This window comes from Malus sylvestris, chromosome 5, assembly GCF_916048215.2.
Source record: "Malus sylvestris chromosome 5, drMalSylv7.2, whole genome shotgun sequence".
Lineage (NCBI taxonomy): Eukaryota > Viridiplantae > Streptophyta > Magnoliopsida > Rosales > Rosaceae > Malus > Malus sylvestris.
In genome coordinates, this window is record NC_062264.1 from 21191467 (window position 1) to 21262503 (window position 71037).

The following is a 71037-nucleotide window of genomic DNA, read 5'->3' on the forward strand; positions in this document are numbered from 1 at the left end:
TCTTACCCAAGGGTGTGCAGTCGACTCTTTCTTCATCCCTCTCCACTATAATTCCATATAGTGATACTTTGCATCAATGTGTTCTCCTTAGGAACTAACAATTCCTAGAAGATGGTGGACTTATTATCATAAAGCACATTGACATAATTCCTAGGAATACAATCCATATATATCAATAAACATTGACCATATATTGTAGTACTTACCAGCCCATATTATAACACAACTTTGTTTCTTAATCAATCAAGAAGCGACCATTACATTTTTAGTCAAAATTTCCTGCAAAAATGCACTATAATAGAAAAACACATATTACTTAATTCAATGAATTCCATACCTTGAGTTCTTGGTAAACATGTTGACTTCTTGTCAACGTGCTTGATTAAAAACATAATCATATTCTTTGATTATAAAATAAACCATAACGAAGTTTGTTTGGGTCTCCCACTGATTGATTAATCTATTCAAAATTGAAGACTTTAATTGACGTTCGAATCTTGTTGACAACTTCATTTTTCTTTTTCTCCCACTATTCTAATTATTACTATTAGAACCTAGTAGCACATTACTAGCCATATCATTGTCATGATCATTGATTATATCTCTCTCCCACTTGATCATTGACAATGTCTTGGTTTTAAACCATTTCTTGGTTACTAGTGGAACTTTGTGCTTCCGTGGGTTTTCTTTGATACATTATTCTTAGTATCATAGTAATTATACTGTATATTAAATTGAACATTATACATAAAATAAATACTTTAATTGATAGAAAATGTGTACATAATATAATCTTACACCTTACACAAAAATACAATATTCAAAGTATGTAGTAAATATATCATATTTGAAAAGATTCAAAGAATCAATTCCTTGGGCGTATCATTGTTCTTCCTTCGTTTAGGACAATTAACCTTATAATGTCCAAATTCACCACAAAGGAACACAATTATTTTATTTATTTTTTTTTTTTTTGCCCTTATTGTGTGTAAACTCTTTCGAGTTTTTCCTTTTGTTATTCTTTTGTGGCATACTTTGTGAACTTTCAGCTAGTAGGAGACAACCATCTCTATTAATCTTGTCATTTTCCTTCCTCCGATTCATTCTAACTTCCTCTATAACCAACATCGCAGGTAATGTGGTCATGGTTAATTCCTTTTGACCATATGTCAAAGCAGTTACTACATGATCCCAAGACTTTGGTAAACTATTCAAAAGTATAGAGACTTGCATTTCATCAGAAATAGGATGGCCAACATTAGAAAGATCTCTTGCCATAATCTCCATCTTGGCAATATGGTCCACCATGCTATCATTCTCAGACATACGTGTCCCGTTGTACTTCTCAAGAAGTAATTGAATATAAGTTTGAGATTTGGGACCGTACTTGTCTTCAAGAATATCCATGATCTCCTTTGCAGTTGTATATCCCTCATAAAGAGGAATCAATTCATCTTCCATATGGTTGAGAATTGTGGCACGAGCCATTTCATTATCCTTCTCCCACTTTGTAAAAGCACGAGAACCCTCAATGGGTGCCTCATCTTGAATTGTATACAGAATTTTCTCTTGAGGAAGAAGATAAGCAACCCTTCTCTTCCATATACGATGATTGACATTATTGAGCCTCTCAATTCTGATCGATTCAAACTTACTAGCCATTTCACAAATTTAATGATACTAACAACTACAAACAATAAGGGAAATAGAAACAGAATAATATACTACTAAACTTGATTTAATAAACAATAAACTTACTAAACTAAGTTGATCACGTTTGTGTTGAATTATGGCCAAACAAACAACTTTCGGCTATTAAAAAAAAAAAGGAAAAGAAAAAGGGACAACATTATGATGTTTCTTCCTTGTTTTGGGGAAAAGAAAAGCACTTTGTCTAAAGTTTTCTTGGTCCATGGGAAGTCACGGGGTGACTTGAATGAATGGCTATGTTATGATAAGGAAGCTGCTGCCCTTTGTTTTTTTAAGTGAGCAGAAAATTGGTGAGCCGAAGAGAAGAGAGGGAGAGAAAGAAGGTACTGTTGCAGTACCATTTTGAGAGAAGGAGTTGTTGTTCCTTTCATTGGATAGTTCTCACTCCATCAAAGTGTTATTGTTGTAATAGCTTTGAGCTTTGTATAGAGAAGAAATTAATCACGATATTTCTTTCTCTATTTGTTTCTTTAGAGTGTGAGAATTATTGGGTGTATTGGGTTATTTGGGTTGTGAGATTGCCAACACTTTGTAAACTCCCATTTGGTTGATAGTGGATTATTGGGTGAGCTCCTACTGCTTCGAGGACGTACTCCAGTTACACTGACTGTTGAGGAACCTCGTTAAAATCTTGGTGTCTTTAATATTTTGTTCTTGCATTTCATTTGATATATTTCCTGTGAGTTATCAAGAGTTGGTTCCAACGGGTTTGGTGCTATCTTAGCACAACAATTGGTATCAGAGCACTGGTTGCTCTTGGGTACTGTCTAGTTGCCAAAGATGTCAGACGGGCAAGATGAGAATCCTTTTGGAAGCAGCTCCGGGTTTGCAAGAACTACGGTGCAAAATGCAAAGTTTGAAGTGGAAAAGTTTGATGGCACAAACAACTTCGGGATGTGGCAATGTGAGGTCAAAGATGTGTTGGCTCAACAAGATCTACTTGCCGCTTTAGGAGAGAAGCCGGAAGCTATGTCGAAGCCAGAATGGGAAAAATTAAATTTGTGGGCTTGCTCTTCAATTCGGTTGTGCCTTGCAAAAACTCAGAAGTATTTTGTGATGCGGGAGACGGTAGCAAGTGTGTTGTGGCAAAAATTGTAAGACAAGTATATGACGAAGAGTGCAGAGAACCGGCTACACTTGAAGAAAAAGCTATACCGCTTTCAATTCAAAGAAGGTACAAAAATGATTAGACACCTTGATGCTTTTAATAAGTTGATTGCCGACTTGTTAAATTTAGATGAGGATATTAAGGATGAAGATAAGGCCTTAATATTGTTGAATTCCTTGCCGGACTCTTATGAGCATTTTGTTACCACTATTATGCATGGTAAAGAAACTGTGAAATTTGAAGATGTGTCAAATGCCTTAATGAATTATGAAATGAGGCATAGAGATAAAAATCATGATAGTACCTCTGAAGCTTTATTTGTTAGAGGTAGATCATCGGAGAGGAGGTCATCTTCTAGTAGGAAAAAATCACAGTCTCGACCTAGAGGAAACTCTAAAGGTAGAAAACCTTTGGAAAGGGATGAATGTGCCTTTCGTCATAATAAGGGTCATTGGAAGAAAGATTGTCCTAAGTTGAAGACCAAAGGAAAAGAAAGTTCTGAAGCTAATGTTGCTGAGGTTGAAACAGATTTTTCTGATTTTGCTTTAACCACTTCCTCATCTTTTGATTGTGCTACTAAATGGGTGTTGGATACGGGTTGTACTCATCATATGACTCCTCACAAGGATTGGTTTTCAAGCTTGAAAGAGTTTGATGGTGGCGTTGTGTTCATGGGAGATGACAATCCTTGCACAACAAAAGGGATTGGTACAGTTCGTTTGAAGTTGCATGATGGCAGTACCAATAAGGCACCCCAAACATCCGAATGCACATAATTCAAGATGAGGCACCTTATTGTCTGTTCTCAATGGGTGCCTCATCTTGAATTGTATACAGAATTTTCTCGTGAGGAAGAAGATAAGCAACCATTCTCTTCCATATACGATGATTGACATTATTGAGCCTCTCAATTCTGATCAATTCAAACTTACTAGCCATTTCACAAATTTAATGATACTAACAACTACAAACAATAAGGGAAATAGAAACAGAATAATATACTACTAAACTTGATTTAATAAACAATAAACTTACTAAACTAAGTTGATCACGTTTGTCCTGCACACACTTCCCAAAAAGAAGTTACTATCTGGAAAATGAAATGTGTGTTTTCTATATTTGATTTGCAGTGCACAGTTTCCAATTCCTCTTGAATGAAATGTATGTTTGCGATATTTGAGATATTATATATACTAAATATAACCGCTTGGAGGAGTTCTAGTGGTTGAAATTGATGGTTTATGTTAACTGAGAATACAGATTTGCAGAAACACAATACTTCTATTCCTCTCAAGTCTGGTTACAGAACTCTCTTCAGTACATAATCAAGACGACGTTTCGTATTCCTTGTTTGAATGAAAGACAAAACTATAAATCCAATTGCAATTTGAATTAGATCCCCAGCGGAAGCCAACAAACGAAAACGCTGAGACTATCGTCTGCAGTCGATCGTTGTCTGATTCCGTGTATGATAACAGAGAACCAATGCTCGATACCACTAATGGAATTTAGCACGATTGTCACAGGATCAAACTCTAATGTTGTTAGACTATTGATTACTATGTGGTAATGCCAAGGGAGAAAAAAAGGGAAGAAGAGAGTTTGTTTCACATTTGATAATTTGTCTAGAGGAATGAATCCTCCTTTTATAGACTTCATCACACCCTTTCCATAGAGTTGTGAGACTTCTCTGAATGGTCTTATCCTTTCACGATAAGACATATCACTTATAGAAGGGTATAACTCTTATGATAAGTTATACCTCTTATCACACCCTTTGGTTAAGTGTATATCAGTACACCAATCTTATGGTGCACCTCCAAATATCAAATACACACATAGTAAAGCCAACATCATCATGATCATATTCCAACATGCAGGAGTTTTGATGGCATTGTTTCAACATATGATAAGATTCAGACTGCACCAACTCAGTAGATCGATCGATTTGTCCAGCTGTCCGCTGTCGGATGTCTTGTGCAAGCAGATCAGCAGCGCTTCTACTCCGGCAGTTTCATTTTCATCTGCGGACGGATGACTAGAATTTTGAAGAATTGGAAGTTTATTGGTAATGCTTTGCAAAGTCAACGATGCCTGGCCTGCTAAGAAATTACATGGTGCAGTTGGCGGTGGGCCAGGCCGAAGAAATACACATGACAAAGACAACTAATAACTTGCAAAGCAAGAAAGAAGGAACTAGAAAATATGAGGCTGTGACAAAATCACATACATGATAAACTCATCCATCATGCAAGGCAACACACATCAACGGCCTTACAATCTCACCTTCAAAATCCACCTCCAAATTCACCTATCACCCGAAAACCGGCACAATGCGTCATAGAGAAGCAAGCCTGTGCCTGGCACCCCAATAACAATGTGATGAATTTCCTAATGATAACTTGATTGATCGTCTAGAAAACCCTGAAGCACGCCGTAGAGTAAATCCTTTTGTAAAAAGGATCGAAGTTGTTGGTTGCCCTGTTGAGCTCTGGAGTAGAATAAAAAACAAATGGAAATTTGGAGCAAGCCTCTGTCTGAGATTGATTACAATTTTACAGAATGTTGTCGAAAAAAGCTTTGATGCATTAATTTGACTACCTTCTTTTGTTGTTTACTAAACACCAAGTGTGAACCGAAGAAAGCCAAATGCAATGATGAAAACCAGAACTTACAAAATTTTGGATGCCATCGTTTTTGCTTTTTGCATCAAAGACAAAAGCGATGCAAGGCCAGATACGGGATTCCGTGGTTGAATCAATACCCCCAGATGTTAACAAATGAGATGGATAACAATGTTAGTAGTATTAACCGGACAAAATAGACCTCAAGTTTTCTGTAATGTACCCAGTTTCCATGTAAGTAGGGTCAGCGTACAGTATGTTCTTTCACATTATCTTCAACATGCAAGTGCTGATTAACAATATTTGTACACCGCAGAAAACTTCTATCTTTTTCCCATCTTGGAATTATCAAGAAAATATAACAAAACTCTCAATGACCTCTGCTTCTTATGCAAGATTGGGCTCAAACCTTGAGTTTGGACTTTGGGGTGTGATAATTAATATATATGGTGGAGACAAATATAGTTGATCCGTTGACAAAAGGCCTACCAAGAGAACGAGCAGATTACAAACATTAGAATTGCCGTTAAACCATGATAACAAATGTAGTGGATTGAAGGTAGCTGGCCAAAACAAATTCTTCAATTCGAATGAGTTCTCTAGCCACATCCACCATGTATGGCCTTCCTTCAATGTCATCTCGAGTGCATAACAATGCCAGTTCAAGGAAATCATGCGACTGCTGTTGTACTTACTCGTTTCCCCTCACTTCCTCATAGATTCTCGGATCAAGAATTTCCCCAATTCGACCATCACAACCACGAGCATATGGAATTATTTCAATTCCTTCCACCCGCCAAATTTCCCAAGGTGTTCGTCCCGTCAGGAATACAACTAAAAGAACACCAAACCTGTAAACATCAGTTTATTTTATTTTATTTTTTATTTATTTTTTTTCTGAAATGAGACCAGGCCGCATGTAGGCAGGGTCAAGGTACCCTGGTGTCCCTCCCACAGCATCTTCAACATCCGATTCCGTTGGAGGAATGGTTGTAGAGTGCGAGAAGCTGTAAAGTTTGGAAATGTAGTCATCATCCAAGAACAGGCAGCTGGGGTTTAGATACCTATGAATGATGGGTTCGGCAAAAGCTATATGGAGATATGAAACTGCACTAGCAAGCTGCTTTGCAATACGCAATCTAATGTTCCATGGTAGTATGATTTGATCTTCATTATCCCCTCTTAAACTTCCATCATGTTTGAGAGCTCCTTTTGCTGCGTATGCATGCACCAGCACTGGTATGGGGAATTCTAAGCCTCAGCCCAAGAGTTTCTAAACATTATCATGGTTGCACATCTGTAATGAAATGATAATGTCACGAATAACACAAACCTATCCCTATCCTCATTTGACCAGCTCCGAATGTAGTACTTTGATACCATAATTGATCGGCCATCTAGAAATCCTCTAATAACTCTTTTAGATTCTTGTAGTATGACGACTCGATATCTCTTTCCTTCTTTCTAAAAATGGGCCGCTTTGAAGAGGACATTTTGCCCCTAACATATGCTGTGACTTATGGCTTAGGAAGAGTCAAAGAAGTTAGCTAAGAAAGATGAAAGAAATGTTTTCGACTATAAAGGGAAGAAAGATAGTTTCAAGACGCGTAAATGTTTATTTTTACACATTTTGCTCCCACAAGGCAAATGGGATATGCAAATAAGCCTTGTGAAGTGCATTTTAAGACAGTCAACTAGGACTTTGAGTGAGTCAAAGTCCGAGAGCGATCTAGCTTGGTACTACCCATTCACACACATACACGTATACACATACACACATACACAAAAGATTATAATGGTTCACCCAAAACCGGGCTACATTCACTTTGTATTTAGTTAGGTATGGAGGATTTTACGATATATACATGAAGGTGACTTCATTTTTGTCAAAGTTTGGAAGAAATGGAGACTTTGACCCTCTTGAGCAAGAGGTTTGATATGTGGACACAATCAGGAGGGAAATGTCTTCTATTACGTGGAGACGTCCATGTGAGACATATAGTGTAAACAAGTCTTGTGGATACAATGAATTCCAAACTGAGTCTGATGTTTGTCAACATTTTGCACAATCAAACACTTAAAAGTAGACAAGATAACTTTGTAGAGAATGAATTAGAGGAAGGAAAATAACGTTCTTGGCTAGTTATTTTCTGCAGATAAGTTTCCCTGTATATAAAAGATAAGGTGACTTTTTGATTAAGAAACCATTCAAACAGACTCCACTCAAAGTTGAATGCAGTGTTAAACGAGCAAGGGTTAAACAGCGCCTGGATGTAGTGTTAAACGAGCAAAGGTGCTGTAAATACTTCTTTTTGAATGATCCACTCAAAGTTGTTTGGAAGTATCTATTGACATCAACTTTACCTAGGACATGCAAAAGAAGTATTTTGACCTTACTGGACAGGTGAGGTCAAAATAGCTAGGACATGAGGGTAGGGTTTAAGAGAGTATAATGCATTTAGGAATGTGGAATACAGGAACCTTAACAAAAAAAATCTATAGAAGTAGTGGATGTTATGGTGAGCCCTTGCAAGTTTTTGCTTTTACCGATGTTGGACTCTTTAACTTTCACATCGTCACACGCTCTCTCACGTGTGGCAAATTTTCAATCCTAACACATGGATAACACAAGTTGCATGACTTGCATCAACCATGTTAGGCCTTGCTTCCCTTCTGTCTTTGGTGCACAATAGTGCCGGTGCTAAGAAAGCTTGCAATTGCTGTTGTGCTTGCTCATCTGCAATTCTACATGCCCTGACTTCCTCAAGGGTATTCTATTGCTGCTGCTTGATCCACATCTTGAATTTTTTGTTACATCAAGAATACAAGTTAAAGGACTCCAAAGCTATAAACCTCAGTTTTTTTCTGTAATGTACCCAGTTTCCATGTAAGTAGGGTCATCATACAATATGTCCTTTCACACCATCTTGAACATGCAATTGCTGAGTAGGAATCCTTATCGAGAGTGAAAAGTTGGGAATTTTGAAAAAGTCAATGTCCTTAGAAAATGCATGCGGGCTTTAGATCTCTATGAATGATGGGTCTAGAAAAGGCGGTATGGAGATATGCGAGTGCGTTAGAACCTTTCTTTGCAATCAGCAATATAGTTTCCCACTGTAATGATTTGGTATCCTCTAAACCTCCATGGCAGTCGATAAATCCTTGTGTTATGTATTCATGCACTAGAGCTGGTACTGGGAACTTAAAGTAGCAGCCCAAGGTTATCAAAGCATTCTTATGTGTACTCATCTGCATTGATATGATGATTTCGTGAATGACCATGTACCTAACTTGAACCTCACTTGACTAGCACCCTTTGAAGTACTTCCTGACTATAATTTACCGGTCATCTAGAAAACCTCTGGACTGATAGGAGGATGAATAAGGCAAGGTGGATGGAATTTGTTGGTTGATTTGAGAGCTCATCAGTGGAGCAAGTGCACATAGGACTAGATGTTCATCACAAGAAGCAATGAGATCCTCTAAATATATGCTTCAATTATGTAAGAATGAGCTCTCTTTTTCCTCTGTTTTGATTATCAGATACATAACAATTAATCAAGGCTATGACAAAGCCACAGACATGATACACAAAGAACCCGACACAGCATACATTCTTTGAAGAATATGCAGAGGTCATTGAGAGTTATATTTTCAAAAAAATTCCAAGACGGGAAAAACATACAAAGTTTTCTATGGTGCACAACTATTAAAATTTACAGTAAACTAGAAAACCAGAACTTATGAGATCTGGGATGCCATTGTTTTCACTTTTCTCCGGTGCAGAATCTAGCCTGCTCAGAATTGGTGATTCGGATTGCAGAAAGTGGTCTCCACCCAATCTTGTGCAGGTTGTATGTGCAAGAAGACATTTACAAAATGAGAAGTTTGTTGATATACAAAGTTCTATTATCAGCTACAAATCCTCAATTATGAGGATGATCATGGCTTAATCGGATATATATTCTAGTTTGTGCATAGAGATTTTGCTTCAACATCAGTAGATGAGAGACTGATCAGATTTCGAACTGATAGGGTGCTGACTACGATGGTGTGTCAGAACTATCAGGATTCAATAATTGGTTAGTTGGTCAAAAGGTTAGCGAGTAATTAGGGTAAGAGATAAGGTGGTTAGTCGGTTACTTGGCAGCTAAGGCAGTGAGTAGCTATATAAAGGAATTGTAAGAAGAAAGAGTGTGTGTTGAATAAAATGCATGTTGTTTGATATATTCTCCTACTTCATTGAGAAAAAAGTGAGGTAGGATACTATCATTTGTATCAGCGAGTGCATCGATCCTGTTTAAGCCTTCCTCGTGCGTGACTCACCTTGCTTCTTGGCAAGCCATGGAGTCGCATGTATCCAAGCTCGAAGCATAATTTGTTGAATTCCAGAAGGAGTTCAGGGAATCAGGAGTTGAATTCGTTGAATCAAGAAAGGAGAACAAAGCGAACCACGAGCTGATTTTGCAGCCGTTGCAATCATTGTCATTGCGGGGTAGTGGGTCGATCAGGGAGTTTTCTGACACCACACACTCCGATCCAGTGCTGCGGGCAGGAAGGGATCCTAATTGGGACGCCATGCCAAATCGCCAAGAAGTTCAGGTCAGTGCAGCGATTCAACTTCCCCCATTCCTCAAGATTTGCTAATGGCGACGATCCCTTGAGCTGGATTTATAAGGCTGATCGCTATTTTGACTTCTTTAACATCGAAGACTCCAAGAAAGTGAAAATGGTGTCCTTTCATCTTGAAGGGGAGCCATTGCAGTTGTTCCAGTGGACTAATTGCATTGTGAAATACCCCAAATGGGACAATTTCACCAAGGCTTTATGTTAAGAATTCAGACCTTCTGAGTTCAAAGATTCTGCAGCAAGCTTGGTGAAGTTGCGACAAACGGCCTCTTGAGAGACTACATCCTGGAGTTCAGAAGGCTAGCTAACAGGACTTGAGATATGACCCATTCTATCTTGAAATTGTGCTTCATTAGAGGCTTAACGGCGGAATTAAGGCACGATGTCAAAATCCTGAAGCCAAAGGACGTTTTGGAAGCCACGGCTTATGCTCAGCAATTGGATGCCAAGCTCTCGGATCTAAAGGTTAAATCTTTCTCTTGATCTTATGGTGCTACTCTTATGCAAACACCCTTATCCAATATTAGTAATGTTCATACTAGTGATGTTAAGACCAAAACTGATAATGTGAGAAGGCTAACTCGTGATGAGGTTGAATTCTGTTGAAAAAATGGTCTTTGTTTTCACTTTAAAGAGAACTATACTAGGGGACATTCTTGTGAGAAAAAACAATTGTTGCTTATTGATGTTCAAGAATTTGAAGAAATGGCACAGTTAGAAGAAGTGAATTTAGAACCTGAGATAACTGCTTGTGCATTGTTTGGCACCCCTCCTCCTAAATCTATTAAAACAATGAAGGTTTGTGGTATGATTAAGAACTGTTATGTTATTATACTCATTGATTCAGAAAGTTCTCATAATTTCATTGATCTATAATTGGTTAAGAGAATTAGAGGGCAGTTGGTAACCACTCATGCATTTCATGTCAAGATAGCGGATGGGGGAAATGTATTAACTTCAGGCACTTTGGGCGCAGTACCACTTAAGAGTTAAGAGTATTATTGCATCATAGATTTGTATGCTCTGGCGTTAGGGGGTTGTGACATAGTGTTAGGGGTGTAATGGCTCAAGACTCTTGGCCCGGTTCTATGGGACTTTGACAAACTGTATATGAAATTTCAACAAGGCAACATAACTCACTACATTTCCAGTCAAGAAGCTTATGTGGATCATGTTTAGGATGTTACTGCATTTCAAATAGAGAGGTTATTGCTGCAAAAACCATCAATTGGAGCAATTTTGTTTCAGTTACAACCTGAGGGTCTTGATCAACAAGTGGGAACTCTCTCATTGGCCCAACAACAACAATTACAACAGCTCTTACATCAATTTGAGGTGATATTTCTTACCCCTAGTGCATTACCACCTCCCACGTCACATGATCATATAATTCCTCTCATTGAAGGTTGTAGACCACCAAGTATAAGGCCTTATAGGTATGGTCCTCTATAAAAGACAGAAATTGAGAAGTGTGTGTAGGAACTGTTGATTGCAGGTTTCATTCGAGTATGTAATAACCCTTACTCCTCCCTAGTCATTCTAGTTAAGAAAAAAGAAGGGACTTGGAGAATGTACATGGACTATAGACATCTCAATGGTATCACAATTAGAGACAAATTTCCCATCCTATTGATTGATGAACTATTGGATGAACTGTTTGGAGCTGAGTTTTTCTCTAAGTTAAATCTCAGATCAGGTTACCATCAGATTTGAATGCATCATGATGACATTGAGAATACTACTTTTTGAACTCATGATGGTCACTATGAGTTTTTAGTCAAGCCCTTTGGATTAACTAATGCCCCAGCAACCTTCAAGTGCTTAATGAATGAGATATTCAGGCTATACCTTCGAAAATTCATTCTGGTATTTTTTTATGATATCTTGGTGTATAGCAGATCTTAGGAGTTACACTTAGAACACCTCTCAAACAGTTTTTGAGCTTCTGCAATCTCATACCCTATACATCAAACAGTCTAAATGTGCATTTGGGCAAGTTAAAGTAGAATATTTAGGGCTTATAGTATCGAAAGAGGGAGTGGCAGCTGACCATTATACTTGATGCCATAGCCAAGTGGCCTATGCCTACTACTGTGAAATCTTTAAAAGGATTCCTTGGGTAGACAGGTTATTACAGGAAATTTATTCCTGATTTTGGCAAGATAATTAGTCCCTTGACAGTTCTTACCAAAAAGGATAATTTCAAGTAGAGTGAGGATGCCACAATGGCATTTAACACACTTAAATAAACGATGTTGTTACCTCAGGTATTGGCCTTACCAGATTTCAGTCAACCTTTTACAATCGAGAGTGATGCATCTGGTTATGGAATTGGAGCTGTTTTACAACAAAATGGTAGACCTATTGCATTTACCTGTATAGCATTGAGTGTTAGGAATCAATCTTTATCTGCTTATGAAAGGGAAATGATGGCTATCCTACATGCAATCAAAAAATGGCAATCCTACCTTGTGGGCAAACATTTCATTATCAAGATAGACCACCATAGCTTGAATTTTTTTCTGCAAAATTGAGCTAACACTTCATTTCAGCAGAAGTGGGTGTCTAAACTGTTAGGCTTTGACTATGAAATCCAGTATAAACAACGGTGTGATAATCAGGTGGTCAATGCTTTATCTAGACCCCCATTGGAAGCACTTCAAGGGCAGTTGAGTCCTACACTGGATTAAATGAAGCTTTTGGCAATTTCTTACCCTTACCTAAGCTGGATGGATGATTTGAGGAGGCATATTAAACAAGACCCTTGGATTTGAGAAAAGATTCAAGAAGTGAAGACTGTCACAGATTCATCTCCATTGGCTCTTTTGAAATACAAAGTTGACAATGGTTTTCTCAAGTACAAGAATCAAATTGCCTTAAGTCCCAACATCTCTTGGCGCCAACATGTATTTAAAGAACATCATAGTAGTCCTTCTACAGGCCATCTTGCTTTCTTAAAGACTTATAAGAGACTCTTTAGATCCTTTTACTGGAATGGAATGAACAAGGATATCAAGGATATGGTAGCATTTTGTTAGGTTTGTCAATAGCAAAAATATAAGACTTACTCCTGCAGGTTAACTTCAACCATTACCAATTCCTTCTAGGGTGTGGTCTAATATATCAATGGATTTCATAATGGGGCTACCTCATTGTTGGGGTAAAACAGTAATCTGGGTGATCGTCGATAGATTATTGAAGTATGGTCATTTCCTAGCCTTGTCTAATGCATTCACGGCATCATAAGTAGCTAATCTCTTTGTGGAACTCATATTAAAGTTGCATGGCATGCCTACATCAATCATCTGTGATAGAGATCCCTTATTCATTAGTGCTTTCTGGAAAACATTCTTTACACTACAAAGATCTTCATTACGCCACAGCTCGGGGTACCAACCTCAAACGAATGGCCAAACAAGAATTTGTTAATCGTTGTTTAAAGACTTACTTACGTTGCTTTTGTAGTCTCCAACCTAAGAAGTGGTCTTATGGTTACTATGGGTAGAATGAAGCTATAACACAGCTCACCATTCTGCAACGAAGTTATCCCCATATGAAGTAGTGTACGGTTAACCTCATCCACACCTTCCAGCAGGTACGACTAAGTTGGAGATGGTGGACAAAAGTTTAAAGGAAATGAATATGATGCTATCCTTGTTGAAAGAAAACTTGGGAGCGGCTCAAAATCGAATGACCATGCAAGCAAACAAACATAAAACTGAAAAGGTTTTCCAAGTGAGAGATCTTGTGTACTTGAGGTTGGTTCTTTACCAACACTTATCGTTGACTTCCCATCCTCTCCATAAGCTGCAACCTCAATTTTATGACCCTTTTGAGATTTTAGCAAAAGTTGGTCTCGTGGCTTACAAGTTAAAGCTTCCAGAAACATCAAAATTGCATCCAGTGTTCCATGTTTCCTGCTTGAAGAAGCACTTAGGACCTAATATTTAACCTACAGTTTTGTTACCACTGAACACAGACAATGGGATTTTACAGGACGTACCAACTGCAATATTGGATTGACAATTGATCAAGAAAGGTAATGCAGCAATCACTGAAGTATTGGTCCAGTGGCAAAATCACATAACCGATGAAGCTACACGGGAGGTTTATGCAGATTTGAAGAGTCGGTTTCCTATAATTACTCAACTGTGAACCTTGAAGACCTTATGCTTTCCAAATATACATGCCCTATCTTGTAATGTTTGTTTAAAGTCAGGTTGTACAAGCCTTATTTCAAAAGGGGGGTATTGATAGGGTGTTGACTAGGATGGTGTTTCGACACTATCAGGTTCAATAATTGGTTTGTTGGTTAGAAGGTTAGTGAGTAATTAGGGTAAGAGACAATTACTTAGCAGCTAAGGTAGTGAGTAGCTATATAAAGGAATTGTAAGAAGAAAGAGTGTGTGTTGAATAAAATGTATATTGTTTGATATATTGTCCTACTGCATTGAGAAAGAAGTGAGGTAGGATACTATCACAAACATTATAATTGTCGTTGAACCAGTATCAATACTTTTGATTACCAATGTAATGAATTAACGTTAGCTGGGCAAAACAAACTCTTCAATTCGAATGAGTGCTCTAGCCACATCCACTAAATATGGTCGGCCTTCAATTGTATCTCGAGTGCATAACAATGTCAAGTTTAGGAAATCATGCAACTGCTATTGTACTTGCACATTTCCCCTCACTTCCTCATAGATCTTTGGATCAACAACTGCCTCAATTCGACCATCAAAACTACGAACATATGAAATCAATAAGTCAATTCCTTCTGCTTGATTAGATTCCAGATCTTTTCGTCTCGTCAGGAATACAAGTAAAAGCACACCAAAGCTATACATATTAGTTTTTTCTATAATGCGATTAGACCACAGGTAGATAATGTCAATGTACCCAATTGTCCTAGTCACATCATCTTCAAAACCCAATACCATAGGAGGAATGGTTATAGACAGCAAGAAGTTATAAAGTTTAGGAACATAGTCATCATCCAAGAATAGGCAACTGGGTTTCGGATCCCTATGAATGATGGGTCTAGCAAAAGCAGTATGGAGATATGAAACTGCACTAGTAACCTGCTTTGCAATATGCAATCTAACGTTCGATGGTAGTATGATTCGATCTTCATTAGCCTCTCTTAAACTTCCATCAGGGTTGAGAACTCATTTTACTACGTATTCATGCACTAGCACTGGTATAGGAAACTCTAAGCAGCAGCCCAAGAGTTTCAAAACATTCTCATGGTGGCTCTTGATAAAGATTTTACCACCTGTCATAGTAGGGATAAAAACACAACACTTAAAAATACTTGCAAGAGTACAAGGTTATCATAGTATAATAACCCACTAGATAAGCACCGAAAACATATATCGAAATCTCTTAACAAATCTCTGGAGCTCTAAGGCTCAAAGCATCAATTCATAAACCTTGATAATTCATATTCGTAAATCCATAAAATAAATCATGTGTAATTCCATAGAATTTCATATATGATAATCCAATATTTCATAACCTTTGGTAAAACGTCAATTTGAATAAATCATAATTAATGCATAAAACATAAGATTATAAAATCATGCTTTTCGTGAATGCAAGCCTAATAACTTAGTAAAAACATGCAAGTTAAGAAGGAGTCCACTCACCAATATTCCGCTACTGAGAAATCGCTCGAACTAGGGAGGAGGGGGTCGCTTCCATCGATGCACCTAAACACAAATAGAGAGGCATTTAATAAAACTATACTAAAACCATAAAAGTTGGAAAAATAAACAGGGGATTAGGATTCGGCATGTCGAGAAACCAAAAGAAGGACCTTGGGTTCCCGCACGCACCGCCACAAAGCGGTGGCTTGGTAACCACGCGCCACCCTTTGCCTCGCCATGCACCTAGATGATTAGTTAGAAAGTTGGCCAGAAAAGTTGCCGGCATCACCATGATGGCCACCATGGACAACGGTGGAGCACAGTACCTTCGGCAAAGACGCATGTACTCCACATACAGACCAAGGCTGCGCCCACGCGCAAACCATACACCAACCGTTGAAATGGGTTTCAGACTCAGGTCGGGTTAAATCTGGGCTTGGGTCTGATGGGTTGGACTAGGTTTGCTGGGCTGGGCCGAGTTAGAGTTAATGGGCCAAGGGTTTTGGTCCTAGGTTACTAGGTTAAAAAATTTGGGCCTAGATATTTGGTTAATGGATTTAAGTCTGGGTTATAAAATTGGGCTTGGGTTAGTGGGTCGCATGGCCCAAAGGTTTAGACCAATTTTGGGTTGCAAGTCAGGTCAACCCGATTGGGTTTGTGGGTCATCGAACCCAATGAAGGAGAAAGTCGGACTTTTGGCCAGGAACTTCCTCGACTCCGTTTTGGATCAATACTCCACCATTTCCAGTGATTTTTTAACCAAAGTGTAATGAGACAAGAATTCGAATCATACCTTTAGTTTCCTCAGTTGTGGCCAGATTTCGCCAGAAAATGGCTCGAAAGTTGCCGGGTTCCTAGCAGAAATTGAAGAAGGTTTCTCCCGAAGTGTTTTCTACATCCGCACGCGTGATTAAATCCTAAACTACCCTAATCCAACATAAAACACAATCTATGGGGTTCCAGGGGTTTACCTTGGTTGGAGATTCAAGAAGCTCGCTAGAGTATGACGAAGTGATGCCATTGTGTTCCTTTGTACAGAAAGAGAAAGAAGTCGGAAGAAGAGAGAGCTGGGGAAATTTGAGGGAAAAAGGGTGATAGTGGTGAGGTCGTTGTTGCTATTGTATGTATGGACGGTGTTGTGTGTGTGGTGCTCAGGAATAGAGAAGGAGAGAGTTGCAGAGAAGAGAGGTGAGGGAGAGTTCGAGAGTGTCCGAGAGGTTGAGGGAGGGAAAGACACGGGGAAGAAGTGGGGTATGGGCCCCATGAGTCAGTAGAAAATAATAAAATAAAATAAAACAAATATCCCACCTCAAAATCTAGAATAGTGAATTGATTATTTTGCCCATCGACTTCAAAATTCAGTAAAACGTTCATTGTAACTCCAAATTCGATTTCGTTTGCTCCTACACGTTTGGAGCGATAAGTACTTCGTAAATAAATTAAGAGAGAAGTTCCTACATGTCATAGAACGAGAGTCAACGGAAGTCAACACTTTCTTCATTAGGGGCATTTCTGTAAATTCATATTTCAGAAATTATAAAAATCGTAACATTTAGGGACGGGTCGTTACAACTTGTAAGGTATTGGATGGCATATTGTTTACTTTCTCTGGTGTAGAATCTAGGCCTTCAATATATTTGCTGATATCTCTACCGAGTCCAATATAGGTATCATATGCAAGCACAGGTAATTTACAGTTATTCTTCCCTTACACATATGCATTGAAAGCGAAGGTCAACGATAAAACCATTTTATTGACTTTAGCCATATTTATAGCTACGCCCCTGAATCTAAACTTTCATCTCATATTGTATCCTTGATAATCGAATGTCTCACTTAACTTTGTAAGTTCTTACTACATGTCTCATCTTACCGTATACTGTTAAATCACTTAACTTTTTTCTTCTTTTTCTTTCATGTCTACTTTAAATAACAAACAAACATTAATTAGGTTATTAAATGTGGCATTTCCAGGAGTATTTTGTTTTTTTGTTTTAGTTTGATTTTACTTGCAAAATCAGGTTCAAGTTTGTCTAATTATAAATTAGGGCCTTTTTTTTATCTATTGATAATCTTTTCATGTTAAAGAAATAATGTATTCTATTATAAACTTTGTATTTAAGTGTGATTGTGTAAATCCTAAATTATATTTGATTCTAGTTATTCTTCCTTATTAGGGCTTGTATTCCTTGGAGGAGAAGGATTCTTCCCTATCATATTACTATAAATAAAGGCACTGAGTAGGGGGATAGCACGTCCTCTACACAACCTTACAAACACATATCTCTCTATTTTCTCTCTCTTTGTCGCCGTCCCTATCTCTCCCATAAAATAAGCCACAACCCATTATCAACACGCTCCTACCCCTGCGTTTAAGAATTTGACGTGAAAATTATTCGTCTTCAATCAGTGGAGTATTAGATTTCAATTATTTTTAATTGATTAAATTTTGATTTTATTGATTCATATACTTTTATTGATTCAATTCAAAAAAATTTGTGTTGAACGTGGTACAGGATTGGAGATAAAAAGCCGAAATTGAAGAATAATTTTCTACATCAAATCAGTTCATCAATATTATCATGTAATCAGGTTCTTCCAAAACAACGGTTTTTATGTCGATAATTTTACAACCCTGATAGCCTGAACATTCACCATAATACATTACTTAACTTTATGTTCTTCGAAATTTAGATTCTACATAAATTATGTATGCATTATATTCATAATTGTTAAATTATGTGAATTGATATTGCTATGGATCATATTGAATATATGTTCATGCATTAATTGTATAGTTTGATTATGCATGAATTCAATTGAATTGAATTGAACGAAAAAAAAAATTGAAAATTAGGGTTTTAGAACCCACATTGTGTAGCGGCCTCGAGCTGCGCTGCCGACCCTGAGCCCAAGTCGGAGACATAAGCTCCAAGCCTTTGGAACCCAGACCCTAGACATTATTTGGACATCGTCCACCCACCCAAAATCCTTACGCTTTTCACGGTGTCACACACATGGCCCACAACCATTCCTAACCACCACGGTTGCCATCTTCAACGACTTGCAGTCGTCACTGACCATGATTTTAGCCCAGATTCGTATGAATCTCCACGAATTTCGAAGACCCCAATTCGAATTCGAGGGTTTTTGGTTTATGGACGATGAGATTTTTCTTTCTCCGTCACATCATCAAGGTCCCACGTCAAACTCATGACTCGGTCTGAGTTCTTTTACCATAATGAAATTACCTGAAGCGTTGACGCTAGCCTTCTTCCTGGATAACCATACCCAGCGAAGTTGGGGTGCTCTTAGGCTAAAACCTGAGCCCGGTTGGGCATTGGTTTCTTCTTAACCTAAAAAAATAAAGTTTTTTTTCCTTCCTTTGGGCTTGCCTATAATGGCCCATTGCTTTGGCTCGGCCTGCGTGACATTGCAGGTAGGGCTATGGTGTCTTAGTGCACAAGATTAGAGAATGTCGGTTCAAATAGGCTGATGATGAAAAACAATATGGAGCAGGTTATATGAATCAAACCAATTCTGGAGATGGTGATTATAAAGACTCTTTATTGCTTACATGTCATGAAGATCAAATGAATGATGTGTGGTATTTGGATAGCGGAGCTAGCAAGCATATGACTGGTAACAAAAACCTTTTTTCTACCCTCTATATGTTTGATCATGGTCAGTAAGAATTGTTGATGACAGAGCCTATAAAATGAGGGAATTGGTGAGGTGTCTTTCAAAACAAAATCTGGAACAATTGAGAAGGTTTCTGAAGTATAATATGTTCCTTGTTTGAAGAGTAATTAATTGAGTATGGGTCATCTGATGAGGAAGGGTTATGATATTCGCCTCCGTAGTGATTTTTGTGTTCTCAAAAGGAAGGATACGTTTGTTGCCAAGGTTCGACTTGTTGCAAATAACTTGTTTCCTTTGAAGCTCTAGACAACAAAACTATCTTGCTTTGTGAGTGCTGAAAAATAAGTCTCTAAGTTTGGGCATGACATATATGGCCATTTAAATTATGAAAGTTTGAAGTTGCTGTCAAACAAAAGAATGGTACATGGGCTGCCTCAAATTGATCCCGTAGATGGCGTTTGTGAAGATTGTTAATTTGGTAAGCAACATAGAAGTTCATTTCCTTCAAAGTCTTCTTGGTGAGCAAAAAAGCCATTGGAGCTTATTCATTCTAACTTGTGTGGTCCAATGCCAGTAACATCTTTGGGAGGTAATCTATATTTCATTACATTTATTGATGATTTCTCAAGAAAAGATTGGGTCTACTTCCTCAAAGAAAAATCTGAAGCATTTCAAGGCCGAAGTTGAAAAGTTTGTTAGCCTTCCAATCAAAAGTTTGAGAACATATTGTGGTGGAGAGCAAGGTTCTAAAAAATGTTAGGTGCTAATCGGGCGGCGGGTTGGCACCTAGCGCCTAGGCAAATTTAGGTAAATTTCTTGTATATCTTGTAAATAAGTGCATATTGACACTTACAAAATATTATACTTGTATGAAATCCATGGATAAGATAATAAAATAATGATAAAATGCAAAAAGAGAATCCAACAAGTCCAAAATTTAAAAACACATTAAGCATATATGCCATATAAGTGTGGTTTTAAATGACATTAGGCGCTAGTCGGGTGGTGAGCAGGGGCCTAGCGCCTAGCGGACTAGGCGGATTTGGAATAAATATATTACATACCATATAAATTAGTTAAATTTATTTTATACTAGATAATTAAACATTGCGGAATACGTTATTTTAAAAAAATATACATATCTAACATAAGAATATATTATAGGCTAATGTTATTCTGATCTTAAAAAGAAAAATAATGATATAATATAATGCAAAAGTATAATAAAATGTTGTTTTAAAAAGAATAAATAATAAAATATTATCTAAATAATTTATATAATTTATTTATTAGGGGATAGTGGGTGGGTAATTATTGTTTATCCCTTTATTTTAGGATAAGGATGGTGGATTTCAGGCCAAACTAAGCATCTTTTCCACTTTCGCAATCTCCCTGCTGCCCATTCTCTTTCTTTTACCTTGTCTTCTCCATTTCTATCTATCCATCTTCTTCTCTTCTGAAAAACCACAAATCATACATCGAAAATATCTCCCTTTATCCCTCCAAATTAAAACAACTCCCTCAATCCCTTCATCTCTCCACCACACATCTCCCTCTATCCACCACATCACTTCTCCGTTTTCATGCACAAAAGTCATGGGTTTGCAATATTGGTCAAATTTGAGATGCACCGCAACGAGTGACTTCTAGAGATTCTGGGTTTGCAGTTTGCATAGACACAGAGTAGAGAGACGAGGAACCACCTACCATGCCGCCTAGCATTACCTAGTGCCACCTAGCGCCGCCTAGTCGGCCACCTAAACCCTCTCTATTCTATTGAACATTTTGCCCAAAATCGCCACGGAAGCCCACCGCCCAGCGCCTAGGCCAATTTTTAGAACACTAGTGGAGAGTATCTCTCCAATGAATTTCAAAAATATTGCAGAGGTCATGGAATAAAGCACCAGTTGACAGCCCGATATACACCGCAACAAAGTGACGTGAGTGAAAGAAAAAATCGAACAATCATGGAGATGGTGAGATGCATGCTTAAGAAGAAAAGATTGCAACAAGAACTTTGGGTAGAAGTTGTTTCTTGTGCTGCATTTTTAATCAACAGATCACCAATAAAGAGTTTGAAAGATTGCACACCTTATAAAACATGGTATGGAGTGAAGCCGAGAGTGCAACATTTGAAGATTTTCGGGTGTATTGCCTATTCCCATGTTCCAAAGGAGTTGATAAACAAGCTTGACCATAAGGCAGAAAAGTGTATTTTCATTGGATATAGTGAAAGGAGCAAGGCCTACAAGCTGTACAATCCGAAGACCAAAAAGTTCTTGATCAGCCGTGATGTGCACTTTGATGAAAATGCTTTCTTTGAAGAAGAAAATGGTATAGTAAAATTTCCTATTGTGCAAGAAGAAAATGATAATTATCAATAAAAAATTGCTCCTCATTCTCGAAGAGCTACATCAAGTGATGACAACTCGCCTCCAAGAAAGTTCAAAAGTATACGAGATCTTTATGACAACTCAGAGCAAGTAGAATTGGAGGATAACACTATATTCTTTGCCTTCTTTGCTAGAGAGGATCCAATTTCATTTAATGAAGCATGTGAAGAGGAAAAATGGAAGCAAGCCATGGATGAAGAAATAAAGGCCATTGAGAAGAATGGGACTTGGGAGCTCACAAATCTGCCAGCACACAAGAATCCTATTGGTGTTAAATGGGTATATAAGACAAAGAAAAATGAAGATGTGTCCATTAACAAGTACAAGGTGAGACTCGTTGCAAATGGTTATAACAAAAGGAAGGTGAAGACTATACTGAAAATTTTTGCTTCTGTTTCCAGACTTAACCCTATTCGACTGATCATCTCTCTTGTTGCACAGAACAATTGGGAAATTTTTCAAATGGATGTAAAGTCTGCGTTATTGAATGGTGTCCTTCAAGAAGAAGTTTATTTGGAGCAGCCACCTGGATATGTGAAGAAAGGACAAGAAAATAAAGTCTACAAGGTTAAGAAGGCATTATTTGGGCTCAAGCCATAGTGAGGGAGTTATACAACTAAAGTATTGCAAAACAAATGAACAGATGGCAAACGTGTTCACAAAACCACTTGGTGGACAAGTGTTCAATCGAGATGTTGCAAGACTAGGAATCAAAAGCAAATTTGGTTTAAGAGAGGCAATGTTTGAAGGTTAAACCAAATTTAAATTACAAAGAAAGAGTCATAAATCAGGTTTAAGAAAGATAGAAGTTCTAGAGTTGTGATGTTTGGAATTTCTAGAGTTAATCATGATTTCTCTAGATGTTTCAATTATTAAGAAGCTTATAATTAGGCTACATAAATGATGATGTATTGAAGTGGCTATAAAAGTCATGTAGTGTTATGAGTTTGATGTGTGAAAGAAATCAGAAGAGTCTTTTCAAGTTTAAGAACCTCTCTCCTCTCCTATTAAAGTGTTTCTCTATCGCTTTTCCTCCTACACTCTTCAATTCGAATAAGTGCTCTAGCCACATCCACCATACATCGTCGGCCTTCAGTTCTACGGTCAATGCACAACAATGCCAGGTTTAGGAAATCATGCAACTGGTGTTGTAACTGGTGTCGTACTTGCACATTTCGCCTCACTTCCTCATAGATCTTTGGATCAACAATTGCCTCAAGTCGACAATGACAACCTTGAACATATGAAATCAAAGAGCCAATTCCTTCTACCTGATCAGATTCCACAGCTTTTCCTCCGGTCAGGAATACAAGTAAGAGCACACCAAAGCTATAAATATCAGTTTTGCACCACAGGTAGACAGGGTCAATGTACCCAATTGTCCCAGTCACTTCATCTTCAACATCCGATTCCACAGGAGGAATGGTTATAGAGTGCGAGAAGACATAAAGTTTGGGAACATAGTCATCATCGAAGAACAGGCAGCTGGGTTTCAGATCCACATAAATGATGTGTCCGGCAAAAGCGGTATGGAGATATGAAACTGCACTAGCAACCTGCTTTGCAATACGCAATCTAATGTTCCATGGTAGTATGATTTGATCTTCATTAGCCCCTCTTAAACTTCCATCAGGATTGAGAACTCCTTTTGCTACGTATTCATGCACTAGCACTGGTATAGGGAACTCTAAGCAGCAGCCCAAGAGTTTCAAAACATTTCCATGGTGGCTCATCTGTAATGAAATGACAATGTCACGGATAACGCAAGACCTGCCCCAATCCTCCCTTCGGCTCCCAAGGCGGTACTTTGCAAACAATAATTGATCGGCCATCTAGAAGTCCCCTGAACATTTTGTAGCCTGAACTCTTAGTTACAATGCGAGAAGGATGGAAGTTGTTGGTTGCCCTGATGATCTCATCAGCAGAGTAACAATGAATAGGATGAGATTCGCCATTGCCAGAAGCAAAGAGATCCTCTAATAGCTTTTTTAGATTCTTGTAGTACGACCACTCTCTTTCCTTCTTCCTAAAAAATGGTAGCCTTGAGAACCTGGCACAAATATATAGACACACGTATGTAACACAAGAAAAATTAATTAAACTATATATATTTTTGTTGCCATTCCCAACAACGAAAAATAAAATGTTGAAATGTAAATAATCTTCTAATTCTGTAGTGCGGTACACCTACTTTGGTACCATGTTTAACTTATGGCTAAAACTTATACTCGTAAACTTGGCTAAACAACAAGAACGAATGAGAGATTGATTTTTTCCCCATTTATGTGGTACTAAATACGTTCAACGATTAATGTTCTCGAAAAAATATTACTTCCGGGTTCAGCACATGAAATTTCGATCGAGTTAAACTTTATACAATGGTAGAAAGCACCTCGCAGACCTTGAAAAAAACATAGAGGAATTAAATCTGAAATAAGCTGATAACTTACAGTTTCACAAGTTTTGATGGCATTGTTTAAATTAAGACTGCACAACTGCGTAGATCGATCGATTTCTCCTGCAGTTTCATTTTCTTCTGCGGACGGATGACTAGAGTTTTGAAGACTTGGAAGTTTATTGGTAATGCTTTGCAAAGTCAACGATGCCTGGCCTGTTAAGAAATTACATGGTGCAGTAGGCGGTGGGCCAGGCCGAAGAAATATACATAATAAAGACAACTAATGACTTGCAAAGAAAGAAAGAAGGAATGAACTAGGAAATAGGAGGCTGTGACAAAGTCACATCCATGATACACTCACCCATCATGCAACGCAAAACACATCAACGGCCTTACAATTTCACCTTCAAACCCACCTCCAAATACACATATCACCCGAAAACCGGCATAAAGTTTCATAGAAGAAGCAGGCCTGTGCGGCTGTGCCTGCCACCGCAATCCCAATGTGATGAATTTCCAAATTCACATTTCTCTTTCCTTGTTTATCAAACATGGAAGCAATGAGAACCTAATACGCGTGCGCGCGCCCACACAGAAATGTATTTAATAGGTCAAGGACGTACAAATTATAACACAAATAATCAAAAGAAAAGGATCAAATGGATTGCTTGACTGAAACAATAACTCAAATCAAGACATGCTTATTTTGCACAAAAAATAATGAAAAACATAAACCAAAATTTGTGACATGCCCCAACCCCGATATCTCCAAATACCAGGATGGCCATTTTAACACGCGTGCAAATTATAAAAGAATAACAAATGTAAATAAAATAGATAACTTGAAATATGCAAATACAGAAACGTGTTCAGAGCAACAACAAAACAAGAATAATGTGGAAGAATTACAATAAAAATATGAGGATGAAGGAATGGGTCCTACACTGGGAAGACTCGAATGTACCTATGCGAAGGTGCGCTGACACCTGGATCGAATGCCTCGATTCTAACTCCTGAAGGGGGCGCAAAAACCAAAGGGTGAGTAGACCAAAGTTTATAATAATAATACTAATAATAGGAAAAACATTTTCTTTTTGAACATACTAACCCCCTATATTGAAAACTCATATATAGTACTACATAATAGGTTTTTCTGAAAACTCTAGCATGCCATGAAAAACATTTGTAGTCATAAAAATCATCTCTAAGGTGGTATCGAAATGCTCGAAGGCAAAACCCAATATACTCAACTAGGGGTATCATAGTCGCCTGAAGGCATAACTTGTCCATCACCCAAAGGTAAAGCTATACGACATTGGGTTACACCTGTGAAGAACATGGTAGGCCCCATCACCCAAAGGTGAAGCTGTACGACTCTGGGTTATGCTAGAGAAGAAACATATACATATAACATAACACGCCGACAATAGCCGTGGCTAGTGAAGCTCTCCGACACTTGTTTCGCCAGTGAAGCTGGGGGTATGTTATAAATATCCTTAACCGTTCCTATGGCCATAGACGTCTACATACCCGTGTTGTGTGTATGTGCTGTATGATAACCCACTAGATAAGCACAGAAAACATTTCTCGAAATCTCATAACAAATCTTCGGAGCTCTAAGGCTCAAAGCATCAATTCACAAACCTTGATAGTTCATATTCGTAAATCCATAAAATAAATCATACATAATTCCATAGAATTTCATATGATAATCCAATATTTCATAACCATTGGTAAAACGTAAATTCGAATAAATCATAATTAATGCATAAAACATAAGATTATAAAATCATGCTTTTCGTGAATACAAGCCTAATAATTTAGCAAAAACATGCAAGTTAAGCAGGGGTCCACTCACCCATATTCCGCTACCTAGAAATCGCTCGAACTAGGGAGGACAGGGTCACTTCCACCGATGCACCTAAACACAAATAGAGAGGCATTTAATAAAACTATACTAAAATGATAGAATTTGGGAAAACGAATAGCGGATTCGGATTCGGCATGCTGAGAAACCTAAAGAGGGACCTCGGGTTCCCCTACTCGTCGTGATAGGGCGGCAATCTGGTGGCCATGTGCCACCCTTTGCGCTGCCACGCACTAAGATAAGTCGTCGGAAAGTTGGCCGGAAAAGTCGTCGACATCACCGTGGTCGCCCTCATGGACAGCGGTGGAGCACAATACCTTCGGCGGAAGCGTGTGTGCTCCACACGTTGACTAAGGTTGCGCTCACGTGCGAATTCACTCGCAGCCTACACGCCAACTATGGAAAGGGGTTTCAGACTCGGATTGGGTCAGATCTGGGCTTAGGTCTGATGGGTTGGACTGGGTTTGCTGGGTTGAGTTGAGTTAGAGTTAATGGGCCAAGGGTTTTGGGCCTAGGTTACTGGGTTAAAGGATTTAGGCCTAGATATTAGGTTAAAGGATTTAGGCCTAGGTTATAAAATTGGGCTTGGGTTAGTAGGTCGCATGGCCCAAAGGTTTGGGCTAGTTTTGGGTTGCGGGTCGGGTTGACCCGATTGTGTTTTGGGGTCACCGAACCCAACGAATGAGAAAGCTGGACTTTTGGACGGAAAACTTCCCCGGCTCCATTTTAGGGTCAAAACTCCACCATTTCTAGTGATTTTTCAACCAAAATGAAGCTAAGGAGACATGGATTCGAATCGTACCCTTAGTTTCCTTGGCTGTGGCCTTAGTTTCCTTGGCTATAGCCTAATTTCACCCCAAAAAAGGCTAGAAAGCCGCTAGGTTCCTTGTCGAAAACTGGAGAAGGTTTCTCCTGAAATGTTTTCTACATCTACATGCGTGATTAACTCCTAAACTACCTTAATCCAACACAAAACACAATCTATGTGATTCCATGGGTTTACCTTGGTCGGAGATTCAAGAAGCTTGCCAAAGTACAACGAGGTGATTCCACTGTGTTCCCTTGTACAGAGAGAGAAGAAGTCGGAAGAAGAAAGAGTTGGGAAAATTTGAGGCAAAAAGGGTCATGGTGGTGAGGTCGTTGTTGTTGTTGTATGTATGCATGGTTATGTGTGTATGGTGCTCGGGAATGGAGAGGGAGAGAGTTGCAGAGAAGAGAGGTGAGGGAGAGTTTGAGAATGTTCAAGAGGTTGAGGGAGGGAAGGACACGGGGAAGAAATGGGGTGTGGGCCCCACGAGCCACCAAAAAATTATCTCTACTAATTAATAAAACACTCATTGTCAACCAAAACCTTATGAAATTACCAGTTCAGCCCTCTAATTAAAACAGAACACGAATAAGAAATATGGGGTAAAAATGTAATTTCACACAACCAAAATTTGCTGTTTTTTTTTTCAAAGTCTCACCTACATGTAATCCTAACATATCTCTAATTAAAAAACAAAAAAACAAAAAAAAACTTTCCACTCCCACATTCTCTATCACTCTCTTCCTCTCTCCTATTTAAAAAACAAAAATAAAAAAATTTCTCACACACTTTGTGTGTGCCCATATGGTAGTAAAATAAAATAAATATCCCACCCCAAAATCTAGAATAGTGAATTGACTATTTTGCCCATCGAATTCAAAATTCCGTAAAACGTTCATCGTAACTCCAAATTCGATTTCATTTACTCCTACATGTTCGTAGCAACAAGTACTTCCCGAATAATTAAGAGAAAAGTTCCTACATATCATAGAACGAAAGTCAACATAAGTCAACACTTTCTTCGTTAGGGGCATTTTCGTAAATTCATATTTTAAAAATTATAAAAATCATAACAGTTGGGGACTGGTCGTTACAACTTGCAAGATTTTGGATGGCATATTGTTTACTTTCTCTTGTGTAGAATCTAGGCCCTCAATATATTTGTTGATATCTCAACCGAGTCCAATACAGGTCTTATATGCAAGCACATGTAATTTACAAGTCTTCTTCCCTTGCACATATGCACTGAAAGCGCAGGTCAACGATAAAACCATTTTATTGACTTTAGCCATATTTACATCTACGCCCCTAAATCTAAACTTTCATCTCATATTGTATCCTTGATAATCAAAATGTCTCACTTAACTCTGTAAGTTCTTACTGCGTGTGTCATCTTACCGTATACTATTAAATTTTATTAAATATTTGTTAGTGGGCTGACATGACATGCTTATGATATACTAAAAAAAAAAGTTAGACTAAACCAAGATAAAGTCATTTTATAGACTTTAGCTACGCCCTTGAATTTAAACATTCACCTCATATTGTATCCTTAATAATCAAAATGTCTCACTTTACTCTGTAAGTTCTTACTGCGTGTCTCATCTTACCATATACTACTAAATTCTATTAAAATATATGTTAATGCGTTGAAATGACATGCTTATGATATACTAAAAAAAATGGTTAGACTAAACCCAAAATATATATATATAAACTAAAAGAAAAGGAAAAATGCAAGTTGCTAACCACTTCCCGATTGATCCAGATCATCAAGCTTAAAGAACCGTAGATAGAGGCTCAATCCCCGATAGAGAAACTTAAACTTTATTGGAACCCAATAAATCTCTTTGTAGACATTGAAATTTCGGTGAAATAAATGTTGACCATTGCATTACATTGGTAGACATTGAAATTTCGGTAAAATAAATGTTGACCATTGCATTAAAATGACAACATCCACTCATTTCACCTACATCATACACTTAATTCACCTACAACAATCCACCCAATTCACCTACAACCTCCACCCAATTCAACTACAACAATCCACCCACTCCACCTACAACATCCACCAAAACAAAAGGATGGTGGTAATTCATTCTCAAAGCCTATAAATAGGCCTCTCCATCAAAGGATCAACGAGGAAATTTACATACATTTTCTCTACTCTCAAGCAAATCCCGAAGGATCAAGAAAGCCCTCTTCGTTCTTCGTGAAATCCTCCTTCAAGATCAAGCCCCAACGACCCTAGAAGAACTTCCACCAATTCAAGATCAAGCCCCAATGGCCCTTGAAGAAAGTGTTCATCATTCATCAATCGTTCATCTAGGATCAAGCCCCAACAGCCCTTGGATCAACAACACAATCTGCAAATCTACGTCTTACAAAGATTGAATTAGAAGCTAAATTTGTAGAAGAGATTGTAACCCTTAAATCATTAATACAAATATTATTTTGTACACGTGTTCTTGTCTCATTCATTGTAGGAATTTCCATGTTTACACTCTTTTCCAACCCACCCGGACCAACTCGAAAAATATTCTTGAAATATCTCTCTCTCATCCAAAAAAAAAATAAGGGGAAGTTGTCAAAAATGATCAATTTTCTTAATCTTGGGATTGAAATATATAGGACAAACCGGTAAGGACGACCCTGGCCCAATGCCACCAAGGCGATTGTTCAAGGCCAAAAAAACGAGGGGCACAAAAAAAAAAATTCAGTTGTTTCATATATATATAAGGGTTTTGTTTTATTATTGAGATATATAGCAAATGTCCATAATAAATAATAACATAATTAAATTGTTTGACTTTTGTGTCCTTGCCCACCCAGGTTCAATTCCCTATCTCAACATGATGGGGGTAGTTTCACTTTTTAATTTTATTTTTCCTTTTTCTTATTCTTTCATGTCTACTTTAATGACACATTTACTAATCCGTAATCAGATTGAGAGGAATTGAATTGACGAGGAATTTGAATGAGATGGAATCATAATCATATTCCTATTAAAGTTGTTTACTAAAATTGTATGGAATCGGAGTACAAATGATGCATATTCTATATAAGTTGTTTACCAATTCACATGAATCGGAATCAAAAGCAGTTTGAATACTAAAATACCCTTGTACAAAATAGATTACAAAAATTCATCTTTTTTCTTTCTTTCTATCTTGGTTTGGACCCTCTGCAGAAAGACAGGTCCTCTGCCATAGTTGTTGATCTTTCTTTCTCATGGGTTTCGTTTACACCATTCATTGCATGCTTCTGGTTTTCAAATATTAGCTTAATTCAATCTCTCTGGGGCTCTGGATATTTTCTTGTAGGTCTAAAATTTTGCTTTGTTGGTTTAAATAAATGGCCACCAATGCATCTAGGTTCTTCACTGCTCCTACAGTTCCGACCTCGAGGAGGAAGATTCAACAGTCAATACGCATTAACGCATGCCCTCTCCCTCCTCTCCTCGCCCTCTAAAATCCCCATCTCCTTCTGATTCTTTTTCTCTTCTGATTATTCTTTCTTCTTCTTCTTCTTATTCCTCTTCTTCCAAATAACTAATTAATTTCAAATATTTATTTATTTATTATATTGGTCCTTTGTCTCTGTCTCTCTCTTATGTTTGCTTCTTCACTGGGTTTTGATTTGAAACCCGAATGCGCTGGGTGCTATGCTACTGGAGACTAGGGAAGGAGATGAGGGTATATTGGGTAGAAAAAACTAATTTCGGATTGAGGTTTTCTTCAGGAATCCAAATACCACCTATTGGTTAGTAATCCAATTCCAAACAAATCAGGGATCTGATTCCTATTTTTGGTGGGCCCCACATACAATTTCATTCCCCCAATTTACTAAAGGATGTGATATACACACACCCCTTTTTACTTCTCTCACATCCTTTTAATTTTTTGCAGTCGGATCGGATGAATTGAAGAAGATCAAATGACAGAAATTAACAAGGGGTGTGGAAGAAGTAAAAAGGGGTGTGTGATAGCACACCCCTTTAGTAAACACATGAATCATTTGGAATGAATGCAATTCCCATTCCTCTCACTCTATTCCCCTTATGTAAACACGCCCTAAATAACAAACAAACTTTAATTAGGTTATTAAATGTGGCATTTCCAATACTTGTTTTTTGTTTTCAGTTTGATTTTACTTGCAAAATCAGGTTCTAGTTTGTCTAAATATAAATTAGTGTTCTTTTATTTTTATTTTTTTATCTATTGATAATCTTTTCATGTTGAAGTAATAATGTATTCTGTTATAAACTTAGTATTTAAGTGTGATTGTGTTCTTACAAACACAACTCTCTCTATTTTCTCTCTATGTGCCGCCGGCCCTATCTCTCCCGTAAAATAAGCCACAACACGTTATTAGCACGTTCTTATTGTTGCACTTAAGAATCTGACATGAAAATTATTCGTCTTCAATCAGTGGAGTATTACTTTTCAGTTATTTTTAATTGGTTAAATTTTGATTTTATTGGTTCATATACTTTTATTAATTCAATTCAAAATTTTTTGTGTTGAACGGGACACAGCTTGGGAGATGAAAAGCCAAAATTGAAGAATAATTTTCAACATCAAACCAGTTCATCAATATCATCATGCAATCAGGTTCTTCCAAAACAACAATTTTTTATCTCGATATTTTTATAGCCCTGATAGCCTAAACATTCACCATAATACATTACTTAACTTTACCTTTTTCGAATTTTAGATTCTACATAAATTATGTACGCATGATATTCATAGTTGTTGAATTATATGAATTGATATTGCTATGGATCATCTTGAATATATGCTCATGCATTAATTGTATAGTTTGATTATGCATGAATTGAATTGAATTGAATTGAATGATAAAAAATTGAAAATTAAGGTTTTAGAACCCACACTGTGTAACGGCCTCGAGTTGCGTAACCGACCCCCGGGCCTAAGCTGGAGCCAGAAGCTCCAAGCCTTTGGAACCCAGACCCACGACGTTGTTTGGACGTCGTCCACCCACCCAAAATCCCTACGTTTTTCACGGCGTCACACGCATGGCCCACAACCATGACTAGCCACCACGACTGGCATCTCCGATGACCTGCAGTCGTCACTGACCATGATTTTGGCCAAGATTCGTATGAATCTCCACAAATTTCAAAGACCCCAATTCAAATCTGAGGGTTTTTGGTTAATGGACGTAGAGATTTTTCTTTATCCATCAACCGTCGAGGTTCCACGTCAAACTCGTGACTCGCTCTGAGTTGGGTTGAAACCCGAGCCCAATTAGGCCTTGGTTTCTTCTTGGCCTAGAAAAACAAAGTTTTTTCCTTCCTTTGGGCTTGCCTATAGCGGCCCATTGCTTTGGCTCAACTTGCGTGACATTACCCGTGGGGTTATGATGTCTCAGTGCATGCAAAGCACATGATCATAGCCCCATATGGCTATGTTGCTCCCTTGCAACGCGCCACACCAGATCACAACCACACGCTGGTGCATCCGTGCTTGCTAACCACACGATTGCTGCCCCCGTTAGGATGCTAGATCTTACCCAATTTTGGGCTGCTTCCTAACTCTCAGCCCGTGACCATCTTTTTCATGGTTTTTAAAAGCCCATCAAGGCTTTGGTCCAATGCTTTGGACCACTAATTATATTGCCTATTTTTTTAGGCCTTATGGGTTTCAATATTTTAGCCCAAACTTTAATTTTGGCCCGAAGTTCAAATAATTAATTCAATTATAATCATAAGCCTCAAAAACGTACTTGTATATATTTGTTGCATATTTTTGTATATACATGAGTTTGTTTGTTGAAACTATGAACCTGAAGTTCATAAACTTTTCTCGAAAAAAATTAATTGAATGGGTTTAAGTTTTTGAACTTTTATGCATGTGACTGGTTCAATTAATTTTATTTCTAGGTATGACTAGTGGGAAAGTTAGTTGTCTGGCAGATAGTGCAACCATGCACACCATTTTGCGTGAACGCATCTATTTCACTAACTTTGTACCTAAAAATGCACCTCTGATAACCCTCTCAGGCCCAATGAACTTGATTGAAGGATACATAAAGCCCAATATAATGTTGTCCAATGGCATAATTTTGACTATTCAAGACACTTTATTCTTCACGTTCCAGAGGAACGTTGTTGGGCGTTAAAGATATTCAAGACAATAATTAGACAATAACTACCACACTGAAACCTATGTAGAAAACGGAGTTGAATTTCTATGCATCACTTGCTATGAATATGGCCAGAAGCGTATTCTAGAGAAGATGAGGTGCATCTTGAGTAGTCTGTATACTACAACCATACGCCCTATAGGGAGCCACTATGTGGCCAGCCCTACCTCAGAGACCGCGCATGAAATTACACTTTGGCATGATCATTTGGGTCACCCTGGAGAAACATCGATGCGCCGTATCCTCAAATCAACACACGGGCATCCATTAAACCGAAGTTTAGGTTCGATTCAAGGAATTGCATGTCAAATATGTTCTATGGGAAAACTTATTATTAAGCCTTCTTACAATAAGATTCCTTCTAATCCTCATATTTTCCTACATAGGATTTAGGGGGACATTAGTGGACTGATTCACCATCCTTGCGGACCATTTAGATATTTTATGGTATTGGTTGACGCTTCCACACGTTGGTCACATGTGTGCTTGTTGTCTATAAAGAATGCTGCCTTCTTTACACTGGTGGCTCAGACTAACAAGCTCAGGGCTCACCACCATGATTATCCGATCAAATCTATTTGATTGGATAATGTTGGATAATTCACATCTAAAACTTTTGATGATTATTGCATGTCGTTTGGGGTTTAAATTGAACATTAAGTACCCCTTGTTCATACGCACAACTGCCCGGCAGAGGCATTCATTAAGCACTTACAAATGATTGCTCGATTGTTGGTCATACATACCAAGCTCCCGATCGCTGCTTAGGCCCATGCAATAATGCATGTAGCCATGTTGGTTCGCTTGAGGCTTGTTGCGACCCAACCATATAACGTCTTTCAGCTATGAACCAGACATATCGTATCTGCACATTTTTTGTTGTGCGGTCTATGTGCTGATTTCGCAGTCCTTATGTACAAAAATGGGGCCTCAGTGAAGGATGGGAATCTATGTGGGATATAATTCTCCTTCAATTATTCGTTATTTAGAACCTTTGACAGGCGATCTTTTTACCACTTATTTCTCGGATTGTTACTTCTATGGGACAATCTTCCCGTCTTTAGGGGGAGATAAGAATGTCACCGTTCTTGAAGAACAACGTAAATTATCATGGATGACTCCCAGTTTGTCCCATTAAGATCCTCGCACTAGTCAGTCTAAAACTGAAGTGTAACGCATATTAGATCTTCAGAATTTAGCTCAGAGCATGCCAGATGTTTTCACCAATTTAGCGCGAGTGATAAGATCACATATTCTAGCTGTGAACATGCCGACAAAGATGGATGTACCAAATGTATGAAGGACTTCCCTCCTAGAAACTCGGGACACCACCTTGGCCAATCTACGTACATTAATGGCTAACCAATCTTTTACCGTTACACAAAAATGTGGCAGACCTATTGGTTCAAATGAATCACACCCTTAAAAGAGGAAACCTACGGAACATGCTCATTTTGAGCCTAACATGAATCTGACTATCGCTTACTTATTCTATCTAACTCATAAGGAAATTCTAGATTACGAAAGCATCCTTGAAGAGACGAATCCACCTGCCGAGAATCACGAGATTTATGTCCTTTATACTAGTTTGGATGATGTTTAGTGTATAAATGAGATGATAATCGACAATGCATTAGCATATGCAGTAGCTACTAAGATCATATTGAGCAATGACATTGAACCCTGTTTCATTGATGAATGTCGACGTAGAACTGATTGGTCAAACTAGAAACAAGCAATCCAAGTCGAACTCGATTTGCTTGTGAAACGTAAGGTGTTTCACCTTGTAGCTCCTACTCCTCTACATGTGAAGCCCGTTGGCTACAAGTGTATTTTCGTTTGGAAGCGTAATAAGAAGAACGAAATTGTGCATTACAAAGCTCGTCTTGTTGTGCAAGGCTTCTAACAATGCCTCCAAATTAACTATGACAAAACTTATTCACACGTTTATGAATGTGATTACTTTTCACTACCTTATTAGTTTGGTAGTTTCTGATAAACTAAGTATGTCGTTGATGGACGTAGTAACTGCGTATCTCTATCGGGATCTTGATATGAAAAAATCCCGAATGACTTACATTGACTGGATCAAATATTTCAAAACCCCGAAGCACGCTCTCAATTCGGCTGAGGCATTCATTATACAGTTTGAAGCAATCCGGAAGAATGTGGTATAACCCTTTGAGTGAGTATTTGACTAGTCAGGGATATGTGAACAACAAACTATGTCTTTGTGTGTCCATTAAGAAGTCACATTTCGGTTTTGCGATTGTTGCAGTTTATGTCAACTACATGAACCTCGTCGAAACTCCTAAAGAGCTCGAGAAAATTGCCTCGCACCTGAAGTCAGAATTTGAGATCAAAGATCTAGGAAAGACTCGACATTGTCTCAGTCTCAAGATAGAGCACATTCAGATGGAATCTTAGTACATCAATCGAACTACACCAGAAGGTGTTGCGCCACTTTAACGAGGATAAAGCAAAGTCTTTGAGTACTCCTATAGTCGTTCGATCGCTAGGTGCAAAACAAAATCCCTTTCGTCCGAATAAGGGTGATGAAGAAATTTTGAAGCCTGAAGTTCCTTATCTAATCCGCACAAGGTGCGCTCTTAAACATGTTATGTCTTTACCGTTAGAGGCAACACAATCTCTTAGAGTTCAACTAAACAGGCCTTAGTTGCCACTTCGTCTAACCATGCTGAAATTCTCGCCTTACACGAAGCAACTCAGGAATGCTTCTGGCTGAGAGCAGTTGTAGGCCATATTCAACGCTCCTGTGATCTTTATCCAGTCATTGACTTCCCAACAACGATCTATGAAGACACATAACATGTATTAAACAACTCAGGAAGGGTTACATCATAAGAGACAATACCAAGCACATTGTGCCGAAGTTTTTCTTCTCACATCAATAGCAAAAGCATCAGAAGATTGAAGTCACGCAAAATCATTCACAAAACAATCTAGCTGATCTCTTTACCAAATCACTACCGAATGTGACGTTTTAGAAGCTTGTTCAAGGAATAGGTATGCGTAAACTTTCTAAGTTGTAACATTGTTAGTTCTCTTTGGAATTATGTCAAACTCATGGGGAGTATCCTAAAGTATACTTACTTGATCTTAATGTACTTTTCTTCCTTACGATTAGGAGCATTTTTTCCACTGGTTTTTTGCTATTTAACGAGGTTTTGATGAGGCACCCATCTTGGGTTGATCATATCTCTAATGACGTCACGTAGACGTTTCATTGGACTATGCATTTTCTCACGCATTTTTCCTTAGACTATGGATTTTTCCCCTACTCGGGTTTTTACCATAGCCATAGGGTTTTTTGTGAGACTTTAGTTTCTTATGCAAGTTCCTACTTTATTCTGAGACTAGTGTGTTCCCATAATCAGTGTCAACGAGTAGACTTCCTCAACTCTACATGATGCCGAATCTACTTGAGTATTTACACACTTAAGGGGGAGTGTTATAAACTTTGTATTTAAGTGTGATTGTGTAAATCCTAAATTAGATTTGATTCTAGTTATTCTTCCCTATTAGGACTTGTATTCCTTGGAGGAGAATGATTCTTCCCTCCCTTATTACTATAAAAAAAGGCACTACGTAGAGGGCATAACATATCATCTACACAACCCTGCAAACACCTCTCTCTCTCTCTCTATTCTCTCTCTGTGCTGCTAGCCCTCTCTCTCCTCGTCAGATAAAATAAGCCACAACATATTCGTTGTTCTTTTTTTTTATTGAACAAAGTGTTGTTATTGACAATCCAAAAATATCAACCTACACTTTTTTGTATAATTTTTCCCTTGTGATTTTATATATTTGGAATGAACCATAACTTTTCATGAGAGCTCAAAAAATAAAACATAGATGAATTACTATATGTGCCCTTTGGTAGTAACAATTTTTTGTTTTCATTTGTTGCTTACATATAGAAATTAGAGATCTTAAATATGAAAATTTGATTTCAAAGGTCTCATAATGTGCAAGTGTCTTGTAGATCGGTTAGTTAAGAGTGTTCCCTCATCGTAGTTATGATGAGTTTAGTGTTAACTATCGTATCATTTGTCACAAAAGGTCATAATGTGAAAATGTCATTTTCTTTAATATTCAATGTACAATATACAAATACTAAGATAAACAATTATTTTATGTGAAGTTATGTTAGGGCATATTTTTCAGTGTCGCCTAAGGCCTCAAAAAACTCAAGACCGACCCTGCAAACTGGCCATGCACACCGTACACAAAACTGAAATGACGAAAATACCCACATATAAATTGTAAAAAACTCACAAGTGATGACGCCATTACTGATTTCGAAGAGTGAGTTGTGAGATCTGGGTTTTTGGGTTAGCTCAAATCTGTGAGCATATCATATGCATGTCGTGTGCATGTCACTGAAAAGAGATGATTTTTAGTGGGATTTCCATAATTTAGGTTCAGGTCGAAAATTTGTAAAATACTGACTCGTCAATTGCACGATGCATGTCCATAACAAAACCGATTTGTTGCACATATCATCCATAGCTTTATTTTGCGGCCTCAATGGCGACGACGCCGCCGTGACCAACATCGAGTTCTTTAACTTTTCCCAAAACCAGATTTGCCAAAACGGAAGCAAAGTACTCACCATATTCGTCAAAGATTTGCTCCAAAACTCTCACGCTCGAAGATTCCCTCCAAATATTGCATCAAGATGAAGAAACTTAATTTCTCACAGTAAAAACAAAAATCTAAAATTAAAAAATTGAAAGCTCTGACCTTTGCCGAGACGCTTGAATTCCAGAAAATGGCCAATTGTATCAATAGGACAAACGGTAAGAAAAATAATAGGAGAGAGACAGAGAGAAGAGAGAACCCCTTTCTGATTTTGCACCCATTAGAAACCTCTAGGGATGGTTTATTCTTTTGCACCATCAAAAGCCTGCTGGTCTTTGGTAATTGTAAGGACCCATTTCTGGCACGAATCACTAATAAAGCCTGCTGCACAAAACCGGCCATGCATAAGAACCCATTTTCTCGTATATGTTCTCTCTCTACAATATGAGAAATGAAGGGATAACCTATTTATATGAGAGGATAATTTGGTAATTGTGTAAGTTCTAGAAAAATCCTATTTCTATCATATTGTTACGCATGTTCGAAAAATTCTATGTTAGTTCTAAGATTAAGAAAAATGATCATTTTTGGCAATTTCCCAAAAAATAATGATTCACATGGAGAAAAATAATTTTTTGTATCAAACATAACAATATTGTGCCACTTAGTATTATAATCTCATGGTATTTCTTTTCAATTGTAAGTGAGAGGTTTTAAATTCGATTCTCACCAAAAGTAAATTTGAACTAATTATTGCTAGCCTATTGTGAGGCTTAACCTACCCCCACTCCCTTAGTGTAGATAACATGGCTAGGTGTTACATCTCTACGAATGAGGGGCTTAGGAAGATGGTATAGAGATAAACGTAAGGGCATTCACAAGTTGCTTTGCATACACAGTTTAGTTTTCCATGGTAATAAAGATTGATCATCATTTGTCACTGTTAGCAATATACAAATGAATGGTTGAGTAAAGAGATATACAAATGAATGTTAATGAGGTAGCTACATGTTTCACAATCTCTCTGCTAAACAAATACAAGTAGGGAACCGTATAATGTTGTGTTGAACCAATGTATATCCCCTTTTAAGACAATCAGTCTGGACAAGTTAATCTAGCAATGCAAGGTAGATTTCTCAATTCGTACAAGTTCTTTGGCTACATCAGTCATGCATGGCCTTGATTCCCTTCCGTCCTGGGTGCACAACAATCCCAGTGCTAAGAAAGCTTGCAATTGCTGTTGTGCTTGCTCATCTGCCCTTACCTCCCCAAGGATATTACCATCCACATACGAAGTGAGGTCTTCTACGGCCGCTGATTTATCCACATCGACGTCCCCAATTTTTCGTCCCATCAAGAATACAAGTAAAAGCACACTAAAGCTATAAACATCAGTTTTTTTCTGTATTGTAACAAGTTACGATGTAGGTAGGGTCAGCATACCTATATGTCCCTTTCACTACATCTTCAACATGAAATTGCTTAGGAGGAATCGTTATGGATAGTGAAAAGTTGGAGAGTTCGGGAGAATAGTCTATTGAGAGTTGTCCCACATTGGTAAGGAACAAGATCTGCTATATGCTTATATGATATTGGGATACTCCCCATATTATCAATTGGTTTTATGGTGGAACCTCAACTTTATCATGATATCAGAGCAAGGTTGTCCACGTGTGAAGCCCAAATGCCACACGAGAGTTGTCCCACATTGGTGAGGGACAAGGTTTGCTATGTACTTATATGATCTTAGGCTACTCCTCATATTGTCAATTGGTTTTATGGTGAAATCTTAACTTTATCATAATCATCGTCCAAGAAAATGCACGTGGGCTTTAGATCCCTATGAATGATGGGCCTGGGAAAGGCGATATGGAGATATGCAAGTGCACGAGCTACTTTCGTTGCAATTAACTCTAAGCACCAGCCCGACAATTTCAAAGCATTTTTGTGCGTACCGATATGATAATATCACGAATGGCCATGGAGCTTCAACTTCACTGGGCCAATGCAAGTACTTGTTGTTCACTCCCTAAATCCGCCATGGTGTCTTGCGGGCATGCCGGGGATTTACTTCACATACGAGATTGGTGGGGTGCGGGCGTGCCACTACTAGATGCTGTTAGTAGACGGGATTTGAATGATTGAGGTTGCGCCTGAGTTTGACTTCGAACCAAGAGATTGTGCCATTGAGTGGGAGTTACTCAAATTAAGGTTCTTTGTTTGCCTTAAAAATAAGGACTTTACTTATATGGAGAGATAGAACAATATGTAAATGACAAGGTTGCTTGGAAATATAAATGACAGAGGAAAGTGACTAAAATTGCAGATTGCTTGTAATTTATATGGCTGGAAATGAGTACATAAAAGCTACAAATGAGATCGATACCGCAAGTGAGCAGCAGAGCTAATAAACAAGAAAGGCAAAGGATGCTTGGCTAAAAATAAATGTCTATAAGGAAGTTGATGAGCTAATTTGAGTAGAGTTTTGATTGGTTGTTTTGAGTGTCCATAATCCTTGTGCATCTGCTCCTTTTTATAGAGGTATGGAGGAAACCCTCTTGCTGAGGTTTTGTACTTGCCCGAAAGAAGCTTGGGCAACTTTCATTTCCTTACTTGGGTGGCTTGCATTGCTTTTGCCAACTTGCATGTAGAAACAATATTGTATCTCCACCACATGTTTTTAGCACATGTTTTCCCACTTGTAATAAACTAACATTTAAAAAAAGCAACTTGGCTTCTTTCACATATTCTTGCCCGAAAGCATGCATGGTGACTTTCCATCCACTTGCATGAAAAAGCATGCACTTGTCTTGATTAAACAATTCTCTTGGCAAACCTCCACCACCCAAATAAATGGGAGAAACAATATTATAGTGTCAAACCCCTCCACTTGCAACCAAATATATTTCCAAGTTAGCTTTCTTGCACATTAATCCTCCAAATGCCATATTTTACCCAAATTGCCCAAATAAGTAAAAATGGTTATATTTTGAGTTTAAACACTTGTTAATGATTATTGACCGGTCATCTAGAAGACCTCTGAACAGTTTAAAGGATGAATACTCACTTATAATGAAAGAAGGATCGAAATTGTTGGTTGCCTTGACTAGCTCATCAGCGGAGTAAGTGCGAATAGGACTTGATTTGCCATCACAAAGCAATGACATCCTCTAACAAGATGCTTCCATTCTTCAAGAATGAGCTCTCAGTTTCCACCATTCTTACACATGGAAGCAAGGAGAACCTGGTATAAATATATACATATTACACAGTATAAATTGGTAAAACATAAACACAAAGGATAAATATAAAATAGGGAATTGTAAATAATTAATCGCTCTCGGTTCTTAAGAAATTTTCAATTTTCTTTAGAAGTTCAATGAAATCTCAGCTTTCAATTTTTCTTTGCCTCAAATATTTAAGGTTCTCATTACTTTGAGTGTAAAAGAATTTAATTGAGTCTTCAATTAGTAAAAAATCACTGAGGTTGGATTAATATTTTACGTAATATTGCAATAAAGAGAAAATAATCAAAAGCAAAATCTCATGTTTAAGGAAAGTACCAGAGAATCAACGAACTTACAAGAATTTGGATGGCATCGTTTACATTTTAATCTCTCTGTAAATTATCAGTCAGGCCCCTTAGAACTGGATTCAGATTATGCCATTTAAACAGTAATTGATCGATTCATCAACCGAGACCACTGCAATGGCATTGGAATGTGCAAGTAGAGCAGCAGTTCAAACAGCCCTGTTTAGAATCACATGCGGTGGGAATGGCTTCGGAACAAAAAGGAAGGAGATAGAAAATTACTGTTGGACGAAAAAGTCAAAGAAGTTAGCTAGGAAAGAGGACATTTTGCCCTACTATTAAGAGTCAAAGAAGTTAATTAAGAAAGATGAAGCAAATGTTTTCAACTATAAAGGGAAGAAAGAGCGTTTCAAGACGCGTAAATGGTTTTTTTTTTTTTTTTTTAAGTACATCGATATTTTTACATTAAAGGGAGGAAGTTTGACAAAGTCACACAATGAACAGCCTAATTTAGTATCGAATTCATTATCCACGAGATTCTAACCTAAGACCTCTCACTTCTAAATAAAGAGAAATACTACCAGACCGTAGTACTGAGTAATGTTGTTTATAGATATTTTGCTTCCACAATTAGTAGGCAAATGGTATATGCAAATAGGACATGGATTGTCTGCCCTCCCACTTTCGGTGCCCTTCTGTTTGTGTGCTCACGGTTAAGTCATGTCAACATTTTATATTACTATTTATTTTTATCTTATTATCTTTATAAAAAAATAATATAAAATGTTGATGTGACTTAACTATAACCACACAAAACAGAAGGGCACGGAAGAGCACCAGAAGTGGGAGGACAAACAATTCTTGTCCATGCAAATAAACCTTGTTACGTGTTGTTAGAAAGTCAACTAGGGCTTTGAGCAAGTCAAAGTCCGAGAGCGATCTAGCTTGGTACTACCCATTCAAACATTTATATTGGTTCACTCAAAATGGGGCTACATTTACTTTGTATTTGGTTATGTACGGAGGATTTTACAATGTATACATGGGTAGACCTGACATTTGTGTCGTGTTTTTCTTATTCGAGTCATTATCGTGTCATACCCGATATCTTAACGGGTCGTGTCGTGTAACATCCGTTAAAATAAACGGGTAAAATGACCCAACTTGAAATCGACCCCATAATATTAACAGGTAATATGACCCGACCCATTACCCGTTAAGGAAAATATATTTTAAACCAATAAATAATCAAATGAAAACATAATACTAAATAAGTATATACATACCATATTGTTACATCCAAAAAATAAAAACGTATTTAAGTAAATTCTTTAATAGTTTTTTAATTAATGTAGAAGTGTAAAAAATATATATAAACGCTCGTAATGACAAGCTTTACAACTTTCATGAAGAGCTTAACTTCAAAATTCGCCACTATAATCATATAAATCATAGATCAAAATTTAACCGTTGATTGTTGTTTACATTTACGCTTTATTGTTCTCATCAAATTTAATTTTTTTTCAAATTTTCTTTTTTGAAAACATGATCTATTAGAGGATGCAGGAAGATGAATGGTTTGGATCGTTGATATTATATTCAAAGTTTTACGGTTAGTGAAAATATTGCTTGATGTTTATAAAGTTTCTACAAACTATATGACATCAACTCATATTTCATTTAATCATAAATATCGAAACGTGATATCAAAGATCTGAACCGTTCATCTTCTTACATCCTCCAGATAATGATGTTTTCAAAAAAGAAAATTTTAAAAATGAAATTTAGTAAGAAGAATAAAGCGTAAATAATAATTGACGGTTAAATATAAATTTAAGGTTTATGGATTATAGTGTTGGATTTCGAGGTTGACCCCCTCATGAAAGTTGCAAAGCTTGTCACTATGAGTGACTGTATATTTTTTTTTACATTTTTTACACTTCTACAATAATTATTATTAATTTTATTAATTTTTCCCTCAAATAAAAAACATTATTCATGAGGGTTTGGAGGATTTAAAAAATCTAAACAATAATGTAAGTGTAACCATTATCTACTCGTGGAGGAATAACGATTAATCACGAGTGTTTATATATTCTTTCATATTTTTCATACTTGTATGTATGTCTTCTTAATTCTTGCCTATACAAATACTATACTAGTTTATTTTAATTTTGGACAACAACATGTTAAGTAAAATTTATTTTAGTAATGATAATAAGGAACTCTCATAATAAAAATAAATAATGACTAAAACTTTTTTTTAACTTATATAGAATAATAATACAAAACTATATATTTAATATAGAATATATTGTATATATTAATATGGTTATTGTATTTTATTATAAATATTTCAGTAATTAAACTTTAAAATTATCAAAATAATTTTTTTCTTAACAGGTCGAAACAGGTTACCCATGTGTTACCCGCGTGTATACTTGTTAAGAACCCGTTATTAACGGGTTCATAACGGGTCACCCGATAATGATCCGATTAGTTATCATCTTAACCTAAAATCCGTTATTTTCGTGTCATTTTGATGTCGTATCACTGTATCATGTCAGAAACTGCAGGTCTATTCATGAGGTGACTTAATTTTTGTGAAGGTTTGGAAGAAATGGAGAAGGTTGTTGGGCCTTGTGCCGCTGCTTTCTTTTCTTTAAACTGCAGGTCTATTCATGAGGTGACTTAGTTTAGCTGCCGGCCCTAGCCTGGGCAATTTTCTTTCTTGTTTTCCTTTCCTTCTGTCTTTGTCTGCCTGCTTTTCCCCATGTTTTCCAGCCCAATTTTCTTCGTTCCCCAAATCTCCTTGCCTTTGATTTAACCACTCCTAGCCCAAGCTCGGAAATTCCCAGTTCTCATCCCTCAGTTCTACAACTGTCCCGATCTGCAACCACCTCTTTCCGTAGCATTTTGCGACTTTATTGGAGGGTGTGTAGAGCTCCAGCTCAGGTGACCACACCACCACCTTCCTTGTGTTTGCCGTTCTCGGCTCCGTTGCCTGGTATGTACTTTTCCACTGGCTTCCTTTGTTTGGTGGTTTCAATCTTTGTTGTGGTTGCTTATGGATGTTGAAGGTTGCTTATTTTCCGATTTTGCGGCTTGGAGTGGCTTGATCTCCGGCGTCTTCTGAAGGTGTTGGCCGGTGCCGGGTTGGAGGTTGCTTGGTTCAAGATGCTCCGACGGCGACTAGGGTAGTAGGCTGCTAGGTTTTTGTTTTTTATTTTGTTGTTTTGGGCTCAAACTCTTGTTTTGGGTTGGGCTTTCTTTGCTGTGTGTGTAGGCTTGACAATTCCTGACACAATCCGACACGATATGATACGAAATTAACAGATGTTTGGGTTAACACGATAACGAATTGGATCGTTATCGAGTAACCCGATAAGTACATGTTAAGATAACGGGTTGATTTGAGTATACATGTGGATGACACGATACACTATAAGCAGAATATTAATTTTATAATTTTATAACCCTAAAAAATTACTATAATAATTATATATATATATATATATATATATATTAATTTAACAATTTTATACCCTTAAAACTATAATAAATATATATATATATGTTAACTATAATAATTATAATAATTATATATACTATAATAATTATACCCCCAAAATATTAACTATAATAATTATATATATATATATTAAATTTTAAATTCAATTTTATAAAAACTATAATAATTATTAATTAATATGCATCCATTGATTCCATAATTTCATTCCATTCTTGCCACACCCTTTGAAGAAAAAGGGAGAGAAAATGAAAATTATAAGAAAAGCTGAAAAGGAAATAAGAAAAGAGAGGGAAAGATGCGTAGGCTACTGCCCTTTGAAGAAAAAGAAAGGAGGAAAAAAATGAAAATTATAAGAAAAGCTGAAAAGGAAACAAAAAAGAGAGGGAAAAATGAAAATTAATAAAAGTGGTGAGAAATTTTATTTTTTTTAAGTTATTAACTTTTTATCACACATATGACATATCCCGCTATTTTTATAATGACACGTGATGTACTACTCCGTGTACCGGTCAATTATACGTACAAAAAAGAGATTTAAATCTACTTAATAAATATAAATAAATAAATATATATATATATATATATATATATATATATATATATATATATATATATATATACCATTGAACTTGATGGGATACGAATTATACAAAACTAATTTCAACGATCCATACGTCAAACTTGTTTGTATATGCTTCTAGATCGTATCAGCAAAAAATCGCAAAAAGAAAAAACATTCATAGATTAAGAAACCGACCAAAACTTTTCGATGGTTATAAAACGAAAAATCACGATTTAACGGTTATTTTAACTCCGATTTTGATTATTTTTATAGCTACACTCCTTTATCCTATATGAATACAATGAATGAATTCAATCTTCAATTTAAAATATTTACACTAGTGGATACCACAAAATCTTATCTTATACTTAATGAAAGTATGAATAAACTCTTAAGTATTAGTGAATCTATTGTTTTGATGAGATACTTATTCTACGAAACTAGTTTTAATGATCCAACCATCAAACATGTTTGTATATACTTCGAGATCGCATAAGCCAAAAATTGAAAAAAATAAACATTTAGAGATAAAGTAACGGGACAAAAATTTTCGACGATTATAAACGAAAAATCACGATTTAACGGTTATTTTAACTCCGATTTTGATGATTTTTTTACAGCTACACTCCTTGACCCTATATGAATACAATGAATCAATTCGATCTTCAATTTAAAATATTTACACTAGTAGATACCACAAAATCTTATGTTATACTTAATAAAAGTATGAATAAACTCTTAAGTATTAGTGAATCTATTGTTTTGATGGGATGCTTATTCTACGAAACTAGTTTCAATGATCCAACCGTCAAACATGTTTGTATATACTTCGAAATCGCATACGCCAAAAATTGCAAAAAACAAACATTCAGAGATAAAGTAACGGGATAAAACTTTTCGACGGTTATAAACGAAAAATCATGATTTAACGGTTATTTTAACTTCGATTTTGATGATTTTTTACAGCTACACTCCTTGACCCTATATGAATACAATGAATCAATTTGATCTTCAATTTAAAATATTTACACTAGTGGATACCACAAAATCTTGTGTTATACTTAATGAAAGTATGAAGAAACTCTTAAGTATTAGTGAATCTATTGTTTTGATGGGATACTCATTCTACGAAACTAGTTTCAATAATCCAACTTTCAAACATGTTTGTATATACTTCGAGATCGCATACGCCAAAAATTGAAAAAAACAAACATTCAGAGATCAAGGAACGGGACAAAACTTTTTTACGGTTATAAAAAGAAAAATCACGATTTAACGGTCATTTTAACTCCGATTTTGATGATTTTTTTGCAGCTACACTCCTTGACCCTATATGAATACAATGATTGAATTCGATCTTCAATTTAAATATTTACACTACTGGATACAAAAAAATCTTATGTTATACTTAATGAAAGTATGAATAAACTTTTAAGTGTTAGTGAATCTATTGTTTTGATGAGATACACGTATTCTACGAAACTAGTTTCACTGATCCAACCGTCAAACATGTTTGTATATACTTCGAGATCGCATACGCCAAAAATTGAAAAAAACAAACATTCAGAGATAAAGGAACGGGACAAAACATTTTGAAGGTTATAAAAAGAAAAATCACGATTTAACGGTCATTTTAACTCCGATTTTGATGATTTTTTTGCAGCTACACTCCTTGACCCTATATGAATATAATGATTGAATTCGATCTTCAATTTAAAATATTTACACTAGTGGATACAAAAAAATCTTATGTTATACTTAATGAAAGTATGAATAAACTTTTAAGTGTTAGTGAATCTATTGTTTTGATGACATACACGCATTCTACGAAACTAGTTTCAATGATCCAACCGTCAAACATGTTTGTATATACTTCGAGATCGCATACACCAAAAATTGCAAAAAACAAACATTCAAAGATCAAGTAACGGGACAAAACTTTTCGACGGTTATAAAACGAAAAATTACGATTTAACGGTTATTTTAACTCTGATTTTGATGATTTTTTACAGCTACACTCCTGACCCTATATGAAAACAAAGAATGAATTCGATCTTCAATTTAAAATATTTACACTAGTGGATATCACAAAATCTTATGTTATACTTAATAAAAGTATGAATAAACTATAATAATTATATATATTATTTAGCAATTTTATACCCCTAAAAACTATAATAATTATATATATATATAATTAAATTTAAAAAATTGATGACCATTGGATCGGTTGTGATCAAGCCAAAGTTCCAATACAATTTCATGATGATCGATGTAAATCGAGGATTTTGTAAATTGAAGTTTAAACTTTTGAGAAAGACTACACAACCTTGAAAACAAAAACTTTTTCATTTTGCATATCCTTGCACATATTATTTTCGAGTGTAGATGTAGTACTTAAACGACAAATGTGTTTTAATGTTTTGAAGTAATATTTATGTGTCAATGTGTGGTATGTGCAAATTTAAGAAAAAAAAATATTTTTCTTAACGGATCATAATGGGTCGGGTCACTTTACCCATTGGGTAAAGTGACCCAACTTATTAAGGACCCGTTAAGATAATGGGTGTGACACAACACGACACGTTAAGATAACAGGTGTTACACGGAAATGACAAGAACACGATAGACACGACCTGTTTGCTAGGCCTAGCTATGTGGGAGGTCCATCATTATTTTTTGTGCTTCACTTGTATTTGGACCACGTTTTGTATAAATTTGTTCTATTGGTAATAAAAATTACCTTTGACCAAAAAAAAAAAATGATTTACACAAAGTTTCTTGACAAGCTTCAAGGGTAAAACAAAAATTTACTAGTCTTTATCTTAGTGCTGCTGGGATGTCCCTACATCATTGGTGCAAAATTAACCCATCTAGTATTTATTAACACACAGCCTGCTCCTCACAAAATATTCAATCGAATTGACCAATCTAATTGGGAAGGACCATCTGCTTTCTCATGTAACCAGTAATCTAGACTTCTATTCTCCATATACGAATACATTAACAGGCGAACGCCATCAGGTAAACAATAACCTTGCAGGGAAACCAGATTCTTGTGTTGTGCAGTGGATAGTGCCTCAACTTCTGCTTTGAATTCCCTTTCCACCAAACCTAAGTCTCCTGATAGTTTCTTAACAACTAGTCTAGACCCATTCGCCAAAGTTGCTCTGTAAACCAGACCAAAAACCTCCACACAATGATGCTTGCTTGATTGAAATTGTCAGTCACCTTCAAGATTTTATTTATACAAAGATCCTTGATTTCATTGGTATTGACTAGGAAATCTATGACATCACAAGATGCAGTGGTCTCTCATTTTTCCTAAATTCTGATCTAACAGGGTTTTATTATTTGGTTTTAATTTTAAGGGTATTTAGATCTATTTAAGTGATGTTTCTACTATATTTGAAAGATGTTATAAAAATGACATTTATGAAATTAGCTGTTAATTTTTTGCTATGATTGATAAATACTCTCATAACCGGTCGGGTCATTTTATCCTGACCTGACCTATTAAGAATCCGTTAAGATAATGGGTGTGACACGACATAACCCCTTAAGATAACATGTGCTACACAAAAACGACACAAACACTACCCATTTGCCAAGCCTAGGTTTGATATGTGGACACAATCAAGAGGGAAATTATATGTATACTAAAAGAGAAAAACAACTGAAACATTGTTTATAGAGCAGTGTGATACTGATTTTGCCCTGCTTGATTTCTTTAATTTTATTTATGCCATATTTTACACGTGTTGGTCATCGGTGCTTCCTTCCTCTTCTTTTTCCTTTTCTGCTTAATCTTCTTCTACTAAGGATTGGCAACGGTTATAGCGGATGGGTAACCGTAATTATTTACCCATAACCGTTTATGCTCATATCCGTATAATCATTTACTTGTTGGATAATTGCCTAAACGGTTATACTCATACCCATAACCGTTTATAAATGATTAACTATATCCACAACCGCGTACCCATTTAACCGTAACTATATACCTGTTTTGTAACCCATTTATCCATTTTCTTATCCATTTACCTATTTTTTCAAATGTCTACATATTTGTTATAACAACTTAAAAATTAAAAAAAGTGACATTTGTCATAATTTTGGAATGGGTCTGAACTGGTTCCTTGCTTCCATACTCTACTACTTGCTCCCTCTGCACTCTCGAGCACTTTTGAAAATGGAACATGCGGGCAAAAAGAAGCACCTACCATGATAAGCACTTGTTTTCTCTCACAAAACACTGCGATTGAACAATTTAGGATTTTTAATTTTTTTTTAATTTTACATATATTAGAATAAACGAGTAAATGGATATCCGTTATAACCACAGATAATACTCATAATCGCCTATTTAAATTTCACGGATAAACAATTATACCCATAACTATTAATTTGTCTAAATAGTTATTCATAACCATAACTTTGAATTTTAAATGGATGGATATGTATTTTGCCCATTCTTATCTTCGACCAGAAGGGATGAAAACAGCCCCTCATTTTCCATTGACTTCTCTATCTCTGTCTCGCAACCAGCCACACCACCGATTCACTCAAAATTCCAAAAACACTTTATTTTTTTCCTTTTCTTTTTCTCCCTTCTCGCCCTTACCTCTCGCAGTTCACTCCACGACTCACCACTGTGACCGGCGACGAGTTCGTCGTTTCTGGTGACTACAAACCAACTAAAAACAAACCCTCTCTCACATTCAATCCAACTCTCAAATCTATTTCTAGAAATTCTCAGCCGTTTTCGATTATTAAGTTGGTGCCTGAAGTCTAATGAGCTGCGTCCAGCCGAACGCTAGCAATCGGACCTTGCTGTTACTACCAGTCGTTTAACCTTCGTCTCAGAAACCAAAATCATCCGTTGCATGCCTCGATTCGTTACGGTTTAAGGTGAATTGGAGGTAAGTTGTTGTCCAGTTTTTCCTGCAAAAGCTAATACGTTTATGGAAAATTTCTTTGAAAAATCCAGTTTCTGGCAAGATTCCTTAATCCTCAATTCCTAAATCATAATCCAATCTCTTAGACCTTTACTTGGGAGTGATTTCAATTTTCACTCCCTTTGCAATTTTTTTTTTGTTTTTTTTTCAATTTGTGAATTCAATCTGAAATTATTAATTTTGCTGCTTTTTCTGCAGAGTAGCCTCCAAAAGCCTGAGGATTCAGTTCGAGAAGCTCCATAAGTATGTTTATTTTCTCAAACATTAAATTGGAAAAATCCATTGTTTAAAGAATTTACTTTATGAATTATTCAAGAACAAGTCACATAAGCATTTACTTGCTAATGAAATTAGTTTCTAATCTAAACCTCAAGGGGACTCAAACCTGGAGTTGTTCCCTTCTTGCTATGATCTTTAAAGCTAGGAAGTAGGACTCTTTGTAGCATGAATTGGATAGTCGTATACAAGTTTTTGAGAAAATGGTATTGAGAAACTGATAATTTGGGAGTGAGTAATCATAGGCCGAAAACAAACTGGAATCGTTGTTTCTGACAACACTTCTTTATTTCAATTCCAGGTCTTTCCTAGCTTAGAATATTTCTTAAGAACCAGAATGTAGTTTTAATTTTTAGAATATTGTCATTTAGTTTGCTGAAAATATTTAGGGACCTAAGTTTATATGTTGCTCTCACCACTGTGATGTAGAGCTGATCAAATCTTATGACTAATTAAACTATTGTTTAGTTGCAAAGATGTCTTTTACTTTCAATTGGCTTTTGCAGTACGTTAGGGACCAAGCTGAATTTGATATCATTAAGCTCAAGACAAGAATTAGTCCATTTCCATCTCAAAAAGCAGTAGATGACTATTAAACCACAATGCATCAGGTAACCTTCACGCTCAGATTGCATTCAATTGCTATCCAGACAAAAGAACCTATAGTAGATCATTACTAAATTGGGGTAGTTTGAAAAGAGTTTAGGTCTGGCGGGCTTCTACGGTTTAGGGAAGAATACCAAGATTTACATTTTTTTTAACTTCTTGTATAAGCATGTGCATTTTGTTAGCAGTGTCAAAAACTATTGTATAAAACATTTTGCAGGGGGTTTTGTTGATTATATAACTGAATTTGGGCATTCAAAGAGTTTGGAAGTTCTGAGATTTATGGTACCGTGCGTCGTATAAGGCTAAGAAGTCACCATTACATCTCTTATATTAAGAGCCAATATTAGAATGAGTGTTGTGCAAGTTAATTAAGTTATGCATATTGATTTTAAGGCTAATATGTGGTGTTATGTATAAGTACACACCACTTATATTCTCTCGAAGAATACATAAGTTTATATAGCAGCATAATGATTGTGAACATTGAAAAATCTCAAGTAACTTAAACTATCATGCTAGATGCTAAACTTTTCTAATCTTTGCTTACCAAAGTTGATGACTAGGCAGTGATTTGTATTGAGCACCAGTGATTTGCACCCCTTTTCCCTTCTCCCATAATTATCAAGATAAAATTGTTGATTTTTGTTTTCTTTCATTGTGTTTCCCTTTTTCAAAAATTAAGATAGAAAGGGAATGCTATGATAATTTGAGGTTTTCGTTGTGATATCCATATGTGTACTTTAGCGGGTACAAAAAAAGAGATTTGGTTTTGCAGATATTTTCATTAGTAATGCTTTTATGGTTTTCTTTTATGTTGGGAAAATTGGGATTCCTTTTAAAAGACTATTGCTCATATGGTTAGGAAGTACTTACAGGAACTTCGCTTTCTTTATCGGACACTAGAAAAATAGTGGAAGCTGAATTTTTGAGGGCTGGCTTATAGATGGATGGCTTCCTAATCTGTATAACTACCATGTTTAGCATTATTATCGATTCTTCATTAATCCATTCACGGTTAATCAATTTGAAATTTCATTCATCTCTTACAACCTATTGATTTGTCCATTTTATTATTCAGGTTTGTCGAAAACTTGCTCAAAGAGCAGACTGTCAGTGTGGTTTTAGCTGGTTGTAAATAATATCATCTCTTTGTAAATAATACTTTATTGTTCTTGGTTAGATTGTAAATAACACTTTAAAATCTCTCGCAGCGTAAACATTTTATATGTAAAATAATATTACCTTAAACGGTCTTAAAACCTGCAGCATCGTGCGGGGGCTCAATTGCTAGTGTCTTCTATTACGTGGAAACGTTCATGTGAGAAATATAGTGTAAACAAGTCTTGTGGATACAATGAATTCCAAACTGAGTCTGATGTTTGTCAACATTTTGCACTATCAAACACTTAAAACTAGACAAGATAACTTTGTAGAGAATGAAAGAGGAAAGAAAATAACGTTCTTGGCTAGTTATTTTCTGCAGACGAGTTTCCCTGTATATAAAAGATAAAGGTGGCTTTTTGATTAAGCAACCATTCAAACAGACTACGCAAAGTTGGATGCAGTGTTAAACGAGCAAGGGTGCTGTAAAAACTTCTTTTCGAATGATTCCACTCAAAGAAGTTTGGAAGCTCTGCTAACATCAACTTTACCTAAGACACACAAAAGACGTATTTTGACCCTATTGGACAGGTGAGGTCAAAAAAGCTAGGACATGAGGGTAGTGACCCATAGGGTATAAGGCACGTGAGAACTTTAACTGGAAAATCAATGGAAGGAGTGGAAGTTACTGGGAGCCTTTGCAAAGTTTATTCTTTTACCGATGTGAGACTCTTTAACCTTCACATCCTCACATGCACTTTCATGTGAGGTGAATTTTCAAACCAAATACGTGGAGAACACAAATTGGATGATGTGGGGCACATGTGATAATTAGGCTTTACATTTGGGCCATCACTACTAGGAAACCAGTTATTAGTGGCGTTTTGAAAACCGACAAAAAACATATATTATTGTCGAATTTTAAGCAAAATCCGACAGAAAATGGATGCAGTGGCGGATATAATAAGCGACAGAATTGTCTGCGTCATGAAATTAATTTTTCGACAGAAAATACTCTAAAACCGACAGAAATTGTGTCGGATATAACCAACAGAAACTTTCTGTCGGATAAATCTGACAGAAAATGATTAAACCATCCGACAAAAATTAATTAAAAATGCATAAATAAAACCATTTACTGTCGGCTAAAACCGACAGGAATAAATTCATAATGAACAAATAAAAGCATTTCCTGTCGGATAAAACCGACAAGAATTATATTAATAATAAAAAAAAATTTAAATCACTTTCTGGATTTTCCATATCTCCTCGTTCACCACCCGACCTTGCCTGAGCTCGATCTCGCCGGTGACTATCAGGTTCCTTAAAGTCTTAGGCAAGGGAGCAATAGTGGACACCGTTTTCTTAGTCCAAGACCCGTCATCCAACCCCTCCGCCCATCCCCACTGTATGTTACCATTGTTTGCCTCCCTCCATCACTTCATCCAACCCTGGTTCAAAGTCTTAGGCAAGGCAACTAGCACTAATATATACAGTTGATCGGAAAAGAAGCAAAGTAATTTAATTAACTACCTTCAAATTATTCCAAGCAATCAAGTGGACTAATCGATGGATTGGAGAGAGCAACTGCATAGCTGCGCAACCAAAATACCAAATCCAATGTTTAATAATTTCTGATGAGAAGCCATTCACAATAAAAAATCATCAAAGAACTAAAAACCCAACAAGCAAAGTACCAAAAGCAGACGACTTTAACGAAACGAAACCTGGTCGAGTGAAGGGGAAGAGACGAATTGGTGGACTTACGTGAAAGCTCAGAAGGCGTGGGCTTTTGCGTCTTCGTTTTCTGGGTCTGACAGAACGGCGTCTAGGGTTGAATTGAGGAAGCTGATGAGCTCTGAGACGGAGGTTTGGGGTTGATCGACTGATTGGGAGAGTGAGTTTAGGATTTCTTGAAGAAGGGGGAAGGACCGGTCAAGATTGTCCGCCATGGGAACTCTGCAACTTCTCAAGCTTGAACAAGAAGAAGCAGATGAGTTGGTGCGTGTTGTAATTTCAATTCCCAGAGATAGAGAGAGCAGCCGAGGCTTTAACGAACAGAATAGAAAAGAAGAGAGGAGAAGGAGAAGGAAATGAGGACAGGAGAATAGGGGAAAGGAAGAAGCATCGGCGCAAGGAAGATGGAGGGGTTTTAAAAATTTAGGTTATTTTAATTATTGTCGGTTAAAACTGACAGAATTTTTTTTTTAAATAAAAACCGACAGACAAATTTCATTACTGTCGGTTATAACCGACAGAAACAAAATGGCGGCAAAATTCCCTCTGAAAATTTTAGATTCCCCCCAAAATTTTGTTACGATTTAAAAAAATAAAATAATAATTGTTTGGTTTAATAAATAAATAAATAATATGTATTTAAATAGAATATGTTTTTAAAATTTAAATAAATAATTTTTTGGTTTAATAGATAATTTTTACACTTTTGGTTTAATAGAGAATAATGCATGTAAAATATGCGATAAAGAAACAAAAAAAGAATTGTACAATGAAAATGTCATGACACAAACTAAATATTGTCTAATCAATACTTGAAAAACATAAATAAATATTGTCTAATGAATAAATTTGATATTCAATTTAAAATATTTACATTTATACTTAATGGAAGTATAACATTAACTCTAAGTGTTTGTTTAATCTACCATTTTGATACGATACGCATTCTACGAAGCGTTTTTCAACGATCCAACCGTCAAACTTGTTTGTACACACTCCGAGATCGCATACGTAAAAATCACAAAAAAAAAACATTAAGAGATTAGGTAACGGATTAAAAGTTTTCAACGGTTATAAACGAAAAATCACAATTTAACGGTTACTTTAGCTCCGATTTTGGTGATTTTTTACAGCTACACTCCTCGACCCTATAAGAATGCATTGAATGAATTCGATCTTCAATTTAAAATATTTACACTAGTGGATAAATCTTATTTTATACGTAATAGAAGTATAACATTAACTCTAAGTGTTTGTTTAATCTACCGTTTTGATGCGATACGCATTCTATGAAGCGTTTTTCAACGATCGAACCGTCAAACTTATTTGTACACACTCCGAGATTGCATACGTAAAAAATCGTAAAAAACAAACATTCACAGATTACGTACCAACAAAGGTTTTCGACGGTTATAAACGAAAAATCACAATTTAACGGTTATTTTAGCTCCGATTTTAATGATTTTTTACAGCTACACTCCTCGACCCTATAAAAATGTAATGAATGAATTTGATCTTCACTTAAAAATATTTACACTAGTGAATACCACAAAATCTTATTTTATACTTAATAGAAGTATAACATTAACTCTTAAGTGTTTATTTAATTTACCATTTTGACGCGATACACATTCTACGAAATGTTTTTCAATGATCTAACCGTCAAACTTGTTTGTACACATTCCGAGATCACATACGTAAAAAATCACAAAAAACAAACGTTCAGAAATTAGGTAACAAAACAAAAGTTTTCGACGGTTATAAACGAAAAATCACAATTTAACGGTTATTTTAGCTCCGATTTTGATGATTTTTTACAGCTACACTCCTCGACCCTATAAGAATGCATTGAATGAATTCGATCTTCAATTTAAAATATTTACACTAGTGGATAAATCTTATTTATACTTAATGGAAATATAACATTAACTCTAAGTATTTGTTTGATCTACCGTTTTGATGCGATACGCATTCTACGAAGCGTTTTTCAACGATCAAACCGTCAAACTTATTTGTACACACTCCGGGATTGCATACGTAAAAAATCGTAAAAACAAACATTCACAGATTACGTACCGGAACAAAAGTTTTCGACGGTTATAAACGAAAAATCACAATTTAACGGTTATTTGAGCTCCGATTTTAATGATTTTTTACAGCTACACTTCTCGACCCTATAAGAATGTAATGAATGAATTTGATCTTCAATTTAAAATATTTACAATAGTGAATACCACAAAATCTTATTCTATACTTAATAGAAGTATAACATTAACTCTTAAGTGTTTATTTAATCTACCATTTTAACGCGATACACATTCTACGAAACTTTTTTCAATGATCTAACCGTCAAACTTGTTTGTACACACTCCAAGATCACATACGTAAAAAATCACAAAAAACAAACGTTCAAAGAGTAGGTAACAAAACAAAAGTTTTCGACGGTTATAAACGAAAAATCATAATTTAACGGTTATTTTAGCTACGATTTTGATGATTTTTTGCAGCTACACTCCTCAATCCTATAAGAATGCAATGAATGAATTCGATCTTCAATTTAAAATATTTACACTAGTGGATAAATCTTATTTTATACTTAATGGAAGTATAACATTAACTCTTAAGTGTTTGTAAAATTTATCAATTTGATAGGATATGCATTCTACGAAACTAGTTTCAACAATCCAACTGTCAAATATGTTCATATATACTATGAGATAGCATGTGTAAAAAATCGCAAAAAATATAATATTTAAAACATGTGTTTATTTATTTTTAATTAATATAACATTTTAAAATAATAAAATCAGACATGATAAAGTACACCAGATGTTCATATGTGTTTATGTGCCAGACAATGTGCATTGTGACGCATTGGAAAAAATTGTTTAAATTTCTTTGTATCTTGTTGCTTGCCTGTGAGGGAGCATAATCCTTATTACAAAAATGATAGAGTTTTAGATTGTAGTCTGTTGTTATTATTCTCTCAGAAAATTTATGGCTTGTGGGAATTGAGTTCATTAGACTTTAGGGTCATGAGTGAAAAAAAAAATTTTAATATGTATTTATTTATTTATTTTTAATCAATATAACATTTTAAAATAATAAAAATTTCATTTATGTCGGTTATAACAGCCAGAATACTAAAATAATAACCGTCATAAAGTAAAATAATAAAATAGTCAATTTTTATCGGTTATAACCGCCACTATTAACTTAAAAACCGCCAGCATATGTAAAAAATATTAAAAAAAAAGATTCAAAAATACCGCCAGTAAATATCCACAATTATTTTCTTTATATCCGCCAGTAAATATCCGCCAGAAATTTATGTCGGATATAACCGACAATATTTTTGTAATATCCGCCAGTAATTAAATTATCTGTCGGATATAATTTATCCGACAAAATTTTCTAATATCCGCCACCATCATCCGCCACCTAAAGCTAATATTGTAGTAGTGCATCCTGCTCTAATACCATGAAGAAAGTTAAGGTTCCACCATAAAACCAATTGGTTATATGAGGAGTAGGCCAACCTATTAGCCCTTGCAAGGTATCTCCTTTCACTGATGTAAGACTCTTTTACCTTCACATCCTCACGCTATTTAGTATGCCATGGTAATAGAAATTTACATTCATGAACCTCTTTTATAATGCGAGAATGATGAGTTCATCAGCAGAGTAACAATGAATAGTATGAGATTGTCCATCATAAGAAGCATAAGATCCTCTAATAATTGGCTTAAATTCTTGTAGAATGGTAACTCAATATTTCTTTCCTGCTTTCTAAAGCACGTGAGAACCTGGTACAAAAATGGCTAACGGATTAAAATCCGATTTGAGATTTAAATTTAAAGCTACATATGAGAATGAAAACAACTTACAACTGCAAATGTTTTGATGGCGTTGTTTTATCTCAAGTGATGGTTGTGCAGCCCCAAAGGCCTCATACGATTGGAATTAGATTTAGTTCAAATGTAAAAAAGAGAGGGCTTTAAAATTGACCTTGTCAGAAGGAACTGTTGTAGAGAAAGAGAGGTTACTAAGTATTACGAACTAAGTCATGGTCCAAGAAAATGTGTTAGATCTCAACGAATTATGGGCTTCGGAAAGGCAGTATGGAGATATGTCAATGCATTCACAAGCTGCTTTGTAATGCAGAATTTACTTCTCCATGGCAATAAAGAAAGTTGCAACGTCAAAAAATCTCAACGAGTTATGGGCTTAGGTAAGGGCAATATGGAGATATGTCGGCGGAAACCATAGTTTTCGGCCTTAATCTTGACGGGCTCATGGTATATCATGAGTCTGCTCGGGATTCTCTTCAAAAACGACATATTACACGTCCAATTCTGACATCAAAAAATTTCTTGTTACCTTTTTTGTCGCCATACCAATTGAATCCAATATTTCCAACTATAATTCTTACTTTCCAGAATTTGAAATATTTTATTTTCTTTATCTTTATTCAGACGAGTTGTCCTACTTCAGTTGAGAAATCCTTTTTCTGTATATTCATGCACAAGAAGCAATGAGATCCTCTAATTATATGCTTCCATTATGCAAGACTGAGCTCTCTCTGTCCTCCGTTTTGATTATCAGAGAAAATTAGTCAAGGCTGTGACAAAGCCACAGACATGATACACAAAGAACCCGACACAATGTAACTTTCATTGAAGAAGAAGCAGAGGTCATTGAGAGTTTTATTATATTTTCAAAATAATTACAAGATGGGAGAAGGATACAAAGTTTTCTGCGGTGTACAACTGTTAAAATTTAAAACAAACTAGAAAACCAGAACTTACAAGATTTTGGATGCCATTGTTTTCACTTTCCTCCTGTGCAGAATCTAGGCTGCTCAGAATTGGTGATTCGGATTGCACAAAGTATCTCCACCCAGTCCGGTGCAGGTTTTATGTACAAGCAGACGTTTACAGCATGAGAAGAAGTTTATTGATATACAAAGTTCTACTATCAGCTACAAATCCTCAATTACAGAATGAGGACGATCAGATTACAAACATTAGAATTGCCGTTAAACCGGTCTCCAATACTTTTGATAGCAAATGTAGTGGATTAAACCTAGCTGGCCAAAACAAATTCTTCAATTCGAATGAGTTCTCTAGCCACATCCACCATGTATGGCCTTCCTTCAATGTCATCTCGAATGCATAACAATGCCAGTTCAAGGAAATCATGCAACTGCTGTTGTACTTGCTCATTCCCCCTCACTTCCTCATAGATTTTCGGATCAACAATTTCCCCAATTCGACCATCACAACCACGAACATATGGAATCATTGGAATTCCTTCCACCCCCAAAAATGCCCAACATTCTCGTCCCGTCAGGAATACAAGTAAAAGCACACCAAAGCTATAAACATCAGTTTTTTCTGTAATGCGATTAGACCACAGGTAGACAGGGTCAATGTACCCAATTGTCCCAGTCACATCATCTTCAACATCCGATTCCATAGGAGGAATGGTTATAGAGAGCGAGAAGTTGTGAAGTTTGGGAACATAGTCATCATCCAAGAACAGGCAGCTGGGTTTCAGATCCCTATGAATGATGGGTCCGGCAAAAGCGGTATGGAGATATGAAACTGCACTGGCAACCTGCTTTGCAATACACAATCTAATGTTCCATGGTAGTATGATTTGATCTTCATTAGCCCCTCTTAAACTTGCATCAGGGTTGAGAACTCCTTTTGCTACGTATTCATGCACTAGCACTGGTATAGGGAACTCTAAGCAGCAGCCCAAGAGTTTCAAAACATTCTCATGGTTGCTCATCTGTAATGAAATGACAATGTCACGAATAACCCTAGACCTGCTCCTATCCTCATTTGGACCGTTCCCAAGGGGGTACTTTTTAACGATAATTGATCGGCCATCTAGAAATCCCCTGAAAATTTCGTAGCATGAATACCTTTCTACAATGCGAGAAGGATGGAAGTTGTTAGTTGCCCTGATGAGGTCATCAGCAGAGTAACAATGAATAGGATGTGATTCGCCATCACCAGAAGCAAAGAGATCCTCTAATAACTTTTTTAGATTCTTGTAGTATGACGACTCGATATATCTTTCCTTCCTTCTAAAAAATGGCAGCCTTGAGAACCTGGCACAAATATATATACACACGTTTGTAACACAAGAAGTATTAATGAAACTGCATATATTTTTGTTACTTGCCATTGCCAACAACGAAAATAAAATGTTGAAATGTAAATAATCTTCTAATTCTCTAGTGCGGTACACCTGCTTTGGTACCATGTTTAGCCTATGGCTAAAACTTATGCTCGTAAACTTGGCTAAACAACAAGAACGAATGAGAGATTGATTTTTTCCCCATATGTGGTACTATATGCTTTTGGAAGATCTCTCATGCAACGATTAATGCTCTCAAAAAAAGATTACTTTCGGGTTCAGCACATGAAAATTTTGATTGGGTTAAACTTTATACAACGGTTGAAAGCACCTCGTAGACCTTAAAAGAAAATAGAGGAATTGAATCTGAAATAAGCTGATAACTTACAGTTTCACAAGTTTTGATGGCATTGTTTCAACGTATGATAAGTTAAGACTGCACCAACTCAGTAGATTGATCGATTTGTCCAGCAGTCCGCTGTCGGATGTCTTGTGCAAGCAGATCAGCAGCGCTTCTACACCGGCAGTTTCATTTTCTTCTGCGGACGGATGACTAGAGTTTTGAAGAATTGGAAGTTTATTGGTAATGCTTTGCAAAGTCAACGATGCCCGGCCTGCTAAGAAATTACATGATGCAGTAGGCGGTGGGCCAGGCCGAAGAAATTATACATAATAATGACTACTGGTGACTTGCAAACAAAGAAAGAAAAAAAGAAGGAACTAGGAAATAGGAGGCTGTGACAAAGTCACATACATGATACACTCACCCATCATGCAACGCAAAACACATCACCTGCCTTACAGTCTCACCTTCAAACCCACCTCCAAATTCACATATCACCCAAAAACCGGCACAATGTTTCATAGAAGAAGCAGGGGTCCTTGACAGTTCGTCTGCCTACCACCCCAATCCCAATGTGATGAATTTCCTAATGATAATTGATTGATCGTCTAGAAAACCATGAAACACATTACGGGAATACAAAAGCTTAACAATTGAACAATGAGTAACCGAAGTTCTAAACTAGAAGCTATTTCCGCGGTTGAATCGATACCCTCTGATGTTAGCAAACGAGATGGATAATAAAGCTAGTATTAACAAGGCAGAATAGACAACAAGTTTCTTGCTAAAGCTTTGCGAGGTAAACGATGCCATTAAATGATCAGCACTGTTAAAAAATTTACCTAAAGCTACTGTTTTTCCATTTCATTATCCAGCACAAAATGAGGACTTAGTCATTTGCAAAGAAATGAAAAGGAAAAGAGGAGGAAATGAGAAGGCTGTGAAAAAAATCACATCCTTATAGTTCAATCCCACCACCCAATTCATAGAAGAAGGACATATGGAATCATAAGTTCATTTCCTTTGTTAAGGAAAGAAATGATGATTAAAATATAATCAGGGATTGAGATATGCCGACTTTTATATGATCCTTTAACCTTTGTGTAATCTCTTAAATGTAGGAATGTAATTACTTGTATAGGCTCAATTCCAGGATCGGGAATAAATCCCTCCAGTGTATAAAATCCTTGTAACAGTTTAATGTTGAATACAATACAAATTTCACCTTTCTCTACATGGCACCAGAGCAGAAAAGATTCTGGTAACCATCACAAACTTCCGCTCCTCAAACCAAAAACACTAGCCAATCCCAAAACAAGCCATCACCTATGGCAGAAGAACCAAGAGAGCCCTCGACCAAGCTTGAGGCAACCAAATATGACGATCCCAATGACCCTCTATACATACACCATTCAGATTAGCATGGTTCAGTTTTCGTCTCCCAGCGACTGAATGAAAACTATGGAACATGGAGTCGTTCCATGACCCTGGCTCTCAACACCAAAAGCAAGGAAGGGTTTGCTGATGGCTCAATCCCAAAACCTTCAGAATCCTCCAAAACTGAGTTACAACAGTGGACCGTCTGCAATAACCGTGTCAAAGCATGGTTATTGAACTCAATCTCATAAGACATTAGAGCTAGAGTAATCTACAATGATTTGGCTTCAGGAATATAGGCTGAACTCAAAGAACGCTTCTCTCGCGTCAATAGCGTCCATCTTTTTCATGTAGAACAAGTTGTCCATGATTGTGTGCAAAGTGGTATGATGATCAGCGCCTACTACACTAAACTCAAAGGTTTAAGGGATGAACGCGATGCCATATGAAGGAGACCTTCTAGTTCCGAGAGAATCAGAAGACTATGAAGTTTCTTATGGGGCTGAATGATGCATACACATCCATTTGTGGCCAGATCCTCCTCATGGATCCACTTCCCTCAGTTAGCAAAGCACACTCACTCATATTACAGGAAGAAAAACAACAGACAGTGTCCTCTACATCAAACAACACAGTTGATGCTATTGCTTTTTCAGTAAAAAGCAACAAAGGAAATTCAAGCAGAAATTTCATGCCACAGAACCCCACATAAAGTGTGATCGATGTGATATGATTGGTCATACTTCAGATTCTTCTCGTTCCCACCTAAAGTGTGAATTTTATGGGAACAAGGGGCATACCGCCAAATACTGCCAGAATCTCAAGAAAGCAAAAGAAAGAGGTGAGATTCAGGACCAACGGAACTCCAAAGAAAATCATGTCAACACCAAGGAAGATGTGCAGACTCGTTCCAGCCCCATTAGCTTGACAGCCGAGCAGTACCAACATCTCCTGACTCTACTTGGTAACAACAAATCAACATCCATGGTCAACCTCGTTGGTGCTTCTTCCACCACCAGTAGTCTCTCAGGTAAATCTTTTCGTGGCTTCGCTCTTTGGAAAGACGTAGCTTGGATCTTGGACACAGGAGCAACTGATCATATAGTGTACTCTCCTGCCCTACTTATTACGTGCTCATTAATACAAAATCGAACCATACAATTACCAAATGGCATGAGTGCTACTGTTACACACGTAGGGAGTGTCAAATTCTCTCCCAATTTGACCATTCGTAATGTCTTATGTGTTCCTTCATTCCAATTGAATCTAATATCCGTCGCTAAACTTGTCCAACACTCGGACTACATTGCCTTTTTTGCTAAAAACCTATTTGTGTTACAGGACCAATGCTTGGGGATGATGATTGGGACGAGAACTGAAAGGGGATGACTCTACTATCTCAACATTGTTACTATGGAGGCTATCTGCAATTTTGTCAGCAAGTCCGCTATTTCCTGCCTTTGGCATGAACGCCTTGGGCACCTTTCCGATAAACATTTCCGATTAATGCAAGCATATGTAAAAGACATTCAGTTTTCTGAAATTAATTATTGTTCAGTTTGCCCTTTAGCTAAACATACCCGTTCACCATCCACCATAAGCTCCACAGATGATAAACGACTCACCAAATTTGATGCATGTGCCTCCCAATGCATATTCCTTGGATACCTTTATAGGCAAAAATGGCATCGTCTTTATGATCTCCAAATTGGAAAAATATTTGTTTCTCGAGACGTGACCTTTGGCTAGCATATTTTTCCCTACCCTCACTCTTCATCAGACACATCCATTGTCCTACCAAACACCATTTCAACTGAACCAAGTTTAAAACCACCACCTGCCATGACTAGAACTCCACCAAATGAGCCCAACTTAGCACCGCTAAATGTTGTGCTAGGATAACACCAAACCCGTTGGAACCAACTCAAGCTAACCCACAAGAAATATATCAATTTGAAAATGCAAGAACAAAATATAAAAGACACCAAGATTTTAACGAGGTTCCTCAACAGTCAGTGTAACTGGAGTACGTCATCGGAGCAGTAGGAGCTCACCCAATAATCCACTATCAACCAATTGGGAGTTTACAAAGTGTTGGCAAGCTCACAACCCAAATAACCCCAATACAACCAATAGCTCTCACACACCAAAGAAACAAATAGAGAAAGAAATATAGTGATTAATTTCTTCTCTATACAAAGCTCAAAGCTATTACAACAATAACATTTTGATGGAGTGAGAACTAACCAATGAAAGGAGCAACAACTCCTTCTCTGAAATGGGACTGCAGCAGTACCTTCTTTCTCTCCCTATCTTCTCTACGGCTCTCTATTTTTTTGCTCTCTAAAACAAAAGGGCAGCAGCTGCCCTCATTCATAACATAGCCATTCCCAAGGCTTTTCACATGGGCCAAAAAAAAAAAGGACTTTAGACAAGGTGCCTTTTTTTATTCCCCAAAACAAGGAAGGGACACAATGATGTTGTCCACCTTTTCTTTTATTTTATTTAATCAAAAGTTGGTCACTTGGCCACTAATTCAACAATCTCCACCTTGGCCAAGTTCTGAAAACGCCATGATAAGCCAACCAACACAATCAACACAAAAATTACTCCCAAACACTAGCAAGAGAACAACTCATGCCGAGCCAAATGCTCCAAAACTCCTACTGCTCAACGCCTTCTTTATATAGGCAAAATGTGAGCCAAGTTCAAATAGTGAACAAACTTGGCTACACCAACAACCTTAGTCAACATATTAGCGGGGTTGTCTTTAGTTGGAATCTTCTGGAGAATGATTTCCCCTTCACCAACAATTTCACGAACAAAGTGATAACGCACATCTATGTGCTTGGTCCTCGCATGATAAACCTGATACTTAGTCAAATAAATGGCACTCTGACTATCACAATGTACCTCCACCTGCTTCTGATCAACCCCCAAATCTCTAATAAGCCCATGTATCCAAATGGCCTCCTTTATAGCTTTAGCAACTGCCATATATTCAGCCTCTGTAGTAGACAAGGCAACAGACGACTGCAAAATGGACCTCCAACAAACTGGCCCGTTAGCCATAGTAAACACATAGCCTGTAGTAGACTTCCTTCCATCCAGATCACCTGCATAATCTGAATCAACATAACCAACTGCAAAATGACCAATACCAGAGTCATCTCTCTCAAAGCATAAACCAACGTCTCAAGTACCATGGAGATACCTCAATATCCACTTAGCTACTTGCCAATGCTCTTTACGTGGATTATGCATATATCGACTCACCATGCCAACTGCATAAGCAATATCCGGTCTAGAGCATACCATTGCATACATCAAACTACCAACCAAATTTGCATATGGTATATTTTTCATTTGCAGCTTCTCTTTATCAGTTTTAGGACATTGTAGAGAACTCAATTTAAAATGAGGAGCCAAAGGGGTACTAACCGGTTTGGTTGAATCATGAACTCCAAACTTCCGGATCAACTTCTCAAGGTATTGTCTTTGATTCAAACTGACCAAACCCTTCTTTCTATCTCTAGTGATCTCCATGCCAAGGATCTTTTTCGCTTCACCAAGATCCTTCATCTCGAACTCGTTCTTCATTTGTTTCTTCAATTTCTCAATCTCTTCAACATTCTTTGAGGCAATCAACATATCATCAACATATATCAACAAATAAATGAAAGACCCATCTTGCAACTTCTTGAAGTACACACAATGATCATATTAACTTCTAGAATAATTTTGGCCTCTCATAAATTTATCAAACCTCAAATACCATTGCCTTGGAGATTGCTTCAAGCCATAAAGTGATTTCTTCAATTTGCAAAACAAATTTTCCTTCCCTTTCACTATATACCCATCTGGTTGACACATATAGATCTCTTCATTCAAATCACCATGTAGGAAAGCCGTCTTCACATTAAGTTGCACAAGCTCAAGATCATATCGTGCAACAAGAGCTAACATAATACGAATTGATGAGTGCTTCACTACCGGAGAAAATATTTCATTGTAGTCAATGCCTTCCTTTTGTGAATACCCTTTAGCAACTAATCTTGCTTTGAATCTTACATTGCTTTTCTCATCAACATCTTCCTTCTTGGCATACACTCATTTGCAACCAATATATTTCTTACCCTTAGGCAATTTAGCTAACTCCCAAGTCTTGTTCTTCAAGAGAGAATTCATCTCATCACCCATGGCATTGCACCACCTCTCATTCTCCTTACTCTCAATGGCTTCCTCGAAATTGGATGGTATATCATCAATGATAATAGGAAGAGCAAAAGCAACATAGTCACTATACCGAGCTATCTTGGTAATTTGTCTCTTTCCTCTGTTCTTGGCAATAGACTCTTGAGGTGAAACTTGCTCTTCAACTTGAATAGAATCTTCAAGTTCAACTTCTTCAACATCCTCATGGTCTCCAACTTCTTCACTTGTAGTGGCTTTGACATCAGTGAAAATAGGATTTGAAGTACCAGAGACAACTTTCTCAAGCTCCACCTGTTGGATATCTTTCACATTCTTCTTAGAGTTTCTGAACATACTTTCTTCATCAAATGTCACATCTCTACTAATTACCAGTTTCTTCATCTCTGGACACCACAACCTGTAACCTTTGACACCACTACTAAAACCAAGAAAGATAGCCTTTTTGGCTCTAGGATCAAGCTTATTTTCAGTCACATGAAAATAAGCAGGTGAACCAAAATTACAGATATAGTCATAATCAGAAGAAGGTTTTCCAGTCCATACCTTCATTGGTGTCTTACCCTGAACAGTAGCTGAGGGTAATCGGTTGATGATGTGACATGCATAATTAACTGCCTCTGCCCAAAATGACTTGCTTAAACCCGACTAAGACAACATACATCTAACCTTCTCAAGCAAGGTTCGATTCAATCCTTATGCAACTCCATTTTGTTGTGGAGTTCCCCGGACACTAAAATGTCTCACAATCTCTTCCTCTTTGCAAACTTTAAAGAAAGGGTCAGATGTGTATTCTCCACCATTATCCGATCTCAAAATCTTAATCTTTCTCCCAGTCTGGTTCTCAACCATTTTCTTCCAACCCAAGAAACTGGTTAATACCTCACTCTTGTGCTTCATAGTGTAGACCCAAGACCTTCTTGAATAATCATCAACAAAGGTCACGAACCAATGTCTACCACTCAAAGAGGGAGTCTTTGTAGGACCCCAAACATCCGAATGCACATAATCAAGAATGCCCTTCGTCTGATGTACAGTAGTACCAAACTTCACTGTAGTTTGCTTCCCCATGACACAATGCTCGCAGAAATCAAGCTTACAAGTCGTGGCACCTTTTAGAAGGCCTTGTTTCACAAGCCCTTGTAGAGCTTTCTCACCGGCATGGCCTAATCTCATATGCCACAGTCTAGTAGTATCTGAATCAGATGTGCCCATATTTTCAGAGACTATATATGCTTCACCTGTCACAGTGCTTCCTTGCAATAAATACAAATGGCCACATCGAGGAGCTTTCATCATAACAAGTGCACCATAAGTAACTTTCAATGTTTGTCCATCTAAATGAAACCTGAAGCCCTTGGATTCCAAAGTACCCAAAGAAATAAGATTTTTCTTCAAATTCGGTACATACTGAACACCTGTCAACTCTTTAACCATGCCATCATGCAACTTCAAACGAATTGTACCAATCCCTTTTGTTATGCAAGGATTGTCATCTCTCATGAACACAACGCTACCATCAAACTCTTTCAAGCTTGAAAACCAATCCTTGTGAGGAGTCATATGATGAGTACAACCCGTATCCAACACCCACTTAGTGGCAAAATCAAATGATGAAGAAGTGGTTAAAGCAAAATCAGAAAAATCTGTTTCAACCTCAGCAACATTAGCTTCAGAACTTTCTTTGCCTTTGGTCTTCAATCTAGGACAATCTTTCTTCCAATGGCCCTTATTACGACAAAAGGCACATTCATCCATTTCCAAAGGTTTTCTACCTTTAGAGTTTCCTCTAGGTCGAGACTGTGATTTTTTCGTACTAGAAGATGATATTTTCTCCAATGATCTACCTCTAACAAATAAAGCTTCAGATGTACTATCATGATTTTTATCTCTATGCCTCATTTCATAATTCATCAAGGCATTTGACACGTGTCAAATTTCACAGTTTCTTTACCATGCATAATAGTGGTAACAAAATGCTCATAAGAGTCCGGCAAGAAATTCAACAATATTAAGGCCTTATCTTCATCCTTAATATCCTCATCTAAATTTAACAAGTCAGCAATCAACTTATTAAAAGCATCAAGGTGTCTAATCATTTTTGTACCTTCTTTGTATTGGAAGCGGTAGAGCTTTTTCTTCAAGTGTAGCTGGTTCTCTGCACTCTTCGTCATATACTTGTCTTCCAATTTTTGCCACAACACACTTGCTAATGTCTCCTGCATCACAAAATACTTCTGAATTTTTGCAAGGCACAACCGAATTGAAGAGCAAGCCCACAAATTTAATTTCTCCCATTCCGGCTTCAACATAGCTTCTGGCTTCTTTCCCAAACAGCAAGTAGATCTTGTTGAGCCAACACATCTTTGACCTCACATTGCCACATCCCGAAGTTGTTTGTGCCATCAAACTTTTCCACTTCGAATTTTGCATTTTGCATCGTAGTTCTTGCAAATCCGAAGCTGCTTCCAAAAGGATTCTCATCTTGCCTGTCTGACATCTTTGGCAACTAGACAGTACCCAAGAGCAACCAGTGCTCTGATACCAATTGTTGTGCAAGGATAACACCTAGGCCTGGCAAACGGGTCGTGTCAGTCGTGTTCGTGTCGTTTTCGTGTAACACCTGTTATCTTAACGGGTCATGTCGTGTCACACCCGTTATCTTAACGGGTCCTTAACAGGTCGTGTCACTTTACCTAACGGGTAAAGTGACCCGACCCGTTATGACCCGTTAAGAAAAATATATTTTTTTTCTTAAATTTGCACATACCACATATTGCCACATAAATATTACTTCAAAACATTAAAACACATTTGTCGTTTAAGTACTACATCTACACTCGAAAATAAGAGCCTAATAAAAAAATAATACATACACTACTAATCTATTACAAATTTTAAATGTGCAAGGATATGCAAAATGAAACAGTTTTTGTTTTCAAGGTTGTGAAATCTTTCTCAAAAGTTTAAACCTCAATTTACAAAATCCTCGATTTACATCGATCATCATGAAATTGCATTGGAACTTTGGCTTGATCTATTGCCTTCAAGAGTTATGTTGATGATGTTTTCAGTAAGGTTTTCCACGTCATAACTATCTTCTGCATAAACTAAGCATAGAAAAACCAAACATTAAAAATCATTCAAATTATGAGAAGTTTACCAAAATAATTATGAAAAAAAATAAAACAATAGTACTATACCATACTTTTATGAAGTATAAACATAAGATTTTGTGGTATCCACTAGTGTAAATATTTTAAATTGAAGATCGAATTCAATCATTGTATTCATATAAGGTCAAGGAGTGTAGTTGTAAAAAATCATCAAAATCGGAGTTAAATTAACCGTTAAATCGTGATTTTTCGTTTATAACCGTCGAAAAGTTTTGTCCCGTTAATTGATCTCTGAATGTTTGTTTTTTGTAATTTTTGACGTATGCGATCTCGAAGTATATACAAACATGTTTGACGGTTGGATCTTTGAAACTAGTTTCGTAGAATGAGTATCCCATCAAAACAATAGATTCACTAATACTTAATAGTTTATTCATACTTTTATTAAGTATAACATAAAATTTTGTGGTATCCACTAGTGTAAATATTTTAAATTGAAGATCGAATTCAATCATTGTATTCATATAAGGTCAAGGAGTGTAGTTGTAAAAAATCATCAAAATCGGAGTTAAATTAACCGTTAAATCATGATTTTTGGTTTATAACCGTCTAAAAGTTTTGTCCCGTTAATTGATCTCTGAATGTTTGTTTTTTGTAATTTTTGACGTATGCGATCTCGAAGTATATACAAACATGTTTTACGGTTGGATCTTTGAAACTAGTTTCGTAGAATGAGTATCCCATCAAAACAATAGATTCACTAATACTTAATAGTTTATTCATACTTTTATTAAGTATAACATAAGATTTTGTGGCATCCACTAATGTAAATATTTTAAATTGAAGATCGAATTCATTACTTGTATTCATATAGGGTCAAGGAGTGTAGTTGTAAAAAAACATCAAAATCGGAGTTAAATTAACCGTTAAATCGTGATTTTTCGTTTATAACCGTCGAAAACGTTTGTCCCATTACTTGATCTCTGAATGTTTGTTTTTTGCAATTTTTGGCATATGCGATCTCGAAGTATATACAAACATGTTTGACGGTTGGATCATTGAAACTAGTTTTGTAGAATGAGTATCCCATCAAAACAATAGATTCACTAATACTTAAGAGTTTATTCATACTTTTATTAAGTATAATATAAGATTTTGTGGTTTCCACTATTGTAAATATTTTAAATTGAAGATCGAATTCAATCATTGTATTCATATATGGTCAAGGAGTGTAGTTGCAAAAAATCATCAAAATCAGAGTTAAAATGACCGTTAAATCGTGATTTTTCTTTTTATAACCGTCGAAAAGTTTTGTCCCGTTAATTGATCTCTGAATGTTTGTTTTTTGTAATTTTTGACGTATGTGATCTCGAAGTATATACAAACATGTTTGACGGTTGGATCTTTGAAACTAGTTTCGTAGAATGAGTATCCCATCAAAACAATAGATTCACTAATACTTAATAGTTTATTCATACTTTTATTAAGTATAACATAAGATTTTGTGGTATCCACTAGTGTAAATATTTTAAATTGAAGATCGAATTCAATCATTGTATTCATATAAGGTCAAGGAGTGTAGTTGTAAAAAATCATCAAAATCGGAGTTAAATTAACCATTAAATCATGATTTTTGGTTTATAACCGTCTAAAAGTTTTGTCCCGTTAATTAATCTCTGAATGTTTGTTTTTTGTAATTTTTGACGTATGCGATCTCGAAGTATATACAAACATGTTTTACGGTTGGATCTTTGAAACTAGTTTCGTAGAATGAGTATCCCATCAAAACAATAGATTCACTAATACTTAATAGTTTATTCATACTTTTATTAAGTATAACATAAGATTTTATGGTATCCACTAATGTAAATATTTTAAATTGAAGATCGAATTCATTACTTGTATTCATATAGGGTCAAGGAGTGTAGT

The 71037-nt window shown here is 36.6% G+C and overlaps 1 protein-coding gene, 3 long non-coding RNA genes and 3 pseudogenes across 6 annotated transcripts; 2 read left to right on the forward strand and 5 right to left on the reverse strand.

The window, feature by feature from the left end:
- Window positions 1-4624: 4624 nt before the first annotated feature.
- On the reverse strand, window positions 4625-6935 carry LOC126622639 (non-functional pseudokinase ZED1-like; annotated as a pseudogene).
- Window positions 6936-14615: 7680 nt separating this feature from the next.
- On the reverse strand, window positions 14616-15353 carry LOC126622640 (non-functional pseudokinase ZRK2-like; annotated as a pseudogene).
- Window positions 15354-22579: 7226 nt separating this feature from the next.
- LOC126624029 (non-functional pseudokinase ZED1-like) lies at window positions 22580-24321 on the reverse strand (annotated as a pseudogene).
- A 15593-nt stretch (window positions 24322-39914) lies between these two features.
- Window positions 39915-41472, reverse strand: LOC126624033 (uncharacterized). 2 transcript variants are annotated; one of them, XR_007623964.1, is made up of 3 exons: window positions 41187-41472; window positions 40671-40847; window positions 39915-40492 (listed from the first exon to the last, which is right to left on the reverse strand). It is a non-coding gene; the product is annotated as an uncharacterized LOC126624033 (long non-coding RNA). The 2 variants fall into 2 exon arrangements; XR_007623963.1 differs by having other exon boundaries at window positions 39915-40847.
- A 2125-nt stretch (window positions 41473-43597) lies between these two features.
- On the forward strand, window positions 43598-44557 carry LOC126624034 (uncharacterized). Its single transcript, XR_007623965.1, has 2 exons — window positions 43598-44142; window positions 44216-44557. It is a non-coding gene; the product is annotated as an uncharacterized LOC126624034 (long non-coding RNA).
- A 5160-nt stretch (window positions 44558-49717) lies between these two features.
- On the forward strand, window positions 49718-52458 carry LOC126624032 (uncharacterized). Of its 2 annotated transcripts, XR_007623962.1 has the most exons (4): window positions 49718-50151; window positions 50386-50430; window positions 50970-51074; window positions 52151-52458. It is a non-coding gene; the product is annotated as an uncharacterized LOC126624032 (long non-coding RNA). The 2 variants fall into 2 exon arrangements; XR_007623961.1 differs by having other exon boundaries at window positions 50386-51074.
- Window positions 52459-58581: 6123 nt separating this feature from the next.
- LOC126624030 (non-functional pseudokinase ZED1-like) lies at window positions 58582-60666 on the reverse strand. The gene is made up of 2 exons (XM_050293028.1): window positions 60449-60666; window positions 58582-60031 (listed from the first exon to the last, which is right to left on the reverse strand). The coding sequence occupies exons 1-2, from the start codon at window positions 60469-60471 to the stop codon at window positions 58996-58998; spliced, it is 1059 nt and encodes a 352-aa protein (XP_050148985.1). The 5' UTR covers window positions 60472-60666; the 3' UTR covers window positions 58582-58995.
- Window positions 60667-71037: the final 10371 nt, after the last annotated feature.

What these genes read in the sequence shown, in the direction of transcription:
- LOC126624030 (XM_050293028.1), bottom strand. Translation starts at nt 60,471, where the DNA reads ATGCCATCAAAACTTGTGAAACT. An exon ending in CCATCAAAACTTGTGAAACT is followed by an intron (nt 60,032 to 60,448) that starts GTAAGTTATCAG and finishes TATTTGTGCCAG; the next exon opens with GTTCTCAAGGCTGCCATTTT.